This window comes from Chenopodium quinoa, unplaced genomic scaffold (assembly GCF_001683475.1).
Source record: "Chenopodium quinoa cultivar QQ74 unplaced genomic scaffold, ASM168347v1, whole genome shotgun sequence".
Taxonomy (NCBI): Eukaryota; Viridiplantae; Streptophyta; class Magnoliopsida; order Caryophyllales; family Amaranthaceae; genus Chenopodium; species Chenopodium quinoa.
Genome location: NW_018745324.1, coordinates 4,043,985 through 4,116,073, shown reverse-complemented (window position 1 = coordinate 4,116,073; position 72,089 = coordinate 4,043,985). Strand labels below are relative to the sequence as shown.

Below are 72,089 nucleotides of genomic sequence, written 5' to 3'. Positions count from 1 at the left end.
TTATAAGTCTACTTTGCCCCATTGGTTACTAGTCCCAAGCTTGGCTTGGGGGAGCTATTAGTGAGTGAGGTGAGGGAGTTTGTAGTGTGCTTATTATTTGCACAATTTGGGTGTTGAGAAGTTATTTTGTTTTTGATCATGTTTTTTTTTATGAATTTGAAAGTTATATCTTCTTGAAAAAAATAAAGTATGATGTTATGAAAAAAAAAGAGAAGTTCAAGAATAAAGAAGTGAAAAAAATAAGTGAACTTCAATAGAAAAAATTGTTCAATGTTCAAATGTTCTAGTTGGAGGTTGATCAAAAGGAAGAAAAAAAATGAGCTTCAATGAAAAACTCAAATTTGGAAAATAAATTTTGTTTTTTCACCCCAGTTCTTTATTATTATATCTTATGAGTGAAATTGTAAGAGTTGGGATTGTTTATATTATTTGGAGTTGTATTTGGTAGATTTTTGTTAGAGTTGGTTATGTAGGAGATGTTGATCATTATTTATTTTGATCATGGGTTTTGCTAGGATTTTCTCCCTTAAGCATAGCTTTTCTCACTTGTTCCCAAATGATTCCTACCCTTTACCCTAACCTTACATTACAAGCTTTAAAGACCTTCCGACCTTTGTGCATAGAGTTGTATGAATGTGAAAGTGTTGTTTATCAATGCAAGTTATGATTTGACATATTACAAGTCGACTAGTAGGTTGAGCGTACATCTTTTTATACACACGAGAGTGTGAGTTGGGAGGGCATTGTTCACAATTAGAGAGGTTGGTTGGAGAGCGATCGAGTATATCTTTTACTCGCCACATAAATGAGAATTGAGTGTGTGAGCACTAGTCTTGAATTCTATATGCTCTTGTGGTTTGCTCTATTTGACAATTGTTAGGGAAGATTGGAAGTTAGATGGATTACATTGGTTGACTTTGATACATATTTGTCGGATTTAACTTGAATTATATTTATTGATTTAAATTGTTTTTGGGGTGAAGTATTGATTTATTTATTCATTGCTTTTCTTAGGGACAAGCAAAGGTTTGGCTTGGGGGAGTTTGATGAGTCTAATATATATAGTACTTTACCCCCGTCCCTTGGTCATAATTAGTAGTGTTTTTAGCTCTTTAGAGCCACTTTTATTACTAATTGGTGTTTTCTAGTGTTTTCGTAGATTTGGTTGACTTTTGCAGATTTTTGCACTTTTGGAGCATTTTCCCGATATATTATGAAGCAACTACAAGCATTGGAGAAGCACGATCAGTTTCTATAGCCCAGGGCCGGTTAGAGCCATCGAACCGGTGATTAAGGGCTCGGTATATGTGATACCGGGGCATTTGGACCGAGTATTCAAGACTCGAAGAGGAAACCCAGATTGGCCCGAAGAATTGGAGCCCAATCGTAGTCCAAATAGTTGCCCAAGAGAGCCGCCCGACCAAAGAGGCTGGCGCCTGGAGGCGCGCCCGGCCGGGCGAGGGAAGCAAAGGCTGGTGCCCGAACTTGCGCCCGGTCGAGCGCGAGATTCATACTTGAGAGGAAAACGGCGCGCCCGATCAGGCGACCCTTTGCCCGATCGGGTGCGTGTTATTATTAGATGTTAATTATTCGTCGTTTAAGTTTATTTTAGTTTAGGATTCTTGCTTAATATAAATACTTTTCCGTTAAGCGATTTTAGGACCTTCTTTTTACTCTTTCTAAATTATTTCTTAGATTCTCTCTCTCTACTTAGCTTTTAGATTAGTTTCTCTCTCATATACTTTGTTCTTAACTTTATTCTTAATTCCAGATTTCTTTGGTAACGATTTCTCTTCTCTTAATCTTAGTTGTTTATTTTATTCCTTTGATCATGTCTTGTTTTATTGCTTTGATTAGTTTAGATTTAATTATGTGTGAGTAGTTTTATTTCTAGGGTTTGTGGGGATCCATAAATAATATGAAGGGGTAATTTATTGTTGTTGATTATCAATGCTAGATTAATTTCCTATTGATTGATTTAATGCTCTGTGACTAGATTTGCGCAGATCTTTTATGCTTAAGTTTAACAATATTGATTCGAGATTCGACATATGAGAATTGATGTTTAGGTCTAGTTTCAATAGGCAGGTTAATTTATAAATGGTTGAGTCGAGATTCAAAAGATGAGATTTAATACCGATAAATTAACTATGTGATTGTAATACGTAGCGAAAGCCCATTATGATCTGATTAATGCATGCATTGATGATTGATTATTATGTTTTACCCTGGAATATTATTTATTGGTGAACCTATGCCCTAGATCCTTTTATATATTGTTTTCTCCTTATTCTTAATCTTAGTAGTTTAGTTTCCTTCGATCATTATATTGTGGTTACTTTATAATCTAGATTATATTAATTAATTAGGAATAAAAAGACTCGTTTCTCTGTGGATTCGACCCTACTTCCCTATCTGTATTAGTTAGAGGACTTAGGTAATACTTTTTATTAGGGGATACGACTCTACCCTGTCAATTTATAACAAAGAAGATATGAGCCAAACACTAAACTCGGCCCAAAACCAACACCCTTCCACTAAAACGGTTATATCTTAAAATCTAAAAATCATTTTGACCCGATTTTGCACTATACCGTGTCACGGTACGTGTGCCGTGTCGCAGAATTTTCTCGTGTCTTTTCCGCGTAAACCCTTCACGCGCTTTCACTTCCCGTAGGTCAAATATGTCCCGTGTCACGGGATTTTCCCCCGTCTGACGGTGCCTAGCACCATGTCGCGGTGCTATTTTTTAGGGTTTTTATCTTTTAGGGTTCCGTGTGTTCCCTCTACACATTTTTTCTATAAATACCCCCTCATTTCTGATGAACGTACGAGGCATCAATTAATTATGTTTTTCTCTCTTCTCTGCTCTAGCCTAAACACTAGCTTACCCTTCTTCTTTCAAAATTCCCTCTTCAAGCACTCCAAGGAGCCCATACTTTCTTCATGGTTCTATCCTTAACCAAGGCGTGAAAGGTAGAACTGTTTGAGGGTTTGGCCCCAAATCAATTCTATTTAATTTAATTTAAGTTAATTTAATTATTTTATTATTATTATTTCCTTGAAGTTACTAACTCGTTTATTATTTTATAGTTGCAAGCAAACAAAATCAAAGTAAGAATTATGTTCCTTTTATTTCTATTATTTTTCTAACGATGTTATATTGTTGGATTTGTTAAATTGTTTCCAATATTAATGCTTATTTTTTTTATCACCATATTTCATGTTTAAAGGGAATATGTAATTGAAAATCACGTCTAATAAGATAATTTGGACAACCGGTTTAGGATCCTTTTTAATCTTATTGTTTAATCAAGTGATCACAATATTTTAGAATAATATTTTGCATTAATATTAAACCAATTTAGCATAATAATAGTTTGGAGCAAATTGAATCTTTGTTTGTATGCCTTTGAGATCGCAGGAATCACTTTTCACTATAAGAATCGAGTAAAGGCCAATACGGGCGAATGTGACTCCATGACTCGCTTCGTACCATCATCCCCGATCCTCCTTTCGTGGTTCCGAACCATATGGAGTTAGTAATCTCATGGATTATGAATAGGGTGTAACCTTCACGGGTCAATCGTTGTTGCCTATCGTTTTCCCTTAATCGCGGTTGCCTTTAATGATTCGTGAACGGTTTACAAGTTCCTTAAAAACTTGTTGGCGGCTCCCTACTTTGCTTTTTCCCTAATCGTTGTCCCTAATCGTAATGTCAATTCCCACTTCCTATGAGTGCCAAGCATATTCACACATGCTTTAACGTAGGCGCACTTCGAACGACTCCTACACTATGATCTTGCTATTATTATGCTTTGAGATTGAGATTATGATGATTATTTGTTGTATCAATAATGATATGTTGCTTGATATTATTGTTATTGCTTGATCACACCTTCTCTTGCAGGTTTAAAGAGAATTTGTACTTGAAATCACGCTTAATAAGATAATTAATAATTTTATTAAAGCTAATATATTTTAATTCAAGTGATCACCAATAATAGATTTATTTGTGCATTAATATTCAACCAACATAGATTAAACAGGTTTAGGATTAATATATTGATTGTATATTAGTCAGAAAGTGCACATGAATATGAGAATAATAAAGTAGGAGCCTATTTAGGGCAGGTTTAATCTCTTTTAGGTTGGATTTGTATCTTCATCCCCAAATATCCAGTCCTGGTTCAGGACCACTATGGAGTTAGCTATCTCATTGATCGTGAATGGGTGTAACCTTCACCTTGTTAACGGTATACAAGTTTCTAAAACTTGTTAGTGACTCTTTTACTCTAGCTTCCTTCCCTTTGGACGCCACAATACTTAAGTGTATGATTACATTGGGCTCATGCGTGGGATGCTTGAAATGTTCCCTAAAATCATGTTGGTATCATGTTAGGGATAAAGATTTGATCTTTAATGTTTAGTGACATGGTAGGATTTGTTATTAATCATGTTGGTATGATGCCTAGGATTTTGCTAATATTATTATGCTTTCATGGGATTGAGTTTTTGATGATGATTATTTGTTGTAACAATATTTTTATGTTGCTTGATATTATTGTTATTGTTTGATCACGTCCTCTCTTACGGGTTTAAAGGGAATTTGTACTTGAAATTATGCTTAATAAGATAATTAATAATTTTATTTTAGGCTAATATGATTTTAATTCAAGTGATCGCCAATAATAGGTTTGTTTGTGCATTAGTATTCAACATACATAGATTAAACAGGTTTAGGATTACTATAATGATTGTATCTAAGTCGAAAAGCGCACATGAATATGAGAAGAATAAAGCAGAAGCCTATTTAGGGCAGGTTCAATCTCTTTTAGGTTGGATTTGTACCTTTATCTCCGAATATCAAGTCATGGTTCTGGACCACTATGAAGTTATAGATCTCATGGATTGTGAAGGGGTGTAACCTTCATTCAGCGAATGGTTTACAAGTTCTTACAACTTGTTGGCGACTCTTTTGATCTAGCTTCCTTCCTTTTGGACGCCACCATGCTTAAGTGTATGATCTTAGTAGGGTTCAAGTGTGGGATGCTTGAAATATTCCCTACAAAAGTTGAGGTTGAAAGTTTAAGAATGGAGGTTAGAGAGAGAAAATGAAGATGAAAGAGATGAAAGAAAGGAGAAAGTGAAAGAAAAAGGGGAGAAAAGGGGGTATAGCCCAGGCATTAAAAAGGCGCTCCCGATCAGGCGCTTATCCACCCGATCAGGCAAACCTCTTCATTTCTCGAATTTCTCTTGTGCGCTCGATCGTGTGAAGGGTCAAGGCGCGAAATTGCCCATTATTTTCATTCGAACACTCACCCGGGATTTCTTTTTCGTTCACTTGATTTCTCCATTTTTTCACCCGATCGGGTGAATTTTACCTCAATTTCTTAGCATGCTTGCGCGTCCGGTCGGGCGAGCTCCGCCCAATCAGGCAAATTTGCAGCTCTAATTTTACTTTACTTGTGGTGCCCGATCGGGCGAGAAAAAGCTATTTTTTGATCGATACTTGCGCGCCCGATTGGGCGAGCCCCACTCGATTGGGCCTCTACCCAGTTCGAAAAAAAACTCCTTTCTTCACCGTTTTCACTTTATTTCTCCCTACTTGGTAGCTCAAAACCTACACAACTCTCTTCAAATATGTAAAGTTTTCACTCTCCTCACCCTTCTAAAAAGAAATAAAATAAAATAAAAACTAGTCTAGAAAACAAGAAATACGGGTAGCCTCTCGTAAACCCTAGTTTATTATAAAGGTCCCACAAGACCATTCTAACTTAGATTTAGGATGAAAGTGAGTTAGGTGGATTTCCTCCACCACTCCAACGGTAGCTCCTTTATGTTACACCTTTAATCGTTGACCATTGACTTTGAATTCTTTACCCTTTTCATTCACTAGCTCAACCGAGCCAAATTTATTCACCTTAGTGACACTAAAGGGACCCGACCACCCAGACTATAGTTTTCCTAGGAAGAGTTTTAGTCTATAATTAATAAGTAGAACCTTGTCACCCGATGTGAACTCTCTTGGTATGTCGTGCCACTTCTTGGTTTTCTCCTTGTAAATTAGTGCACTATCATATGCCGATAATCTAAACTCATCCAACTCAATTCATAATTTAACATGAAATCAAATAGATTAAATTCATGAATCTTATAGCAATCGAATTAGATCAAAACCAAAACACAAAAATCACAATTTAGGGGTTTAGGGTTCTGAATTTTTCGAACTAGGGTTTAGGGGTCGAAAATTTCGACCTATTAGGGTAAAATTCAGATCTTTTTATGGCTAATCTTGAGCAAATTAAACAACTTTTAATAATTCCATATGTTAAATCACATTTAAATAATAATTGACCCATAATTAAATTATTCCCCTCCAAATTGAATTAAAATTGTGGACAATCAAAGAATTAATAATTCAATATATGTACATGCATGGGCTAACTGATACCACTGTAGGATTTTAGATACGATAAGCAGAATTGCATGAATCATATTCATAAGAATCTAAACACCAAGATCAATACATAGCACATAAAGAAAAATTAATAATACCTTTAAAGCGTGATTCCACTAGCAATCGAGCAAGAAAAAACGGGAGACAAAGAACCCCAAACGTGATTCCTCTACTTGGTCCACGGGCATAAATTAAACCTCCACTAATGCTAGTTAGTTGTGATCGAACCTTTAAATTAACCTTCTACAGAGAAGAGAGAAACACGAACTAACCACAAACCACCACAAACGAACACCACACACGCCACCTAGGGTGGCCGGCCGTACGGACGAGGGGGGAGAGAGGAGGGCCGTAAGAGTGAAAGAGATATTAGGATTTGGGACTTGGTTGCTTTGTTTCACAATTCACTGACTGTTAATTGTGAATTGATTCAACTTTAGTCATGGATCTTATTAATAGATCATATATCCAAATAAGTGTCCATTTCAAACCCAAATACCTTGTCCTAATCAAACTACTCTAGCCCAACACTCCATATGGTTTGTCATAATCTCATGAGGCCCATTAATGGGTCTTTTACTTGTTTAACCCAATACCCTTAATGTGTGACCTCATAGGATCCATTCTATTGGGCTTTGAACTATTTGACTAGCCCAAAGATCATTTATCATATCTAGCAACAGACAATGACGACCCAAAAGAATAAACTTATTATCTCCATCATAGTGATCCTTAATATATCTAGTAATTCCACTTATCGAAGACATAATTCCTTCACTTTGGACGCCACCATGCTTGAATGCATGATCATAGTGGGGCTCAAAGTTGAGTGTTTGAAATATTCCCTACACAAGCCATAAGGTGAAAATTTAGAAGAAAGGCATAGTCATAAAACTCATATGAGAAAGGTTCAATTCAGAGAAGTACTAGGGAGCACAGAAAAGTGCAGCAAAATGGAGGAGGGGCATAACAAAACATAGCATGGAAGATAAAGAAAATGAGCATAAATAAAAATTGAAAGTTTTAGTAACAAGTAATTGACATTTATAACAAGTAATACACAATAGGATGGTATCAATAGAGTCCCACAATACTCACTAAGAGAAACTACAATGGTTGGCTAATTCATATAAGCTTGTTATGCCAAATCATCTTTTTAAGCTACAACAATTCTAGCTATTTGGTTCTCCAATGGTTAAGCTAGTTATAAATTAATTTATTTTTAAATTTAAAATATTTTTTATCTAATAAATATCTACCAAGCTAATTACCTCTACAAAGCTAATTTGTTTGCCAAAGCTAATCGGCAAGATGTGCAACAATGGTATATCTATTAGTTTAAGAGTTTTAATATTTGCAAGCTAGTCCCTTTTTTCAACCATTGGAGTTGCTCTAACTATAAACGAGTCATAGAGATCAAAATTACAAAAGGGAATAAAGGGAATATTGGATACAAAGGTAACATATTCAAATAACATGTGCAGACAAGTGAAATAATGAATAGGGAAAAAAACCAAGTAGCAACTGGGGGCATGGCGCATATAACAATCAACACAAAGCCAATAGATCTACACAGGACATATCCAACGAGATACATTAATACATACAAGTAGTCAAGACCATAATACTGTAAATAAGTAGCATAACCAAGATAAGGAGACATAGTGTAAAAAATATATAATGGGAGGAAATAATTAACCCCATTAAACAGGTTGAAGCGGTTGTGTTTGGGTATTAGGTTAATAGAAAATTAAAATTGAAGCCATGTAAAGGAATAAGAGGATAAATTAACAGGAAGAAGGACAGTAAGAAATTAAAATCCCAGTAGCAGAAAGATAGAAAGATACACCCCTGTAGATCTTGAAAGATAATTGGTATTGAAATTGAAGCCCAAATCAAAGCCCGATTGAAGAAAAATAACAGCTCTTGAGAGATTACGCTTAGGGCTTTTGAGATTGATGCCCGACTCAAGACCCGAGCCAAGACCTGAAGCTTGATGTTAATCAGAATATTTAGAAACAATCGTATATCGACGTGTTTGAGATCCACCCCCAGGAAGAGACAAAGCAAACCACATATTTAAGAAGAATCCCTTTAATTAAATTGGAAATATATCTGCAGTAATTATAATTTCAAGAACCCAATGGACTTGGGTAAGGGTCTAACACTTTGAAATAAAAAAATATGGGCATAGGATTACAATCCAAGAGACTAGGGGGATAAGAGCATAGGAGGTAAACATATAAGGAGAAACTTAATTATGGCTTACAAGCAAAATTTCCAACTTTATCAAATCATCAAAATGCTGTAAATATGTGTTAAAACACCTATTTCAATAATTTAAACCACCCATAATCAATTTCCATCAACATGCAATAATTTAGAAACCTAGGGTTTTCAATTTGGGGCATTTTAATTCAAAACAAAATCTGAAAATTTATTTACATTATACTTATAATCAAACATCAATAAAATCATCACAAACATCCAAAATCACCAATTAAATAAAGGCTAGTTTAGGATTAAAACAAAAAGAATTAAAATTTAAAATTTCTTTTTTTTTTTAAGGTCAAGCAGCAACCCCGACACCACAACAAGCTGCTGTCGCGCTGTTGGTGGTGTCATCGCAGCTGCCGACGCCTGCTGGTGGTGCGGCGGTCGTCTGACTATGTGGTGGTGGCCGGTGGTGGTGATAAAAAACAAGGGGAAGGGGAAAAATAAGAAAGAAAAGGAAAATAAGAGGGGAGAGAGAGAGTTACCTTTGGGTATTCTCCACATTGATCAAAGTTTGATTTTGCTCATATGGTAGGTATTTATATCCTCTCTCAAAACCCTCCTTCTGGAAATGCTCTTCCTACCCTTAATGATCCCTTTCCTATTCCAACTACAATTTGACTTTCCTAAATGCCATTGACTGTAAAAATTATCCTGTTAAAAAATCATATGCCCCAATATTTTTAAATTATAAAATAAAGTATTTCAACATTATTAAATAAATAAATTGGTTTTTTAATAAATCTCTTTAAATTAATAAAACGTCATAAATAATTGATTTCTACTTATTTAAATACTTTGAGAAATACTATTTAAATTTAAAATACGTATAAAAATAGGGGTATTACAATTTATTACAATATCCTGACACAATTGGAATTCTAGCAACATAATATTGAAAATTTTGAAATGATTTTATGCAAATGTTTTCCAATTTACAGGATTTTGTGTAAGTTTCGGAACGAAACTTCTTTTAAGAGGGGTAGATTGTAATCCCCCGTATTTTATAAATAATTTATAAATGAAATTTTATTTTATTTATAATATTTATTTGTATTTTCTAGAATTTATTCTACAAGTTTTGAATTATTTTTGGGTCAAGATTTAATAAATTTTGGGTACTAGTAACAGCCCTATAAAAGTTGAGATATTTTATGAATCGAATATATCGTCATATATGAATTGGGAACTTGTGCCAATATTGAGATATTAATTATTACCATGTGAAAGATTATTTTATCGATGTATGATATCAAAAGGCTGAGATTATTATTTTGTTCTTGGTTTGAGGCTCGACATTATAAACCTTAGTTCTTGGCATGTTGGTAAGGAGATAATAATCATGAGTTAAAAATGAGGTACAATCTTTATTTATATTTTTTTATGGTCCCCTATAGTGGGATTTGGCTCGTATGTGGTTTGGTTTAAGGTGTTTTCTGGTTATTGAGAGTATTCAAGTTTTTATACTTGTTGGTTTATCTATTCAAATTACCCATGTCCAAGCTAAGGCTAGGTATAGAACAAAGAGCACGGCACACTTATGGGCCAGGATAGATGAGTAAAATGAGTAAAAGATCATATTATTTTTCGAGGTTGGGTTTAACAAAGGTTGTTTCTAGAGTACAATGTGTAATGTAGTTTTGAACTACATTGTTTAATTGAGCTAGTAGTGTTAATTATTCTATTATTCTCAACATTTTGATATGTGATGATTACTTAGCCTTTTGCTGACATGTTTATACTTGTTTGTTGTGCTTTCGGCCATGTCTTTTTCTCCCGCGACGATCCATTTTGGAATTTGTCCTTAATGGTGAGAAATCAAGATTGTAACAGGTTGATCAAGTGATGACCGTAGCTAAAGGAGCTCAAGTGTTTCCAATAGTTTGTTATAACGAGTTTGTAAAGCTGTATAAATAACTCACTTAGATTATTGGGTCGTACAGTTAGGATTTTGTAAGCCTTAACACTTGATATGTTGTCAAGTGTGGCAGGGTCACCTCCGATTTAGGTGTATGCTTCTGCAATTTTATTTAAAAGTTGTCAATTTTTCCTTTATTTATTGTTTTTTATTACTTAGTAAATCGGGAGTGTTACAGCATGATCATTACACTGTAATAATTCAATAGAATTTTATGCTTAGGGGGTCTTAATCTTACAAAATTACCTTTTGTTATGAGTCAAGGGTTATTTGATGCATTTTTTTATGCAAACCTCAGGGTACACGATGCATTTAAAAGTTTGTAAGAGTACACGGTGCATTTTTTAAAACCTCAAGGGTACACGAAACAATTCCCTTAATTAATAAAAAAAACATATATTTATCTAAAATACTATAAGGAATTTATTATGAAAGAACCTATTAGCCAGATAGGTATTTTAACGTACACATTTGACAATATCTAAACATATTTTTGTATATTTCACCAACAAATTGGTATACATTTTTTTGTCTTATAGACTAAATGAATTTTTTAAAACTGTGTACTACGTATTTAACCTTTAAATAGATTTCTATTTTAATTTATTTTAGAAATTAAATTGGTTTTGTAATTAACGTGGTACATTACGCTAATATGTCACATGTTAATAAGAATCCGATTTTTTTTCCTTACATTTACGCTCCGTAATTGTTAATATTTTTTTGTGGAAAGTTACATCAAATCTTTTATATTAAATAATTAATATTCTAATTAATTTCTTAGAGCTTCTAATATATAGTATTATTTTATAAAAAATATTTTATTAAAGTACATGACACTATGTTTGGCAAAAATTATGTTGAAGTTTGATTTTTTTTTTCTTTTACTTTATTTTTTTATTTTATATTATTTTAAGGAATGTTAGGCGAGTACTATCGACTCACTATAATTATGCTAGCAACAAGATATGATAAAGTATTACCCGGCTTACGAACATGATTGCACTTAAAAGAAGAAAAACCATGCTTCAGTCGCTTAATATTTTTTATATAAAGCATCAATGGGAAGTATCCTGCAACCTCTTATTCAATGTTATTGACAATATTGTATGCTTCGCTTTCCAATTCAATATTGTCAAACACAATTTTACTTAAATTTATATACTCCGTAGTTGTCAACTTTATGATTTGTTTTCTAAATAGACTAAATTAAATTAAAAAAAATCACTAAGGGACCCACTAAAAATGACATGTTTGCTAGTTTATACAGCTAATAGATTGATGATGGAACTCGACCCATTGAGTTATTTATGACGGATCTAACCCATTTATAACCGGGCGGGTCATGGGTTTTAATAGCTGATAATTGAATGAAATATCCCCCCTTGAATCCAAGGCCTCCAAGCTCCAACCTACCTGTCACTAGTACAAAACTAACCTCAAATAACACCCAAAAAGTGTTACACAAGGTGGTAAAAGTGTTATTATAGACAATAGGTAACACTTTATTAGGTGATACATCCGCCCATGTTACCTAAGGTCTTATGTAACACTTTGGGTAACGTACAGTAACACTTTCAAAAGTGTTATTATAAACCCTTTTATGTATCACTTTTTACATTATTAGTATCATTTTCAAAGTGTTACTCTTTATTTCTTATGTAACACTTACTTATCTTTAGTAACATTTTTTAATCATATAGTATCACTTTATCCAACATTATGTATCATTTTTTCGAACTAATGTAACACGTTGTTGATTATTAGGTAACAATTTTCAATCATGTTTTGACATATAGTAGCACTCTATTGGACATTATATATCACTTTTTACAAAGTAATGTAACACTTTATAGATTAATAGGTAACATTTATTATTATTATTATTAAAATTATTATTATTGTTGTTGTTATTATTATTATTATTATTATTATTATTATTATTATTATTATTATTATTATTTACTATATTTTTTAAAATATAAGGAAAAAAATTATATGTACAACAACTACATGAATAAGAAATCAACACATATGATAGAAAACAATTTGGATTGAAATACTTTCATAATTCTCACAAAAAAAAATCCATAAACACCAATTTTAATGTTTGGCCAAACAATATAATAATCCAAACACAAAGAATATTAAGTTCGATCTCTAGCTTGGAAAAAGTAAGGAAATATAAAAATAATAATAACAGCATATAGCAGCTACATAGCTAGCTAGCCGAACATCAGAAGCAGTAACGGATGCTGCCATCAGTAGTCTTTAGTAGAGCTGTTCATGGACGGGTGAACCCGCTAAACCCGCCCAACCCGGCCCGCAAAAAAAGTGGGCTTGGACAACCATTTTGAAAAAAATTGTTAATTTGGGTGGGCTAGGCCTAGCCCGTTAATATAAATGGGCGGACACGGACAAGACAATATGTACCATGGGCTAGCCCGCTCGGCCCGTTTATTTTAAAAAGTAATAGTTTAATGATTTTTTAGTTAGTTGATTATGTAGTATATTTTAGAAAATAAATACAAAGAGACTATATTGGACTCTAACCTATTATTAGCTACAACCTAACTATTTATTTCAATTTTATATTTAATCATTATACTTGTATTAAATAAGTTCATTCTTTCCTTTTTTTTCACTAACATATGTCACAAGTTAAATATGTTTTTCTTTCTAGTATCATTAGTGATCAAGAAATTTTTAAGATAACTAAATCAAAATAATATTAACATATGTTAATGATAAAAAAAAATAATTAGTGTTAAATATATGTAAAACAAATATTTTAGGCCCGTGAGCCCGCGGGCAAGCCCGACCCATTAATAGAGCGGGCTTGGACAATTTATCAAGCCCGTATGAAAAGGTTCGGGTTAGCTACAATTAGCCCGTTGGACAAAAAATGAAGTATAGGCCCGGCCCGTTTCCCGTCCAAGCCCTCAAACGATCACCTCTAGTCTTTAGCAGCAACCAACAGTAGCAGATAGTAGTGGAAGCTTCCAGCAGTAGCAGACATTAGTTGGCAGCAACCAGCAGTAGCAGAGCAGTGGCAGCAAATGGAATGAGAAAGAGTCAGCAACAGATCAGACAACAATGTCAATAGTAACAGAAAAAGACAGCAGCAAAACAGCGGTAGCAGCAGCAAAACAACGGTAAAAGTAAGTAGAGTTCTTCTAGCATCATAAATTGCTATCCCAATTCTTCATCTTGATCCAATTGATCCTATGTGTGAAAGCATCATATATCAAACAACCATAACAAAAATGAAATAACGCAATAATAAGAGTTGATGCTTTTTAAAAGATTATATATTAAATTATTAACCATTACATCATTTCGCTTCTGTTCATTAAAGTGTACAATCGGAATATGATCTGTAAGTTCTGGATTGGATGACACATTTTCAAGTGACTGAGTCAAAGTATCCAACACTTCTGGATCAATTTGCTTGAGTGTCTTCATTAATTATGCTACAGTTTCTTTCACAATTTGGCCTTTATATGGCTTTAAGAACTCATCGGGAATTATTGGTTTGTTGTTCTTTCCCCTTAGTGAACATATCCCCGGTTGCTTTTATTTTGCTCTATCTTTGTTTGTCTGGCTTCTATTTTGTTATATCCTTGTTTGTCTAGCTTTCTCAAAATCTTCCATCTGGATCTTGCTTCTTACAAAGAACATACAAGAGAGTTAGTTGGCGAACATCATTGATGACAAACAGGTTTTTGGAGTGTCAGACACCTAGCAGAGTATTTAATATATGCATCTAAGTAAAAGATATCATTATTCTCACGACACTGAAGTCGACTACGACACACACACTCCCCTTTGCAGATTTCAGTTCTGAAATTCAGCTTGAATTCAGTTCTAAATTTCAGCTCTGATTTCAGTTCTGAAATTCAGCTCTGAATTTAGTTCTAAATTTCAGCTCTGATTTTAGTTCTGGATTTCAACTCTGAATTAAGTTATGAATTTCAGCTCTGATTTCAGTTCTGAAATTTAGCTCTGAATTCAATTCTGGATTTCAGTTCTGATATTAGTTCTGGATTTCAGTTTGGAATTTCAGCTCTGAATTCAGTTCGGAATTTCAGCTCTGATTTCAGTTATGAACTCCATTATTCTTGTAGCTCAATATAGAAGACAGAATGTTAAGAGGGGAAAGAAATGGTGATAGTGGTGGGAAATTGACAGGCTCAAGGAGAAATGGCAGTCAAATGATAATGCATCAGGTCTGATTTGAAAGACAATTGACCATTGGAAGCATGCTCTAGCAATACACCATAATATCTTAACCTGAAATGAATATGTATGCTGTCCTATAGAGAAGCAAGAATATTAGACAAGTTCTTGATTATTAGCTACTGAGCCAATAATATTTTTCTGATCTGTATTAATCAGAGAGTCTTGAGTTATATACACAAAATAGGCAGATTTTTGCATGAAAATTTGCATAATAGATATAAAAACAAAGTTATTATGGTAGAATCATAGTAGAAAGGGTACAAATTAAAATAAGATTCAAAACTAGGACATTCAAGCCAACCACCCTAAGATTCCAAGGCATTAATGTATTTTCCACATTGATTTCAATATAAGCCAAAAAAGAAAAAAATGAGAGAGACAGGAACGAAGAAAGAGCACCTGACTGGAAATTCGAGTACCTTGAGCACAGAAAGAGAACCTGAGCACCTGACTGCACATAAAACAAAAGTCTAGATTCATTTACAAATTCCTAGTAGAAAGGGTATTGCAACAGTTAGCTAATTGTAATTTGGGTCCTAATGAAAATAAGAATGACCCTATGAATATTCAACAACCCATGGGTATTTGACTGCCACTATAATATCAAACCTCAAATCAAACCAACTGCAAAATAGAGGTGCTCTATCGCATAAAACTAAATTTAACCACTAACTTACAAAAAAAAAATAACACAAGTTCAAATAGAAATATAAAACACTACAATGATAGTTTGTCAAAATCACATAAGAAAACAATAAAGAATGAAAGCATTAACTTACCCCTAAAACTAGGAATTAGGAAAATAGGTAGCCTGATTTGATCCTTGGACCCATTTTAGCATTAGGGGAGGGGAACCTGGAATCAACAATGATGCAGGAAGAATAGGTGGTCTAACACCAGGTCTTTACACTACATAGGTTGGCCACTAATACCTTAATTCTCTCATCAATCAAACTTTGTGTTTGTTCGTTGCTCCTCAAATTGTTGATAGTATATCCATACATTTGCATTAAGTGTGATAGTTGACAGAAATTCAAACGAGTGACTAACCCCTCCCCCAACTCACACACACACACACTCACACACACACACACACACACACACATGAATGACAAAGTCTGGATCTTTTATGTAGATTTGGCACCTCTGTGACCTCTTGTAAAGTGCGCCTTTCAGCTTTTCTAGTTTTATTCGTTAATGGTTTGGAGGTCCCTTCTTGTCTTTATGATGAGACGCTTGTGCTTCTGATACATTTCCTCCCTTCTCTGCATCATTGTTTTCATTAAAAAAAAAGTACAGCATAGATCATGTTCACATATAAAAAGAGATACTTACTCTAGGCAATTTAAATTAAAAGTAAAATGATTCTATAAATGCAATGCAATGTGAGAGAGGAAAAAAAAAGACATATAAAATCCCACACAATAAAAGGCTACAAAATGCATATATTAAATGCAAATCAACACTACAGAAATGACAGTTGCGTCTATATTGTAGCTCCTTGTTGGAGGAGGTCTGAAATAGATGTACAAATCCCTGAATTGGTCCTTTTCGGAATAAACTTGTCCATTAATTAACTTATATACTCGTATATGTCCTCAATTGAACTTATTTATCTAAACTTATTGGCCTTGAAATGAACTTAGTCAACTTACAATGTGAATAGAACATGGCCTTAACTTTCCATAAGCACCAACACCACCCCAATTGAAAAAATCAAGCCAATTTGAAACTCCACAACAGCTAAAATCCCAATATCATAATTTCAAAAAAAAAAAAATAGTCAAGCCAATTTCAGCAATTTCACCATCAATCCATATTCTAACTAGTAGTATACATCTATATTATAGAAATTTACAGAAATTTCAAACATGAGAATGAATTATACACATATTAACTGACTACTTCAAGCTAAAATCACTAAAACTTCAGATTTCAGCAAATAACTAGCAATTGAAAGATAACCTAATTTAAGAAAATTGAGGATGAATTGTACACACTCGTACACAAATTAAAGCTAAAATCACTAAAACAAACATCATGAAAACCCTTAATTAGAGAAAAAAGAAGAGGGAGGGAAGTGAAAACTTATTGGTGGAAACGATTTTTCATTGAGAAGGAACAAAAATAGGAGGAATTGAGAGATTGGAGAACGGTAAAGCGAAGAAGCCGAACGAGAATTGAGAGATTGGAGAACAGTAAAACCATCACCCCCAACATCGAATTTTTGCTTTTTGATGGGGTTTGAGGTTCCATCTCCAAATTACCATAATCTTAATTCCCCAATTTCTCATTTAATTTTCACAAAAAAAAACCCCACTAAATCATTAAAAAATCAAACACAACCCAGAAAACAATTCGATTATTGAACCATAACCCATGAGATTATTTAATCAATCAAACAAAGGGTAATCCTTAATTTCATCGATTTTGCTCAAAACGCTGACTTTGAAACATATTAACTTAAATTAAGTATATAATATAGTAAAAATCAAAGTAAATTGTATGATCCACGAACCTGGTAGTAGCTCAGAGATCACCCCGTCTTTCGCTTTCAAAGAACAATGAAATATCGAAGTAGATCTATGAAGTGGAAGTGACAACCCAACAACCTTGTTTTGCGCTACATGGATTAAAGAATCTTAACTCATGCTGAGAAAACATTTTTGAGCGAGAATGAGAAGAGTAGATAGATTAGAATGAAAAATTAAAATAAAGGGCAGCGATTAGCTTTTTCTACAGTGGGATTAGAAGAAAAATATATTTAATTAGAAAATAAAAGGATTGAGTAACATCAAATTAAGTGTTACAACTAAATGATACCTAATATCAAAGTGTTACCATTAACTGTTACATAATATTAATGTGTTACAAAAAATGTTACTTAATACGACAATGTTACAAAAGTGTTACGTAAAAATCAAACAATCCTAAAATTTTTAAAGTGTTACCAATGAGTGTTACTTAAGCCCAATTTTGTACTAGTGTGTGTCTCTGAGTTCTCCATTGAAGCGCACTCAACGTTCTCCATTGAAGCGCACCCAACATCGCACTTGATGAAATCAGACCTCAGAGACGGGCCTGCTGCCCTTTCTCAAGGAATCTTTCAACCCTTTAGAGCAATTGGTTATTTGTGTTCTGCTGCCCTTTAGAGCAATTCCTTTAGGTGTTGGTGTTTACATGGCACCTAATAGGAATGCATACAGCAATATAAGTGATTATTTGTGTTCTGATGTAATAAAATATGAGTTGTCATGTTCTTTTCTATACTGATGCATAACTTTTTGTGTGTGTGTGTGTGTTTTTTTTTTTTGGTAGACACCAACTAGGAGAGGTACACCCATTCAGCTTACACAATCAAGCCAAACATCCACACTTCAATAGAATAGCTAAGGGTCTAGTTCTGTTTCTTTTGCCAAGTCAGTCCAACAAAACTTATATATTTGTACTGACTAATAGTATCAACATTCAATGATGGGCTGCAATATTATTTTGAAACAATGGATGCATGTATTTTTTAAAACAATGTTGTTCTGTTTCTTTTGAGAAATCTGATCTGTGCATATGTAGTCACAGAAACAATCACTCAAGGCAGTGTATATTTTGGAAACAATGTTCATTTGTCGCCATTATTTAATCAAATGATGTTATTATTCATTGAAGGTAGAGTACAACTGCCATTTCATTTCACAAACTACAGGAGCTTACAACAGCATCTTAACACTACATATCCTTTTTAACGTCATTCATTTCAAATACAACAGTAACATAACAAAAAACAATCATGATAACAGCAAAGCCATAGAAAAATTCCTTTCATTCCTTGCGCTTTTCATTAATTCAATCCTAACTTGACAGAGTTCAAACTTCAATTCCTATAATTCTTCCTCTGCATTCTCCTTCTTAAGCTGCAATTTCTTGATTTTTTCATCCAACAAACCCTTCTCATACTCCATCTGTGCAATGATTGTCTCCTTTTCAAACACTGTAAACCGCAAATCTTCAGCAATTTCCACACCATCCCACTTAAAAAAATCACAACAAGTATCCTGTAATTAAATACACACACCCAATTCAATTTTCGACCTAAAAAACCCAAAATTACAAAGTTTAATTAAAATCGAAATTAAACATACTGGCCAAAGAGGGCATCCATGAAACTTCATTCCAGCATTAAGTCCATGCTTCACTGTACGCGAAATTGCGTCCCTACCATAGTTGCATTTCACCTTGGACTGACTTTCACCTCTTGAATTAGAGGACGAACCAGAAGCCAGAAAATTGCCTATTTCCAGGCATTGTCGAAGGAAAACGAGGAGAATAGTGAAGGGAAGAACAAGAGAATTAGGGTGAATTGAAGTTATGGTGAGAAAGGGAATCAGGGAAGGAGAGATCGTTTAAGGAACAAGAGTTAAACGAAAAAAAAAAGAAATAAATTAATTCAACCGTCACTGCCACGGATGGCAACCTGTTGTAAAAGGTTGGGTGACCTTATGGGCCTAATGAAATAGAATGGGGGGGGGGTTAAACACATTCGAAAGTCAAACACATTCAAATTGGGGCGTTGACTTTGCGTTGACTTTTCTCTCTTCTCTCTCTTCCATAGTTCTGTGATTTTGATGGTTTTTCCTCCTTGAGATCTTTAAAAATGGCAAAGAAGAAGAAACAAGCTACTCCTCTCCCCCAAGATGCTGTAAAACATACTCATATAGCTCCGATTGATAAGATTCTGGAAAGTTTAAGGAATTATGGGTCTACTTTCAACCCAGATTTGATTGATGAAGTTGATGAACTTGTTACTCCAGCTCCTGGATTAGTTCATCCATCTGCTGGAATGTTGCCCCGAAGTGATGTAAACACCATTGTTGCAGCTAAGGACCTAAATTTTGGCTCGATTTCAAAGGATTTCAATAGAATAGTACCTAGGGTTTCTCCGGTTACTGTTCCATTGGATTCTGTTCTTGATACTTCTTCTCTTCCCAATTCGAATGTTCCCATGCCAAATGCTGATCTACCTGAACATTCTGAGGGATTAGTAGCTCCTAATTCAAATAATGATACCTCATTCCGTGGAAAACTTGCTGCAAAGGGATCTGCTCTGTTCTATGTTGCTCCTGTTATTAAGGAAGGTAAGCTTGTTGCTAAATTGGTTTCTGCTGATTTGCTACAGGGTAATAAGAAGTGGTGTAATGTTGTAATATTCTATGTTGTGGGTTACTACCCTACTATTGCTGTTGTGCATAGGTTTATATCTCAGAATTGGAGTGATTTTGGAAAACCAGAAATCTTCTAGCATGATGATGGTTATTTTGTTGTTCTCTGGACCCCATATGTTTTATGGAAAACCTGCTATTAATATTGTTAAACCTTGGAGTGAAAAGTTTGATTTTCACTCTGAAGTGCTCAGAACAATCCCTTTATGGGTCAAGCTCCCAAACTTTCCCTTGAATTGTTGGGGAACTGATACCCTAAGCAGTGAAAGAAGTTGCTCAGAAACAAGTGTGGGTTCCTAAAACTCATACTACTGTTCCTCGGGCAAAGGTCAATGCTGATGTTGTACAACCTACACATCCTCCTATGACTACTCCTGCTGAAGATCATTTAGTTAATTCTGATGATGGATGGAGATTGGTGGGGAAAAAGACTAAAGCTCATACTGTTAGACAGACTCGGCATGCTGTTACTAGGGTGAATACATACAATGCTTTAATGGCTGATGAGGAGGCTGCTAATCCTATTGGGGGTGATGGTAATCCCCCTCTAGTGCCATGATTATTTCAACTTGGAACATTAGGCGTCTGAATGATCCCAATAAAGTGACTGATGTTAAGCAGTTACTTAGAGACCACTCTATTGATGTTGTAGCTATTTTAGAAACTAAAGTTAAACTGCATAAATTTGATTTTGTAAAAAAGAAGTTTGGCAAGGCTTGGGAGTGGATTTGCAATTATTCTTTCTCTCCCAAAGGTAGAATCTGGGTTGGCTGGAAACCTGATGATGTTTCTTTGGATGTTATAACTATTAATGAGCAGTTTGTTCATACAATTATCTATACTAAGGATTTGCTACATCAAATTGCCTGTACCTTTGTTTATGGGCTGCATTCTATTCAACATAGAGATCCTATGTGGACTGATATAAAAGGTTTAGGTAATATTCAATTACCTTGGCTTTGTATTGGTGATTTCAATTCTGTCTTGTCTTCTCGGGATAGGCTTAATGGGAATCCAGTTACTGACTATGAGGTTAAGGATTTCCAAGATTTTGTTCATAACTTAGATCTTGTTGAAATCAAGAGTAAAGGTTTCTTTTACTCTTGGAATAATAAGGGTTATGGAATGGATAGGATTGCTACCAGAATTGATAGAGGTTTGGTGAATGGAGCTTGGATGATGGCTTATGGTCAAACTGAGGCTATCTATCTCTCTCCTTCTTTATCTGATCATTGTCCTGTTTTGGTGGATTTGGTTCACTCCGTAGCTAGGAAGGGCAAACCCTTTAGATTTCTGAATTGCCTTGCTTCTCACAAGGATTTCCAGGAAGTTGTGTCTTCTCATTAGAATGTCAATGTTACTAGTAACTCTATGTTGCAAGTCTGGAAGAAACTAAAATATGTCAAGTCTGGTCTTAAAGATCTAAATACTAAGCATTTTACTAAGATCACTGATAGATTGGAAGCGGCTAAGTCTCATCTTACTGAGGTTCAATCTCAATTAGCTGAGGACTTTACTAATGTTTCTCTTCATAATCAGGAGGCTGCTGGGATAGAAAAATTGAAGTATTGGATGGATACTTATGAGAGTATCTTAAAGAAAAATTCAAGAGTTGACTGGATCAAGATTAGGGATTCTAACACTCATTATTTCTTTTCTGTTCTTAAACAAAGACAGAATAGGAATAGAATTGATTCTATTTATAATAGTGATGATGTTCTGCTGAAGGATCTAGGTTTAGTTCAAGATGAAATTATTAACTTATATCAGAATCTTTTAGGTTCTGCTGCTAGTACTTTACCAGTTGTTGATATTGCTATTGTTAGGGCTGGGAAGCAGCTATCCTTTGATGACATTGATATTCTTTTTGCTCCTGTTTCTCATGCTGAAATTGACCAAGCTTTGGCTAGTATTGGAGATGACAAAGCTCCTGGCATAGATGGATTCAATGTTGTGTTCTTTAAATAAGCTTGGAACCATGTGAAAAATGATGTTTACAAGGCTATTCTGGATTTCTTTGACACTGGTGTTCTTGTGAAATCCTATAGTTGTACTACTCTTACTCTGGTTCCAAAGGTTCAGAATCCTTCATATGTTAAGGAATATAGACCTATTTCTTGTTGCACCCTTGTTTATAAGTTGATCTCTAAGGTCATAACTGCTAGATTGGCAAGGGTGGTGGGTTCTGTTGTTAATGATGCTCAGGCTGGGTTCATCCCTGGGAAGCACATTGGGGATAACATTTTGCTTGCTACAGAGTTGATCAAAGGCTATTCTCAAAAATTTGTTACTCCTAGGTGCATGTTGAAAATTACTCCTAGGTGCATGTTGAAAATTGATCTTAGGAAATCATATGATTCAGTTGAATGGGGTTTCCTTGAGACTATGCTTGGTGAATTGGGATTTCCTAACAAGGTTATAACATGGATTATGAGTTGTATAACTTATGTTTCCTACTCAGTTATGATCAATGGATATCCTTCTGCTCCTTTTCAAGCAAAGAAAGGTTTAAGACAAGGTGATCCTATGTCCCCTTTCCTTTTTGCTTTATTAATGGAGTATTTGTCTAGTTGTTTGCAGAATATGACTAAGGATCCAGATTTTAACTTTCATCCTAGGTGTGAGAGACTTGGGATTACTCATTTAATGTTTGCAGATGATTTACTGATGTTCTCTAGGGCTGATTTGGGTTCTGTTAAGCTTCTTTTTAAGGCTTTTCAGAAATTTTCTAATGCTTTTGGTTTATCTGCAAACTTGGATAAAAGTGATGCCTACTTTGGGGGTATTTTGGATCATGTTAGATGTGAGCTTCAGCAGGTTTTGGGAATGGCTAATGGCACTATCCCCTTTAAGTACTTAGGTGTTCCCTTGTCTTCTAAGAAACTCACTATTTCTGAATGCAGGCCCTTAATTGAAAGGATTACAGGCAGAATTGATACTTGGGCTGCTAAGCACTTGTCCTATGCTGGAAGGTTACAGTTAATTAAAAGCATTCTCTTTGGTGTTCAAGCTTACTGGGCTCAGATTTTCATTTTACCAAAGAAAATCATTAGAGAGATGGAATCTAGATTTAGGTGTTTCTTATGCACTGGGAAAGGTAACCCTACAAAGAAAGCTCTTGTTGCCTGGAAGTTTATGTGCCTTCCCAAGTCCTGTGGTGGTTGGAATTTGATTTCCTTGGAAGACTTGAACAAAGCAGCTATTACTAAAGTGCTTTGGGACCTTGCTAGCAAATCTGATACCCTTTGGGTCAAATGGGTTCACATTTACTATTTTGTAGGCAAGACTTTTTAGATTGCTTCTATTCCTAACAAGGCTCCTAGATTTTGAAAAAGATCCTTGCTTGTAGAGAAATTGTAAATGATATTGGTGGATGGGATAATGCTACTGTCAATGGCAAGATGCAGATCAAGAAACTGTACAGTATCATTAAACCTCAAGGCCCTAAAGTTCCCTGGAAGAGAATCACTTGCAATAATCAAGCTTCACCAAAGAGTATTTTTGTCACTTAGCTTGCTATTCTGGATAGATTGGTCACTAAGGACAGACTGTTAGTATGGCAAATCCCTTGTGATCCTTGTTGTTTCTTCTGTGCTGGTGCTAATGAGAATGTGCACCATTTGTTATTTGTTTGCATTTATTCAAATGTGATCTGGTCTTCAATGTTACAAATTCTGGGTTTTCACTATGCCTGTATTTAGCTTTGCTGATGAACTGCACTGGATTGCAAAATGCTGCAGGAAAACTGATGCTAGGAGCAGACTCATTGTGATGTGCTTTTGTGAAACGGTCTACAATGTGTGGCTTCAAAGAAATGCTTTAATGTTTACAGGAAATTGTAAATCAGCTTCTGAGTTAATGTAACACCCCAATAATTCTCTCTTTAAACCTGTGAGGACCTTGAACAATATTCAAGAGAATTACTGGCGTGCTACCGCTACGTGTTCAAACGTTAAGGCTATATTAGAAATTAACAGCGGACAAACTAACTCAGTTATAAATAAGTTTCAAAACCAATAACCAAAACCAAATTAAATCATACAACTTGGAACCATTAAGGCCCTTATTCAAAACTCCACAAAAGTAGTAAATAAATAAAACAGAGTTTAAATAAATTCAAACTTATGAAAAGAAATAAACCGCGAATAATAACCAACTCTCTACTCAAAATCCCACAACTCTGATGAAAATGCTGCGTATGTAAGAACCTGTGGTTAATCTGCTCCCCAATATTACAAGTGTAAAAATTGGATCGTCACAGGGTCACTGAAAGGCGAAGGCCATGACCAAAGAAAGACACACAAAGCACGCAATTAGCAAAGCTGAGTACATACAAGCTGCAAAACGTAAAAGAAATCCCTAACATGCTACTAATAATCAACCATTATGCATCATTAGTTTATAGACTCGGCACATGACTCAACTATTTATATTACTAAGACTCCATTAATTAATAATAGGTATATCATTATTTTTATTCATTGGATTACACAATAGACAAGGTTGTCCAACCCATGCTCCATTTGGAACATCAATAAAAGAAAAACTCCATGCCTCCTTTCGGAAACATTAATAAACATCCAACGACCACGGGTGCGACTCCGTGACCCTAGTTAGTATGAGATCTCACCTAACTCCTAGTTTTAAAAAAATATATTTGAAATAAGAGACTCGTAGATCAGACGGCCTCGAGAAAAGTACACGGCTAATATCCCATGTACCCCAACCCCTGATTGTCATTACTCCAGATGTGCACCAATCCAGAGTTTTATTGCTCATCCATCTTGCAGTTTACGTGATTTACAGGTTTAGACTTGGTGATGACTCATATGCAAACAATACAATCAATCCAATCAAGTAAAACAATTTCCCAATTTCAATTCTTGATTTATTAGTGACAAGCAACATTTATTTTTTATTCCTTTACTACCTCGGTGTATAAACACCTTGAGTGCATAAGGCACCCCAAAACCTTAACCTCGTCTTATAAGACTTGAATTCTTCCTTTACTCATCCTGTTTGCATAATCATGATGAATGAGTAATAAATTAATCTTTACACCAATCACATACCTTTGCCTCTAAGCGCACCTTGCGTAATTAGAGCACAAATAATTCTTGCAATATAAAATAGTGCACGTCATACGAAATTCACAATGTATAACCAAACAATTTAACTCAGTCATCCCTATACATGATACTAAGTTCTCGATCCGTCCTTAAACATGCACCTAAAAGAAAGGTTTCGTAACTTGTACGTACCTTGAGCAAACGAATGGGTATGCCACTTTACTAACTAGAAATCACCTTCAATAAACTCCTCTCCTAAACCAAATAATAACATCTCAATCAATACCCAATCAATCAAAATTACAGCAATACTAACTTACTTTAAAACCTTCAAAATCCAAATCAAATATCACTTTAAAACCTTCCCTTTAGTTAAAATTAAAGACTTATATATAGTTCTTTAAATTTTCTTTATAAAAACCTTAAAATAGACTCTTATACATGAAATTACAGCAAGTTTAAAGTTTAATAAAAATCTTAAAATTATTTCAAGACCCCTAATAATCTCCCTTTTCAATGGGTGATTAAACCCTCTTTATAAAACATCAAAAGTAGTACTTAGACACTATTTCCAGCACTTAAAACTTCAATAAAAACATATATTTATGCTTAATTAACTTTAAACATAATTAATTTTATTAATCAAACTCAAGGATAATATTTTAAGTATATAAAAACTTCGTTAAAATCAAAAACTGCCCGAAAATCATATTTAAAGGTTGAATTTGGCCACGAGAGGGTGGCACTTCTTAAAGCGTTGTTTCTACATGGAAAACTGTACTTTTATATCAAAATCGGATGAGTTCATAACCTGACCGGGATTAAAACGGGATTAATATTAACGAACGGAAATCTAAAAATTAAAACACGAATTTACGTGTTCAAAATAATCTGGAATTAAGTTAAATTAATCAGTAGTTATAATCACCAAAATTTCAAAACATCATTACTATAAAAGCCCTAAATCAATTATTCATAAAAACCCTAAAATCATGATTTTCAATAATTAAAAACCTTAGGTTATAAAATTTACAAAATCTGAAAATTATGACATTTAAAAAATCTGAAATTATCAAATTTAATCATCAAAATACAATTTGATATTAATTAAATTAATTTCAAACAATAAAATCAAAACCCATAATCAATAATTATAATTATTCAAATTAATAAAACAAAGGAGAAAATAAGACTAACCTTTTTGTGTGGGAAAAATTTGGAGATTAATGGGGTATTTATAGGGGAGAATGTTGTAGGGTAAATCAAAAGATTGGGCCTCATAAAATTAATGGGCCAAATGATTGAAATGGACTAAGCTTTAGTTGTATTGAAATAAATTATAGAATGAACGTTCATAAAATAATTTGTACCAAAATAATTTTTGACCCAAATTAATAATATATTTAAAAATACGGGAGATTACAGTTAATTAGGGAGATAATTTTTTTTTTGTTTGCTTGCAGATGTAATAGCATTGATAGATATTTACTGTATTCTGCTTAGGTTGTTGTTCTGGTCCTGGTTCTTAGTACCCTTCCTAGAAGGTGCATAAGTTCCCGAGTCCAATAGTTGGTTCATGTTCTTCCTAGAAGGTGGCTAGGCTTGGACTGGAATCTGTTTGGTGTTTGGTTGGCCAATTTGGTCTTTGGTGTTTGGGGTGTTACAGCTTAGCTTTGTTGTAAGTTGTAACCTTATTCTTTGGTAATAAAATTTCTATTTACCAAAAAAAAAATAAAATTGAATGGGGGAGTAAAGGTGGGAGTAATCATGTATAATTAAAAGGTGGGATTAATAGAATAAGGGCCTGTTCCGATTGACTGAACTGAACTGAATTGAACTTATTAATTAGTGATTTTTAACTACGGATTAGTGATCTTTGATTATTTATTACTATACATATGTGTATATACAAATGTACATATTATTATTATTATTATGATTATTATTATTATTAAGTATTGCTTATTATTATTATTATTTATTGATTATTATTATTAGTATTATTATTATTATTATTGTTATTATTATTATTATTATTATTTATTGATGATTATTATTATTATTTATTGATTATTATTATTAGTATTATTATTATTATTGTTATTATTATTATTATTTATTGATGATTATTATTATTATTTATTGATTATTATTATTAGTATTATTATTTCAATTATTATTGTTATTATTATTATTTATTGATGATTATTATTATTATTATTATTTATTACTTATTGATTATTATTATTATTATTATGGTTGTTGTTGTTGTTGTTGTTGTTGTTGTAATAAGAGCTTAAAAAAATGAAATTTGGCTTTATATCATTAGCAATATCATTAGACATAAATTAAGGGCTTGTTCTCATTGACTGAACTCAGCTGAACTGAACTGAACTGAACTGAATTAAGCTGAACTGAACTGAATTGAACTAAACTGAATTGAACTAAACTGAACTGAAATGAATATTTTATAAGAGAAGGAAATTAGGAGCTGAGCTGAACTGAACTGAACTAAACTGAACTGAGCTGAACTGAACTGAACTGAACTGAATTTCAACGTAAGAGAACAGGCCCTAAGAACTGAACTGAACTGAATTTCAACAGAAGAGAACATGCCCTAAGACCGGTGAAAGGTTGGATTATTAAAATCAAATTTTTCTTTTTTTTTCCCTTTCTTTTCTTTTAATTTATTAATTTATTTTTATTTTAAGGAATGTTAGGCGAGTAATATCGACTCACTATAATTATATCTAGCAACAAGATATGCGAAAGTATTACCCGCCTTACGAACATGACTACACTTAAAAGAAGAAAAACCATGCTTCAGTCGCTTAATATTTTTATAAAAAGAGCATCAATGGGAAGTATCCAACAACCTCTTATTCAATGTTATACACAATATTGTATGCGTCGCTTTCCAATTCAATATTGTCAAACTCAATTTTACTTAAATTTATATACTCCGTAGCTGTCAACTTTAAGATTTGTTTTCTTAATAGACTAAATTAAATTAAAAAAAAGGGAAATTTCAATTGGTACACCCGTGGTTTTGACTTTTCCCATTGATGCACTACAAAATTTTTGCCTTTCCATTGATACACCCATGATTTAGTCTTTTTCCCAACCGTGACTAACACCGTTAAAAAGTATTTCATTAAGGTAAAATAATTAGGAAAAGACTATAATACCCCTTTTAAATATCTTATGTCTCGATTTGCGTGTCGAAAATTGTTCGGTTAAATTTTTGGGAGTCCTAGTCATTAAGGATCCAAATTAACCTCAAAATTAGCAAAAAAATAACCACAAATGTCTCATATGCGTGTCAAAAAATGTCTCGATTTGAGTGTCATTACTTTTTTGTGATAATAATTGTTCAGTTAAAGTTTTAGGAGTCATTTTGACCTTTTATGGGTCTAAATCGAACTCGAAATTGTCAAAAAATCAACAAAAATATCTCATTTTGCACGTCATGATATTTCTTTTTTGTTTTGTCATGACACGCAAAACGAGACATTTTCGTTAATTTTTTTTACAATTTCGAGTTCGATTTAGATTCTAAAGGGATCAAAATGATCCCTAAAACATTAACCGAACAATTACTATCACAAATAAGTAATGACACGCAAACCGAGACATTTTTGACACGCACATGAGACATTTGCGCTATTTTTTTTGCTAATTTCGAGGTTTAGATCTTTAAAGACTAACATGACTTCCAAAACTTTAACCGAATAATTTCGGTACGCAAATCGAGACATTAGATATTTAAAAGGGGTATTATGGTCTTTTCCTTAATTATTTTAACTTAATGAAATACTTTTTAACGGTGTTAGTCACGGTTGGGAAAAAGACTAAACCTTGGGTGTACTGATGGGAAAACAAAATTTTTGGAGTGTATCAATGGAAAAAGTCAAAACTACGTTGTACCAATGGGAATTTCCCCAAAAAAAAAACACTAAGGACCCACTAAAAAATGACATGTTTGCTAGTTTTATACAGCTGATCAATTGATGATGGAACTCGACCCATTGATTTATTTATGACGGATCTAACCCATTTATAACCGGGCGGGTCATGGGTTTTAATAGCTGATAATTGAATGAAATATCCCCCTTGAATCCAAGGCCTCCAAGCTCCAACCCTACCTGTGTCTCTGAGTTCTCCGTTGAAGCGCACTCAACGTTCTCCATTGAAGGCACCCAACATCGCACTTGATGAAATCAGACCTCAGAGACGGGCCTGCTGCCCTTTCTCAAGGAATCTTTCAACCCTTTAGAGCAATTGGTTACATCACTAGCTCTGTTCCTTTCTCTGTTCAAAGGCTTGGCACTGAAACTTTCGTCACTGTTAGCGTTGGAAAAGCTTGGCAAATTTACAACGTACTCACTTTTATTTTTTTTCCTTCTCTTTTTTTGTTAATGTTATTCAATGAAGAACTAATTTTCCAATATTTTTTTTATGGTGGGCAGTGTGCGAAGCTTAATTTGGTCCTTGTTGGTAAGTGGACATCTTTTCTATTATTACTTCTCTTTTTCTTTTGGGTTATTTTTATATAGCTATTGGAATTATTGATTATATATATATATATATAGTTTTTTCTCATTTTTTTTTGTGAAATTTGGTGTATTTGAATTATTTGAGTTTTTGGTGTATATGATTGTAAGGGGTGAAGGATAAATGAAATGAATAAAGAGGTTTTTTTTTTTTTCGAATGGTTCAGAATAAGGTGCTAATGTAATTCTTGCAAGGGTCTTAATTTGTTGGGGTTTTTTTTTTTTTTTTTAAATAATAATTCTATTTATTTTTTAGCCAATTCCTGAATGCATGAATATCATATTATGTGTCGCATTTTGGTTTCTTGCAGTAAGGCGTAAAGCTAATCTGTCACATGTAACACCTGAAATTGAAGTGTTGTGTTATATTTGCTCTTAGAAGAAATATATTGTTAGCTGACTTATACCTAATTGTTGATGCTAATAATTTTGGTGATTCATATAACAAATGACTAAGTTACAATGTGAAACGACCAACTTTATTTATTGTAGCTTTTTTCTTTTTTGTTGGCAATTAAAGTGACATTTGTTGTTCTTTATTCTCTAGGATTGCTGAAATGTTTTGGTAAGGAAAATTGTATTGTTTAGTTGCTTAGAGTTAAAAGTAGAGTAATGGGGAGGTAAGAGGCGAAATTTTCTGTTGTTAAAAATAATTGAAACTTGCATACTTTAAATGCTGAATAAAAAGTTCAATTACTGCAGTTAACTGCAACTAATAATAAAAGCTTGGTGATAATGCACCTTCTTTTTTTTTTGTTCACTTTCCAATTGCTTTTCATTGTAAGAAAGTGTTTTTTTAATTAGTTGGAACAAAATCAGTAGAAATAGATTGAAGCAATGTTGAGGAGTGCAAATGACGACTAGGTTTTTATATGAATATGACCTTTAAATCATAGACCAATATATGCACTTTTTTTTTGTTTCGCTTCTTTGGGTTTGCCTCATTACATCTCCTATATAAGCACCAGTACTGCCAATAATATGACTCGCATAGCTACAAGATCTGTTTGTAGTGGTTCCAGTTATGTTGTTTGGGGTTATAATAATTGGCATACACATCCAAGAACTATATAAATTTGTGCTAACTCTATGGCATTGGCCTCCGGCCCTCCACCTCTACTTCGTGCTCACCTTGTTTTAATTTGTTACTACAATATACACATGTCGGTGCTCTTTGTCCTAACAACCTTGATTCCCTAAATCTTACACCTTACTGCCTTTGTATATATATTTGATGATTGAAAAAAAATAATTAATATAACGAGTAATTTACTTGGTGCCGGTCTGATTTAATTTGATTTGAGACTCAATTGGTTTAGGATTCAGTCAAATTGTGTTCTAGCAATGTTTTAACAGTGTGTGACTAAGGCTCACCAAGCTGGCATGCCTTAGTTCGAACTCTACATGTGTTTCTTGGCATCTTGCTAAGATCTATATGTAGTATTGGATTTTATATGAGCTGACTACTATTACTGCATGAAATTATCCAAAAAGAAATAAAAACTATTACTGCAAGAACTGTAGGGTTTAGTTGATTTGACTGTGTGAGAGAACTCTCGTGTTTTGCATGGTAATATGAGCTGATTATTGTTAGTCTATTACTCTCGTGTGGATGAGTAGTTGAGCACCTATGTTTCCCAACACCCCGCTGTATGTCGGGTGTCGCGTGTTGGATCCTTTGACAATTCGATACGACATGACACCCAAATGTGGTAATGTTGGTGGTATTGTAGCGGGGAAGTTACAGTACCAAGTAAGCATATTTTTGTACCAAAATCACATATTTTAGTACAATTTGTACCGATTTTGGTAGTTATTTGGTACCATATGAGATTAATACAGTGAGGCGCGTCAACCGACTCTTATTGTGGCCAGATAAATGTTGTGAAAAACTCAAATGTGTAATAATGGAACTAATTAGCTTTTTAAAAGAGATTAGGCCCTAGACTGAATGTGCTGAAGCTGTTCACAATCCTTAGTATGCCATACTCTCTTAGTACCTTTGAATCTTTAATGCTCTTATTGGTTGCTGTCACTTTGCCAAGCACTGGTTTTCTAATGCTTTTCTTATTATTTTTTTTTTCAAAATTACTGAAGGTCCCCAACTTCCAAAGAAAATCCGGGCTCTTGCTTCCTACCGTGATTATACTTTTGCAGCTTATGGGAACAAAATTGCAGTGTTTAAGCGTGCTCATCAGGTTTTATTTTTGAGGCTCTGTATTAAGTGTGTCCTTTATTATGATTCCATTTCTAATTAGTAATTATTGTCTGGTAGTTCTCTTAGTTTAATGTTGCTGTAAGCATTAAATATGCCCTTATAGCATAAGCATACACTTTGTTATGCGCATAGAACTGTCAATTCGTGTAATCATGCTAGGTTCAAGTTGGCTTAATGTCTCCAAATCAAGTTCTGGTTTGGGTTATGACAAGTTATTTACCCTTTCGGTTGTAGGTCGGGTACGATTCAATTCAATTCAGGCTGGTTTGTTTCAATTTTGGTTTAAGGTGGATTATGATAGATAGATTCCGGTTTTGTTAGGGTTGGTTCATTATTGGGTTAGATTAATTTCAAGTCAGTTCATCTATAGGCTTGGGTGAACTTTGAATCTGATTATATTTAGGAGAGTCAAGTTTGGATCGAGTTATACCACCATTAGGTCGGGTTAAGTTTGGGAAACAAGTGTGGGTTAAGTTATCAAAATACTCCACATTTTTTTTATTGGAAGTATATAGATAATTAAACTCTATAACTTTTTATTTAATAAATATCTATCATAAGTGTAATAATAATAATTATTTTACAATGACGGCGAAAAGTTGGAGCGTCAAGTGTCTCTATCTCATGACCTAACATCTTTATATATTAGTGATTAGTTATATGATGTGATATACCAAGAGTTAATTAAGGTTCAATTGATTTTATTATTTATTGATTGGCAGGTTGCAACTTGGAGCTCTCATACGGCAAAGGTCAAGTTATTGTATCTGTTTGGTGATCACATCTTGAGTGTTGATGTTGATCATCATTTGTTTATATGGGCCTTTAAAGGAATTGAGCAAAATTTAGAGCCAGTTAGCCATATCGTTTTGGAAGGAAAATTTTCTCCTACTTGTATTGTTCATCCAGATACTTACTTGAATAAGGTACGTACATATCCTCTTTCTTAAATTCTGTGTAGATTTCCTCTCCTTTATCCTTCTTGATTCATTTACTATAGGTAGGGGATTTTAGTATGGAGTAATCAGGAAATAACTGTTGTTTGTAATGCTATTTTTATTCACCCCTTTACCTTCTTATAATTCCCAACTCCTCTATTTTAATTCCCCGCACCCCTAATGTCCAAGGGAGGGTCGGTGACGATGGTGGGGAGTGAATGTGAAGGAGGGAAGGCAGTGAGTGAAGGAGGGAGAGAGATAATGTTTGGTGAAGGAGAAAGGAGTGAGATGCCAGTTAGTGAGGGAGGTTGGTGGTGACCAGTGAGAGGAAAAAATGATGTGTAAGGAAAAAAAAGGTATCCAAAACAACACATGATATCAAAGGCAATTGTTTTCCATTCTCCTTGATTCCCTTTCTTAAATTCTTTCCCTTTTACGAACCAAATGGTACTTATACAATATCTTTTATTACTCATGTCTTAGTTCTGTTGGAGAGCTTTTGAAGTTCTGTTTTTTATTTTTTTTCCAGGTTATTTTGGGTAGCCAAGAAGGAAATTTGCAGATTTGGAATGTTAACACTAAGAAAAAGCTTTATGATTTTAAGGGATGGGATTCTCCCATATCTTGTTGTGTCTCATCTCCAGCTCTAGATGTTGTTGCTGTGGGTTGTGCTGATGGGAAGATCCATGTCCATAATATACGTTATGACGAAGAGCTTGTCACATTCACACATTCTATGCGAGGTGCTGTGACTGCACTATCTTTTAGCACTGGTAAGAGTTATGGAATATTTGGTTACTTTTTTATGTGAATGCAGCTTAAAAAAAATTATAAGGTCATCTTGAATTTTTATGATCATCTATATCTTTAAGGGAAACCTTTTTAGCTAGCTTATTCATAGTTATGTGATTGTGTGAATTCTTTAGTCATTATTCTTTTTTGGCAAGTTGTCTTGAACTTCTTTGACATGCTCTCTCTCTCTTTGGTAAAGGTGGCCAATGCTATATAAAATTTCCAGCTTAATTTAAGTTGTTGGCCTTGGGCATGACAAGATGCATCAATGTCGATGTCTCACTTATGTTTAGTTTGGTTAACGTGTGAAGCTTTTACTAATTTTGGTAGGTATTTGTTGCTGAAGTTATGTCATCTTATTGTCATGAATGAACTTTCCTTTACCAAACTTTTATTCATAATTGTGGATACTATTGTTTTTCACTCCTAAGAAGTCATGATTGTGGTTGCATTGTCATTCAGTGTTGTGGAAGTGTTATATTGTAGGTGTCCTGTTGTGCATTGTTGCTGCCGGCTATTGAGGAGGCATCATTTTACTAAACGAAAATATTTACTTTATATTATTGTAATCTAGAGTATTGGAACCTTTTGTAATTTACACCTTTGAAAACATTTTTTTACTGATTTTAATTTCTTAACAATATGAGCAATTTATAACATTTTGGAATGGCAAAATATGAATCTATATTTGTCTTATGTGTATAGATCTTCATTACAAAGTATTTATTTGTACAACTCTTAATGGGTTGGTGACTGTTGTGATTTTATTATGGATGTTGTCTTGTGAATTCAGAATATTAAGAAAAGATATTTACATAACCTATTGACCTTGAAATGATTCTGTGTGAATGACTATCCTTCTATTTTATTAATCCATTTTTACTGTCCAAAATTAGATGATCTCAATGCTAAGTCTTGCATTGTATCGCTCCTATTGTACCAAAATACTATGGTTCAAATCCTCTATGAGATGACTTATGAGTTAAACTTGCTAGCATGCATGAGATTCTATGATTAGTCTCTTTAGGACACCTGAACATGAGCATTTTTATTCGTCAAAACCACAAATAAGGTAATATTGTTACCTTGACTTTGTAAAATAAGTAGGCCTTACTATTCTGTGTGTTTTATGGCTCGAGTGGATTGATAGATTTTATGCTATAGATGAACCTCATGTGAGCTTTATAGTGTCTTTCCTCCTTTCATTATGGTAACACTTTGTTGTGAGTGTGTGTGTGTGTGTGTGTGTGTGTTGGGTGGGTGGGTGGGTGGGTTGTTCTTAGTCTTCCCTTGATGATGCAACTCATAGTTGGCATTGCCATTTTCTTGTATTTAATATTTTTTAGGATAACTTGTCTTCCATGGATGTACTAAATACTTTTTTTTTTTTTGTTTTTGTTTTTGTTTTTGTTTTTGTCTGTTAACATTTCCCCTTTATCTAAGAAAAGGCAACTGGCCAAGTGATCTAGATTGCTAGTGAAAGGGATATCTGTATGAGATGGATGGAGCCCATGGAGGATCTTTATAATGTGCTGCTTGGTGGGGGTTAGAAGTTGTGTTTACTTTATTGAATATGCACTGTAATGTGCCTCTCCTAAATATAGAAATAGACACTGGCTAGCATATACTAGGAATGTAAGAAGAATTGGATGCATAAATATGGCTCATGGGTAGTTAAAATGTATATCTTTTAATTATACACTAGTGGGGGATGCCAAGATGTGAAGTGGATGCATGGCATGGTTGAAGCATTTGTTTTCAACTCTGGGAGTATGAATGGAAGTTCACAATCATGTGAGTGGCTGCAAAAGAAATGATAGAGTTCAAGTTATTTGTTTGAGAATATGATTGTCCAAATGGGGAGACATCATCAAGCAAGCTGATTATTGATCACGTTAGTCACTGAAGAATGTTGGATGTGTGGGAACACTTTAAGCAATGGAATCAGAAAGGAGGTTGTTTGCAATAAAGTAGGTGTGGCAGGCATTATTGACAAATTAAGGGAAAATCGCCAATGTGGGTGGATTGGGCATGTGAGACGGAGACTCGAGGGTGCATCGGTACAAAGAGTGGAGGAGTGGGACCATGGAGGGGTTGAACGAGGGAGAGAGAGAGACTGAAAATGACTTGGTTGGAATGAGTTAGGAAGGACATGAAGTATATGGATTTGCATGAGGATGAGGCATTGGATCATAAGGGATGGAGAAGGAAGAGTTTTGTCGATGACTACACGGAATAACAACTTTTGGTTTATGTAGTTGACCCACTAATGGGATTAAGGCTTTGATTGCTCGATAGTCATTGAAGAAGAATGTTGCGGTTTTATAATATTAAGATTTACATGTTTAAAAATCTTCAATATCTTCACATGGATGTGTTTAACCCTTTCTGCTTTTACATTGTTTTTTAAATCTCAAAATTCTGGTGTTCCTCTTTGTGGGGTTTTTATTTATTTTATGTGTTGGTAAAGTGCCCACACTTATAGACCGATGACTGAACTAATCACTTGGCTGTGTTTGGTAACTAGCTTATTTGACCAACATTAGCTTATTAACTATTAAATAAGCTAATTCAAGGTGTTTGGTGGGAAGCTTATTTAACGAGCTTATTCCACTAAATATGCTCTTTTTCAAAAAGCTCCTTTTAGGAGCCTTTTCAATTAGCTAATTCAATTTTTATGGTGAAATGACACTTATAACCCCATTAATGAAAAATCCTATATGAACTACCTACCCCACTATTAGCTTATTGGTTATTTCACATAATCAATTAGCTTTAAACCAATAAGTTATTTACCAAACACTTTTCTAAAATAAGCTAATAAAATAAATTAGTCAAATTAGTTAATACAATCAGTTACTTAAAATCAGCTAACACAATCAGCTTTAGCTTTCAGCTTTGCCCTAAACACGGCTTGGCTCCCTAGTCCCCTCCTTTTCTTCGACTTATTGTGATTTAAAAAAAAAGTTACTCTCTTATATTAAGGCTTGTTTTATAGAAGACATGCGTCTTTGCCTCATACCCAGGCTTCGAGGACCTTTTCCCCCGGTTGGCTTTTACAACTAAGGTGCTTTATTTGTGCTTGTGTGTAATTTATAAGCCCTTGCTTTCAGCTCATGTCATGCATGGAAGAAAATCCTCAAAGTAACTAATGTCTTTTACGTGCTTGCTTTTCTGAATATAATCTTCTGTAGGCTCTCAAAGTTTTACTAAGTTATCTGCTGGGAATAAAAAAGCTTTATTATTAGAAGCTATCTGGTTTATCAAGGATTGTACAAATTCATTTTCTGTTATCTTGTTGCATCATTAGCTAAAAAAAATGTGTGTTACAGATGGACAGCCTCTTTTAGCTTCTGGAGGCTCTTCTGGTGTCATTAGCATATGGAATCTTGAGAAACGAAGGCTTCAGTCAGTTATAAAAGATGCTCATGACGGTGCAATTATTTCACTCCACTTCTTTGCGAATGAGCCTGTGCTGATGAGTGCTTCAGCTGACAACTCTATAAAAGTAAGACAATTTTTCTAAAATTTTGACTTCTCTACACCTGGCTTTGCATGGCTTCTTTGACTTCCTTCTACATCTATGATTGGATTGTCAAATGTTCAAAATACATTGCATGGAAATAGTTGTGTGTAAAGAACTAGGGTCTTAAATTTAATGACTCTTGGATGTTTGTAGAGATCCAGGTCATGGTCAGTCAAAGGAACAATATTCAAGCCCCTTGAACTTGATGTGCCTTATTTTTGTGTGTGTATGCTTAGGTTATGTGAAACTGACTTAGGCCCTTCTTGAGTCTTTTTCATGTTGGAACCTGAATTGTGAAATTCAATGTGTCAATCCTATTTTTCCCAATATTGATAGATACTGCTCCAGTTTCCTTTCATTAATTTCCTCGCTCGAACATTTTTTTTTCTGTTTTAACTTTGCAAGGTATTGGCTGTCAACCTGATGGAATTTTAGATTTCTATATAAAATATAACAATGAATGAGATTATATGTAAAATCTTGAGGTTGATGTTAGAAGAACCTTTTAATATCTGATCCTGCCTATGTTTTGGATGCCGGTACTAAAATTTCGTATAATCATCATTTTTTACAATACGTGGAATTTTTTTCTTTGGTTTGATTCAATCACCTCTATTTAAGCTTGGCTTAAGCTCTACCCACGCTACCTCTATTTAATCATCACTCCACATTTTGTTTGAGGTTAGCTAGAATTGGTTAGAAATGTTGTAATTACCTTGATGATTTATTTAATTGAGAACAATCATCTTATTTTGATAATGTGTCAAATCCCTAAAACATTATAGTTTTATGGGAAATATCATAATTTGACTTTCTAGATTTAATTTGACTTTCTAGATTTGATAGAGTGGCCTCTTTTTTTTTTTTGTTTTTGTTTTTGTTTTGTGTCTCAAAATAGAAATGTGGCCTATCAGAGTGTGAAAGAGGGAATACCTGTTGGATATATTTTTGCCTCATCTTCCTCTGCATTCAAAGGTATTTGGCTGTCATATCAACAGGGTGGTTATTGATTACAATTGTTATAGGCTCGTATTAGGTTAGTGCTAGATGAACATGTTGTCAATGAGATAAATTAATTTTGTAGTGTGGAATGTAGTGGATAACTGGATATTGATCTTTCTGTTTAACGTATTCTCTTATAACCTGTCTCATGAATATTGTTGTAATCATTGTTTTTTTTTTTTTTTTTTTTTTTTTTTTTTTTTTTTTCCCCTTAAAGCTCCACACATTGATCTAAGTTTGAGGACCTACAAGCCGTTTTTATTTGACAAATGACCCATTTTAACCACTACCTCCATTTTTTTTCCTACTGACTGTAGATTTGTAAACCGAAGAATTTTTGAAAGAGGTGGGTGGTGCAAGATAAATGTGGTTAAAATAAGAGAGATGGATTAAAAAGGTGAATGGGTGTGAGAAAAAAGATAGTTAGATAGTTAGAGTGAGAGAAAGAGTTTAAAAGGTTAATAAATTGTGGGGCAAGAGGGGTAAGGTGGTGAAGGTTTGTTTGTTTTTTTTTTTTTTTCTTTTTTAAATCTAAGAGGAGAAAAGTAATATCGGTTAGAACAGAAAAAAAAAAAAGAAATCACCCTAATATGAAAAGTGTACAACCTTTTATATACACCGGGTGCACATATTTTTTTTTTTTTTTTTCTTATAAAACTTTTAGGAAGGTGCACATAGAGGTAGATGCACCCAATGGTGTTTTTCTTGCTCTTTTTAAATTTTAGAAATGAGAAAAAAAAAAATTAAATGAGCAGAACTACCCTTGGGTGCACCTTGCAACTGGGTGTATATAAAATTTTCACGAAAAGTGGGTATAACAAAAGAAAGAGGAGTTATTATTTCTTCTATTTACTACCTCTTTTGTAAAAATCCTTCTTTACCTTTGTAAGAATAATTCTCCATTTTATTTAATCCAAGATGCCTGTTGGCGTCACTATGTTCTTTGGCTAATGTATATGAAGATTGAGTCATTGTAGAAGTTGTAAAAAGTCTTCCTTGAAATATTACTGAAGATGGACAATAAAGTGTTATTGTGGAATAATATTGTGGGTGTTGTGGCATGAACCTGTTAAAATTCTATGCTGATGTTGGGCAGGGTGCAATTAAGATCTGCTTTTGATTTTTATGCTTCATTTTGAACATATAAAAGCTGTTTCTTGATTTACAGACTGTTTATTCTGCTTTAAATTCTCCCTTTCTCTCATTTCCCAGATGTGGATATTCGATACTAGCGATGGGGATCCTCGTCTTTTACGATTCCGAAATGGACATAGTGCACCTCCACTTTGTATAAGGTAGAGTGTTATATAGAATAAAATTTTTAGATGTTTGCAGAACTTTTCTAGAATCATTGATTTTGCACTTTGTCATATGCTATTTATTTTTTGCACGTTATAATGTATTTGTTACTTTAAAAATTCATATTGCCCTCACTTATAGAATTAAAGGGTGTAGTAAATTTCAATGTAACATTTATGTAAAACTGTAAGAGAGTAATTGTAAAAAACTACCTCTTTCATATCAGAGAATTATTTAATAACTACCAAGTATGAGGTTTGTGTAAATTATTCCGCCAAACTCTTATGATTTAAAAATTCCCAAGTATACCCTTTGGTTAAGAAAGTAACTCAAACTCCCTTAGAAAAGCCCTTATTTAGGAGAGGAAGCTATTTCTATTTGTTCTATGGCAATGAAGAAAATGTTCAGACGCTGTTAATTGTGCCTGTAAAACTAGCTCCCCCACCCATGTTCTTCTGGGTTGGGATGACTAGTAGGTAGGGTATCACACATAAAGAGAAGTAGAACTAAAGCTTCGATACAAACTAATTTTTACCTGTGTAATGACTCGAATGATGGCATATTGTTAGGATTGAGAATTTAAAATCTAAACAGGTTGTTTTTAATATCTTTATTTTTTCATCTGGTCACCTGCTTTTGTCCCCCCCCCCCCCCCCCCCAATTTGCGTGAAATAGTGTTTGAAATTCGATCTATATGATGAGTTTTCATGTTCAGATTGCATGTTCCATGTTGTAGAATTTGCTGTTAAATTCCATTTACAACTTGGTCATGGTTTTGTCCCTCTTTTGTTTTAAGAATAAATCTGAAAGACCATTGTAGAGATTAAGGATTTCAAAAAAATTCTTTTGAGGACCTCCAAGTGGGTTAATATAGATTTTGAGGCCAAATAGCGAGCAAAGAATCAAAGGGCTTCTACTCAATTTTCAAAACTTGTTAGAAGTTAAAATTAGGTTGAGCTGATCTTTCTTCATCTGGTAAGAGCTGATCATATTTCTTTAGATGATAGTTAAATAAATATTTTAGGTTATGGTCACTTGATATAACTGTTAGGGGAAGACTCTCTTGAGAACCCATCTAATATATGAGAACTCTTTCATACGTGAGAACACTCTCATGTTCTAAATTTTACTCGTATGCGTTAAATTATTGCTCACATGTTCTAAATCTTAAGTTATTTGTTCTAAATTTAACTTATATGATTCAAAAATTGTGTTCTTAGATTTTTATTCATATGTTTTAGATTTTAAATCATACTCCCTTTGTTTTAAATACTTGCTCTTCTTTCCTTTTGCGGCCGTTTGTTAAATACTTGCTCCATTTCCTTATTTGGAAACCTTTTATAATATTTAATTCATTTCTTTCAACTAGTGGGACCTAAATATTATTACTTTTATATTCACTATCCTCCAATTTACCTTCCACTAACCCCACTATCTCTATATTTTATTATTTTCTCCAATTTCTCCTAAAATCCGCGCATGGAGAAATGGAGTTAGTATTTAAAAACGGAGGGAGTATGTTTTAAATTTTACTCATATGTTCTAAATTTTACATAAGGTATTCTAAGATTTTACTCGTATGTATAAATTCTAAATTAGTTATTCTAAACATTTACTCACATGTTCTAAATCTTAAATCAAATGTTATATATTTTTATTCAAATGTTCTTAATTTTAAATAAGATTTTTTAAAATTTTGCATAATAACTAAATTTAAAATCAGATGTTCTAAATTATTACATACGTAGATGTTCTAGAGTTAAACTGATGTGTTATAAATTTTAAATCACGTGTTCTAAATATTTAATCATGTGTTCTAAATTTTAACTCATATGTTCTAAATTTTAGATCAATCCTCATATAAGTATGATATCTCACATATGGATCCATTCTTACTGGATCCCTCCCCTATATATATAAAAGGGATGGAGATTGGAGTATGAAAGAAATATGCAAAGTTAATTGTTTTTTAAATATTATCGTATAGACGGTGTATTCTATTCACTTGATTTTCACACATTTGAACTTATGATATGGTTATAATCCTAATTATTTCTCCTTTAACATCAAATATAAACAAATCTTCATTTGCAAGGGTACAAAATGTACCATAGATTAGGGAAAGTTTCCCCTTTCACTGTACTTAATCGTTGCATTGTTGTATATGAAAAAACTAGACCACTTTGACGTGGATGTGTTGCTGGTATATATTTTAAGTTCTGTTTCATTTTCTTTTAAAGGTCAAATACTCAAATTGAGTTTAGGAACTACTTGGTTTACGGGTTGGGGAAAAAATGTCACCAAGACAGGAAGGGGAAAAGCCCTTTTATTTATTATAAAGGAAATAGGGATTTAAGTTTGGGAAATTCTCTTTGGTAGTCCTCTTCAAATTGCGTAATTCCAATGTTAGCCATTTTTTCATTCGATTCTCAATGGTAGCCCTCTACTTTAATTGTTTTACAATCATAACCTTATTGATGATTTTTCCATTGCATTTCCGTGAAATCTAACTAGGTCAACTATTTTAATTGAATAATTAAAAGTAAAATTATTTAAAAAATAAAATAAAATACCCCTACCCATAACCTTCATTGTCAACCCATTGACAATCACCCTAACCCCTTACCTCCATTGTCAACCCCAGCTGGCCACCTTCAATCAACACCACCATTGGTCACCGTCAACCGACACTCCCTTCCCTTCGCTCACCTTCGACCAACCCTCATGTTGGCAATTCAAATCAAACCCCACGACCTGACCCCCAACCCGACTCTTTCTCTCTCCCCAAAACCTGACCCCAACCCGTCTGCTACCCCTACCATCGACCAACACCTTACCAGCTCCCTCCCTACCACCATTCTTGACAGGGGCGATTCATGGGTCAAGTCTTGCTTGCTGAATGTGGGTTGATTTATTGGAAAGTTTGTCGATGAGAAGATGGGTTGGTTTTTCATGGGTTGCCAGTTTTGCGGGTGGGTTTTGGTTGGTGGTGGATTGGTGGTTTTCGTAGATTGGGGGGTTTCGTGGGTGGGAGGAGAGGATTTTTCGTGGTTTATTTTGAGGTGGGTGGTGGCAGATTTCGTGGTGGGTTTTGGGGTGGGTGGTGGCCGATTTTGGGAGAGGTTGTTGCAATGGAGTGAAGGGGTGACTGCAGACGTAGGGGAAAGGGTGGCTGGGCTTATGGTGGGGGAGCAGTAGTTTTAATTTTTATATATATTTTATGCATTATTATTTTTTTAAAGTTTACCTTAGTTTATAATAAGGTTAGATATAAAAAAAATTTAATGGAAAAACATAATTTAGGTTGCGGTTGAGAATTTGAAAGTTTAGGGCTACCATTGAGAATCGAAATAAAAATTTGCTATACCATTGGAATTACACAATAGTAGAAGGCTACCATTGAGAATTTCCCTTTAAATATTTATGTATGGTCTATGATTTTAATTTTAATTCCACAACCCATAATCTCTCCTTGTGCATATCTTCACTGAAAACCCCTTATTGCTCATATAGCTCATTGTGGTTCATCATTATTCCATAAATTGATTTCTGTCCATATCCTAACTTAAAACACCCTATTGCTCCTACAGCCCAATCCTTATTGTGGTTCATCTTTATTTCTTTAATTGATCTCTGATATGTTGTACATTACATTATCTTAAAACCCATTCTCTATCAGCCAAGTACTACTGGACCGTGGCTACTAGATATACTGCTGCTTAGCTGTTCTACTTCGGTGAGAAGTTGGGTGGGGAGCGTATGGAAAATTGATGACCGGTTTGCCTATATCCCTGATATTTAAGTGTTGGAGATCCAGGTCTAGTGAGAATCCCTATGGGTTGATCAATTGATGTGGATATTGGAGTCAGCACAATGGCCATATTCATTTGATTTTTCAATTTAAAAAAAGTAAAATATGGCATTATGACTAATCTAAACTTTTATGACTATAATTTATTTGTATACCCACTCTATTGTATTATTGGTGCTTTACAAGTTCAAACATATCTCTTATTGCAGGTTTTATGCAAATGGGAGACACATTTTATCTGCTGGCCAGGACCGAGCTTTCAGGCTTTTTTCTGTAGTCCAGGTTGATAGCTTCTTAATTTTTATCCGCCTGTCATGTATTCTCTAGGGTTGTACTATCCTAAGTATGGTGCTATTTGCCTGTTATCTTCATTAAAGTAGATTAGCAATATTCTTTACAGCTGTTAGTTCATCAGTTGTCGCTGTGTACAAGCAGCAATTAGTCGTGGGTACTGAGTTCTTGGTAGGTTCAAAAGGACATGACAAAGCTTTAAGCTGATTTTTTTCCAATGTAGTTCCTCACCTTTATTATGCTTTGGATAGACAATAAGTGACAGGAACACTCATAGGTGGAGTTACTAATTATTAAAAATGATTTTCTTGCAACTCAGAGTGGATGCTCTGGTTGGCATTTTGTGGGTAAAGTTGACACTAGGTTTTTCTTTTGTTGTCTTAGGTCTATTGACAGTAGCTTTGAGGGTAAACATGCAGCAGATGTGTTCATCTTGGCTTCAATTGAGTGGATTTTATCGATTCATAGATTGTGAAATATAATAGTTGCTAGTCAGCCCATCTATCATTGATTGATAAATTATTCCCAGTTTGATTCTGGTATTGTACATATGATTGATATGAGCAATAATAAATTTTCCAATGTCTGTTTAGTAAAATCTGATCAAGATTGTTTTCTAGCATATTAAGTTGGGTATTGCTTCTCTGTTATAAAGTGTAATTATAATAATTTGTAGGAGCTTTTCTGGAAATATGTATGTTGAGGCCTAGTTTTGAACTCTGTTTTGTTGTTCTCTCTGTATATCCTTCTTCATAATCAGTTAATCACCATCTTGATAGCTACATTTTTGAAATGTTGATTTGATATCATGAAGGAGTAATTGGGTGTTATGTAATTGGCTGCATATTTTTGTTTTTAAATAGTCTTTCTGAAAGAGTTAGTGGTTGTCACCATCTATATTATGGCTGAACGTTTTGGCTATGATCAGGATCAACAAAGTAGGGAGCTTTCACAGCGTCATGTGGCTAAAAGAGCCAAGAAACTCAGGATAAAGGTATAAATGCTATTCACCTATATTGACTTGTTTCAATTCTTCTGAATTGTCTACATAATATTGACTCCTATATGCTTCTTGTTGTTTTTTTTTTTTTTTTTAAAATTTTTTTTTTAATTTTTTTTTTTATTTCTTGTTTTTTATGTTGGCTGCGGAAGAAATACAGGAGAATGTTTTCTAAGATGAACATTTGAATATTAAAATAATCAACAATAACAGTGACTGTAGCAAGCCATTAAAGATCTTGCAAGGGCAATGTTTAGGTAATTGGTAGCAATTGGGCATTTCATGATGATCTATAATATAAAAGTAGATTTTTGAAAGATAATTGGTAGCAGTTGGGCATTTCATGATATTAGAACTCTAAGAGACATCATGCTACCGCCATGTGCACGTTCCTTCAATGTGATTTGGCTCCACATGAATATTATGTGTCACCATATATGTCATCACTTAATACCCTTAAACTCTTCATATGTGTAACCTTCAAATTTAATTTTCAATAGAATGTAACTTAAAAGTGATTGCACAATAATCTACAATTTAATTTGTAAGACATTAATCACACAATAGTGGTTGTTGATTCCTTGGATGCTAATTTTCTAGATTTAATACCATTCAAGCAATTGTACAAAGTAATATTTAAATAAGTTGTTATTTTATCATGTGAAGTGAAATGAATAAAAACTAGCACCCATTAATCTTAAATTTATTATTATATTTTTTATTCACCTATAAATATTGTTGAACATTAACCTTATAAATTTAATTTTGATCAAATTTTACAAATTTATAGTAATTCGGGGCATTGCCAGTTGTTATTGATTTGATGCTATGGATATGTACATTTGCTAAACACTATGAGCCTGTTATCACAATCCCTTTTTTTGATGGTTAGAATGTGAGGGCGGTAATTGTTTCTCTGTAGCTAGAGAACAAGCCTTAGACGGTGATTTTGAGGGTGCCTGGTTGGCACAAATGTGAGTAAATGAGCACGAATTTGTGTTAAAATAACACTAGGGACAGATCAAAAGATTAATTCCTTGCTGACTTTAGTGCTAATGAATGTTCAAACTAGCTGGGAAGGCTTTTCATTGTCAATACTTAATACCCTTGCAAAGAGACTGATAGGTGTTTGCTTTGATATCTTGTTGCATACCTATCATACTTCAAGAAGATATGAATTTTGTTTTTTTCTAGGATCAACAAGAAAGAGTGCTAAAAATGCGTGAGTGCATGATTCTAAATACAATGCAAAATAGGCGGCTTCTAGCACTTATTTAACATAACATGTAATCTCCTGCCCCTCTCTGCAGTTGTACATCTTGTAGAAATTAGCAGGTCATATCTGCAAGGGCTATCCCTTTTACAAGTCCGCCTATCTAATTTTGATTGGTTAATGTGTGAATAATTTTATTCAACTCCTTGTTGAAATTACGTTTGTTTAAGTGAATACTGCATTGGAAAAGTTTGTACTGTAAGAGTTTACCATGTTTGTCCAACGTTCATGTATGCATTTATTACCCAATCTAGTTCAGGTGCCGGCACAGGATATGGGTTGGGTTAGACCTGACATGAGGAAAACTAACTTTGCAACAAATCAAGAGGAAGGTCTGAGAATCTGTCATTGGTTTTGATTTTTGAAAACCTTGAAATCTGAAAATGTGGGAGGGGGAGAGAGATAGAGACTTTCCTCATGTGCTTGTACTCTAACTATGCATCTTGGAACACATTTCTTTTGATAAAAAAAAATCCTCCTTTTTCTCTCTTTAATTGTGTGTATTTTGTAGGAAAATTTGAAAAATACCACCATTTGTTGTCGTCGTTTTGTACAATACCACCTCAAGTTTTTTTAATTGTATTTTACCACCTAGTTTTATCAAACACTAAAAACTACCACCACCCTTTTGCCCAACTCTCGTATATGATGTCACGGTGGATCCCATTACCAATTGTTCCTCCTCGATTATCACCTCTGTTCTTTCTTCTTCTTCCTCTGTCAAATTTTATTATCAATTTGCAAATTAATTAGGCGTTTTTTGGGGGTTTTTATTCGCTAATTTGTTCTTCAAGCCAAACGACAATGCAAAATCGAGGGTATAATTGGTTAATTAGGATGACTAGAGAAGAAGAAAGGTGAAATTCGAAAGAAAATTTGTTAGTGGCCTTTTATGTTCTATAGTAGCTTTTGTGTAATGCAAGTTTTATTTACTCAAGTAATTTGGAAGTCTACTAATCGTATCCCGAATCCTCAATTCTAGAATGTCTGACCCTCGGATCCACACCCAAGTTCAGCATCCAAAGTTCATTTCCTTCAAATTTAAAGATTTTGTTTTGAGGCTGCCCCAGTTATCCTCCATGATAAACAAATTTCGTTTGTCATAGAGAAAAATAAAAAACCCTTGTAGCAGTTTTGCCTTAAAACCGCTACTTGACCGCAAAATTACACTTTTTTCCCTGTGATAAACAAGTTTTGTTTATCACGGAGATAAACTTGTATTTTCTCTTTTATTTTTTGCTTTAATTATTGATCTTGATTATCTGCTTGCATCTGATATATAATGTATATTGCGTTCACCTTGTCGCTTCATTGTTCTTTGTACTGTCTTGGTAGGAAGAGGATATAAAGCTGAAGCCTGTTATTGCATTTGATTGTGGTAAGTTGCTCTCTCTCTCTCTCTCTCTCTCTCTCTCTCTCTCTCTCTCTCTCTTACTCATTCTCTATCTCGTACAAAATCAACACATGTATTTCTTTTCATGTCCAACTTACTATAGAGATCAGTGAAGATGGGATGAATTCTATTTTCTAATGTTTTTTCACTAATTGCCCCCTTATTACTTTCTGCCCTCATCGGGTTACAGGTTTCTGATGTTAGTAAAATATGATTAAAGGCTTAAAGCTAGTATAAGAGAAATGTAAAAGGTTGCAACTAATAAAATCCGAGGAACTATATAGATCTTGCTTTCTGTTATTTATTATGTAAAGTTGTTTATGTAGAAGCTTGCTGCTCTTCAAATCTCTAATGTGTTAGTAAGATGCATTGTTCCATGCCCCTTGTCTTTTAATTGATGAAGAATCTTGTTTGCTAATTTTGCTTGGTTTGAGTCTTTGTAATTGCGGGGTACAAGGAACTGGTTTAAGTCTATAATTGCTGGGTACAAGGAATTGCTTGTGGATGAATCCTTTTTTGACAAATGACTAATACAGTATATATTAATTTGGCAAAATATGATTAATTTGTTCATTTTTAGACAAAAACTTTTTGGTGCAACTATTGTGTGATTGTCAAAAAATTACTCTAGTAATTTTAAAATCATTACTTTACGTAACCGGTTACTTTTTTTTTTGGTATTTGGACCACAGTGTATGTTTGAGTATATGAGATTTGATATTTGTTAATTGTCATAGTGTTTTATATCTTTTGTTTATCTACTGGTGTATCTGAAGATTCTGAACTCCCCATGCCTTTATAATCGTGGTGCCCACACTGGCTTGTTTTATTACTGCTATGTTCATATTGTTATTCATGTTGCTAAAACCACTGTTCAGCTGAAATTAGGGAGCGTGATTGGTGCAATGTGGTTACTTGTCATGTGGACACAGCTGAGGCATATGTGTGGAGACTGCAGAATTTTGTGCTTGGAGAGCACATATTGAATCCTTCAGAAGAAAATCGTACTCCAGTTAAGGTATTGAGATTGTGCTCCCCTCATCTCTCTCTCTCTCACATACACAACACACACACACACATGCGCACGCACAATCACAACCACAATGAAATGTGGTTTACATAACAAGAGGGTAAATAAATCCAGTGATGTTGAATCTTGGACCATATCACTATGAGTTTACTCTCTCTGTTTTTTCTTATAGATGCATCACTTCAACTTTTTTCGTTTTTGTTTTTTGGGATTTAAATGTTTTTATTTTTTTATTTTTTTTTTAACTTATTATTTTTTTATTCACTTACAAATTTGGTAACTTTATACCATTTCTCTTTCTTTCATAAAGCCCCACTCAAAATATTTTATTATTTTTCTTTCTTTCTTTCTTTGTCCTTGAAAAAAAACTGCACTCTCTCACATACTATCTCTTTTATAGTCCCTATTCATTTTCCCACTGGCATAATATAATATTAGATCAAGTCAACTCCCAAAAATTTGTGTAAATGCAATTGATGCACTTTTTTTAATTTAGGAAAAATACACTTTTGATAATCCCAAATTAGCCTGTTTTACTTTAAATAATCTCAACTTTTGATTATTTTGCAATAATCCCAACTTTCAACTCCGTTCTCCTCCAACAATCTCAAACTGGTCAACAAAAGGCAAAAGCCTATAATTGTAGGTTACTTGACATGTGTTGATGATACATGAGTGGTTAAAAAATGAATAAAAAATTAAAAAAAAAATGAAAATAAATTAATTAAAAAAAGAAAAAAATAAATTAAAACTCCCTAACCACCAGCCACCAACGGTGGCCTTCTCCCCACCCAACCAACTACGTCGCCAAACCACCTCAAACACCGGGAATCGGCCCCCCCACCCTAACCCCACCTCAGAAACCGCCATCACCCCTCACAGCATCGATACTGTAACAATTCCCTCCCTAATGCAACCCCCTAAATGGACCCCCTCCCTTTCCACACCACCAAAATCGACCGTTCCTCCCTTCCCTCAACCCAGAAACCTTTTCCCTTCCCTCAACTCTGAAACTGACCTTCTCCTTTCCCCAACTTAGCTTCGAAATCTGCCCCAAGCTCCCAACATTGCTTACAATTTCGGGGCTAAGTTAATCGGGGTGGAGATGTCAGAAATTGGTGGTGGGCGTCGGAAAACGAAAATTTGGGTCGGAAATTGAGCTGGGCTAGGGAGGGCGTGGCCATCGGTGGTGGTCATGGCAGGCTTGGGGTTTGTTTTTTTTTTTTTTTTTTTTTTTTCTTTTACAAAAATAACTTCTTTTTATAAAAACTTTAACCCTTCTCTAGGTTACCGGTAAATTGAAGAAAGAAAACGCAGGTGAAAGTTGGGATTATCTGAAGTAAATTGGGCAAAGTTGAGATTGTTAAAGTGTATTCTTCCTTCTATTTATTACTTTGTTTTGTTTTAAAGCTTGCAACACACTTTTGGGTGTCATTGACCTTCTTGAATTCATATAGATAGTTTGACAAAAGTTAATGAGCAAGTAATTGTTGAATTTTTTATTTTATTCATTTATTTATATTTTTTTTGGGAGAGGGGGGGGGGGAATTGTTTCAGTCATACTTGAAAAATTTGTGGATGATATTTCTTTCATTTGTTGGATTAGTTAGTTTTATCATACCATAAACCTGTACAGAATAATGGATTCTGCTATGAAAATGCTGTTGTTATAGTATTTTATGAGCTGTGCTGAATTACCTGGATAAACTATGACGCTTTCTTCAGTTTTCTTAAAATATTTCTAATTTTCAACTAGCTCTTTGTCTTCCATCCTTTGCTATCTTGCTTGTTCTTTGGATGTATCCTGTGACATTTTAACAATAATCTTCAGGCTTGTACTATCAGTGCATGTGGAAACTTTGCTGTTCTTGGGACAGCAGGTGGTTGGATTGAGCGATTTAATCTCCAGTCTGGGCTGAGCCGAGGTATTTACTTGGATAAGTCTGAAAGAAGGAGCTGTGGCCATTATGGAGAAGTTGTTGGAGTAGCCTGTGATTCAACAAATACATTGATGATCAGCGCAGGATATCATGGTGATATAAAGGTATATATACTTCTTCAAATTTAGTTTTTTTAATAACTTCCAATAGGCACCAGATTATGCCGAAAAAGTACCTTTACCTGAAACTGATATGGCTGGGCCTATACTCCTATTTGATAAGTTTTGGTCATTCCTTGTTTGCAAAATTTTCCTTTCTAAAAAACTGAAGAACTTTTCACAGTGGATGTATTTGCATGATATCAGCAATCATATTTCTTTGGTAGAGTTTTTCTATGAACGCATACATCTATGCCTGATTTATTCCTTATATTGTGCACTGGTTTTGTTATCTTAGGTATTTCTAAGCTTCCAATACTAGGCGTTCACCCATGTTCTGGCCTTGTAATAAAGTTAACATCATCTTCTTATCTCTCTAAATTAAATTTTGCTGAACTTTCTCCTCTTTTTGTGAGCTGAGAGGGAGAGGGGCGGGGGTGTTGGGAGTGGGCTTGTGATACAGTTTCCACTTTAAAAAAAAAATCGTTTTGAATTTAGAATCTGGATACAATTGTTATAGAGGGGCCAGGGATGATCATCATGTTTATGAATGTCTAGCCTTTAAACCCCATGTGATGCATGGGGCTAAATCTATGGAGAATAAGAATATAAAACTATGTTTGGCTTAAGGTATTCTTTTTCCTGGCTGTACCTGGTTACATGATGTATGGATCTAATTTAAAGCGATATATGGCCAAAATTTATTAATTATAATTTAATCCCGGATATGGCCAAAGTTATGCTCTCTTCAATCCTATTTCTTCTTCTTATTTAGAATCAGGAAGTAAATAATGAAATAAAAATCTTTATGAGAGACAAATATATAATAGTGACTCTAAATTTTACATTAAATAATCTCACTTTTCAAAACAAAAAAAAATTAAGAAAGAAAAAGACAAGGTAATTAATGTGGCAATCGGGAAAAAGAATGATGATTAATGTCGAGAGATAGGTGGTGTATGTTTTGATGTGGAGCAATAATGAATGAACTAATAAGAATAAACAAAGAACACCAAGATTTATGTGGTTCGGTCTACTCCTTTAGCCGGGGATTCGAGAGTTTTTTATCTCTATAATGGAGAAAACAGAGGAACATACAAGGAATCCTAATAATTAAACGGCTTAAAGATGTAAAGGTGTTAACAATATGATCATTCACATCACTATTCATATTTGTGTTGGCAATTGATATGCGGAAAGATTTTCTTCATCAATGATACGTATGTCATTTTCTTGCTTTCTACTGTGATGATTTGGGTTCTGCATAAATTTTCCTAAAGGATTGTGTTGCAGGTATGGAATTTCAGGGGACGTGAGCTGAACTCCAGATGGGAAGTGGGATGTCCCGTGGTGAAGATAGTTTATCATAGACCCAATGGTAAGTGTACATTTGTTTCTTTTAGTTAATTATACCAACTGTTATTTTTGTCTTTCATTCCTCTTTGTATGTTCCATTGAATTTGATTGCAGGATTCCAATTCTTTCAGGGTTGTTAGCTACTGTTGCTGATGATCTAGTGATCCGTATATATGATGTTGTGGCTCTAAGGATGGTCCGGAAATTTGAAGGCCATAATGACCGTGTTACTGATTTGTGCTTTAGTGAGGATGGGAAATGGCTTTTATCGTCTAGCATGGATGGAACACTTAGGATTTGGGATGTTATTCTAGCTAGACAAATAGACGCAGTTCGGGTTGATGTGGCTATCACTGCACTGTCTTTGTCACCCAATATGGATGTTCTAGCAACTACTCATGTTGATCAAAATGGAGTCTACCTATGGTAAGAGGAGATGGCTTCCTTTTAGATGTCCACGTATGAAACTAACTGTAAAGAATCATGACCTTGCTACACTGTTCACTGATTTACTAGGCTTGTTTGATCAGCTTGTGATATTGACTTAGAAATAACTTTTAAAGATCTTCAGTAAAATATAGCTATCGGCTTTAGCTGTTAATAGTAATACAACCTCCGTTTCTTTTTATTTGCAACAACGAGGTTGACACGGAATCCTAGGTAAAAATTATTAAGGCTTGATTAGTAAATTATAGAGTATGTGATTTACTAGGTCGAAAAGAGAGTGGGGATGATTGCTAATCCACCATATCATCACCACCATCCACCACACCACCCACCAGTCACCCACTTGTACCCCACCTTAACCACCGAAGCAATTTGAAACCCCAATTGCACCCACCACACCTCCACTGAGATCCCAAAACTCACTTCTTACTCAATCGAAACCCCAGTAGATATCCCAAAACCCGCCATCCTACCCATCACACACCAACCAGTAATAATGAAATCATTGTCTTGCATCTTGAATTCGAACATTTTCTGTCAAAAATTAGCCCTAATTTTTTCCCCACTTTGATATTTTAGATGTAAAACTCAAAGTTTAATTTGATTGAAATTAAACACCAAAAAAAAAACTCTATGAGAATTGTCGAAAATAGTTGGAGCCTGAATTTCTGGCGACAAAAGACCACTGTTAGCTGGTGACTGCGTCAATGTGAGTTTACAGTGCGGATCAACTGGGTTCTAGCACTGTGAGAAGGATGGTTTCAAGTGGGAGGTAAATCAAACACCGCAAAGAGTTGCAGGCTAGGGTACAGTGCAATTGAAATTTGCCATGGCTGCTGTCCATATGAGATTTGCAGGTTAGGGGGGGGGGATGTGGAGGTGGTGGTGTTTGTGAGGGTTAAGGAAATATGCTGATGGTGGTGTGGTGGTTGTGAGAGAAAAGTGAAGAGAGAGAAAAGTGGTGGTGGTGGCTGGGAAGGAGGAAAGAAAGAGCGTGTATCAAGGTTTTAAAATTTTAATGAAGGATGAATTAAGTTAGGTTATAACATTTGATTAAATTTGCTAATTGAATCAACATAAGCTGTTGATAATTTCATTTAAAAATTTACTAAAGGAAGGAAAGTTTTATTATTGCATGTAATGTGTACTTTCCATGTATAGTATACTTCCTCCGTTTCTATTTAGTTGACGCGTTTTATTTAGGCACACATATTAAGGAGAGGAGAGAGAGTGAGAGAATGAAAAAGCAAGTGGGGTAGCTTGTAAATGCAAGGTAAAAATTTACCCCAAAAGGAAATGTGTCAACTAAAGAAAAAATATCCTAAAAAGGAATACATGTCAACTAAAAAGAAACGGAGGTAGTATGTTGCAAGTAAAAAGAAACGGAGGTAGTATGACCAATAAGCTGCTTCAATTAGCTTTAATTTCCTCTACCAATTGAAAAGCCAATTACCTATCATTTATTTTGTTTATTTGACAAAGTTAAAAGCTTCTAGTATATGTTGCAAATAAAAAGAAACAGAGGTAGTATGACCAATGTGCTGTCCCACTTGTTTTTCCATTTTTTTCGCAACCAATTGAAAAACCATTTACCAATCATTTATTTTGGTTATTTGATAAAGTTAAAAGCTAAAAGCCAAATTCAGTCTAGAAGCTTCTTAAAAACATTTGCGAAAAAAGGTCCATGGGAATGCAAGGTCTACTAAGAACATTGTGGAAAGCAGGGGATGTTATTGTACAGTTTGCATTAATAATTGCAGGTCATGGCCAATCATTTGTTTTGGTGATATTTTTCTATGTGTGTTACAGGGTGAATCAGGCAATGTTCACAGGTTCATCTAGTATTGATTCTTATGTTAGTGGGAATGACATTCGACATATCAATTTGCCATCTATTAGTGCAGCTGAGGGAAATAAAGTGACTGATTTTGAGAAAAGAAATACCCACTGTTTACATGTTAAAGAGACTGGCATAATGCAATTCGACCAGAAAATTCCTGATTTGATTACACTTTCGCTCTTGCCTAAGACCCAGTGGCAAAGCCTGATCAATCTGGACATTATAAAGGTTTGTTTTCTCCCTTCTGATTAACACTACTAATAAAAATTTCTGGAAATACTTAAAGAGATGTTGATTTGTCATGATGCTTATTATATGATTACTTAGTATCTTGTGCTAATGTAAATCATTTGCGATTTCCAGGTTCGAAATAAGCCCATTGAACTTCCTAAGAAGCCTGAAAAAGCACCATTCTTTTTACCTTCAGTTCCATCTCTTTCAGGAGACATAATGTTTAAGCCTAGTGAGGAGACAAATGAAGAGTTGAAGGACAAAGATGCTGAGCAAAATTCTGATTATATGACTGATTTACTAGCATCGCCATTTTTGCAAGTGCTTCAGTCTGCAGTAGAATCTAAAAATTGTAAGTTTATACTTTTAATTGGCCTATCGCAGTACAAAGGTTGCTTTTATACCTCTGAGGAAGAGGAAACTATCATTGAAGTACACCCTATTTTATCTTCTATAACTGCTCTTTCCAAATAAGCACTATTTTCACCCAAGATTTAGCAATTAACGCTTTCATATGATGCATGAATCCAGCTTCAAGTTGTCGATGGCCACTTCCAGGCATTTTGTTTCTTTTTTTGGTCTAAGTTGATTGTCGTGCCTGTATACAACCACTCCTCTCTCAGGCTAAAAAGCTGAGATGGGAAGTAAAAAAGATAGTTACTCAGAAAATAAAAATATACGAAGTATAAAAGGGGATCTTGTGCAATTTTATTCCTGGTCTAACCAGGAAACTAAAAATTCATTCGAGCCATCTAGCTATTTTGCTAAATGTCTTTCATGACATGCAGAGTATATCTAGTATGTAGTTACATAACTATGTGAGTGGGCTTGGGTAGAATCAAATTATTAATATCCTTGGAGGACTTTGACGTCTAATCAGGATATTCTTGCAGTTTCAGCATTCACCGATTATATTAAGGGTCTTTCTCCATCTTCTTTGGATATGGAGCTTCGGATGATTCAAATTATAGATGATGATGGTGAGTTCTCAGGGCTCAGTAAAAGACCAGAATTGCTCTCACTTGACATGCTTTTGGATTACTTCATTCGCGAAATATCTTGCGGAAACAACTTTGAGTTTGTGCAGGCTGTTGTGAGATTGTTTCTAAAGGTTGGTTCCTGTCTTGGCTGATTTTATTTATCCTTGCATCTTGTGTTTTATACTGTTATTTATGAGGACCGTATATGTGGTTCTTTAGCAACTAGCACTTCTAATGTCCCAGCAATTTATTGGCAGCGTAGTGTGTAGTAACGGCCATGATCACTTCAGTTTATGTCCTCCAGCTGATTATTTTGATTTAACTTAATTTTGCTGAAAGTTGTTTAAAGAGGCTGAGAACAGAGCCAAAGTATCCCCCTTCCCCTCCCACACACAAGTTTAAGCAATATATTGACGTAGTTTGGAGAAAATAGCCATGATCATTTTGTTGTCCTTGGATAATTAATGTTGAATTTAACTTATTTCTTATGACAGTAAACCTATATTTGCTGATGGACATGGCCAAACATCCCCCAATACCCACAATTTTTTATTTTAAAATTTTTTACAGAATAAAAAAGAGAAAAGTATATATTTATGGCAGCATTGTTTGATGTTCTAGTTTTTTTTTTGAACGAAGAAGCTTAATTTTTTGGTTTACAGGGAAAATCCATTAGAAAACCTTAAAATAGTAGCTACACTTGAATATGTTTGTTTTAGCTTTCTTTTCATCTTTGTTGGAGATAAAAAGGCTATGTTGATGTAGATTTGTTTTGAAAGTTTTCATGAAATTTTCTTTGCAGATTCATGGGGAAACAGTGAGATGTCAATCACAACTACAGGATAAAGCACAAAAGCTATTAGAAACTCAGTGTGCAGTGTGGCAGCGAGTAGATAAATTGTTTCAGAATGCTCGATGTATGGTTGCATTCCTTAGCAATTCACAGTTTTGAGGTTGCTAGAATCAGGTTATTTTTCAGTCTACAATTTTGAGGCTAACAGAGTTAGAGCATTTAGTTCTTCTGTCCTTGTATTTAGGTGGAAGTCAACTGCCATAATATGTCCATAGAGGGTTGCAAATTCATAGCAATCTCATTGTCTCGGAAACTCTTATTGTATCATGTAAGATATGACTGATAGAAATTTGCTTTGTAGTGGCAACAAGATGTATGTAAAAGCTAATCTGCTTTAGCAATTTTGAATATGCAAATTTTGTGCTATTGTAATACTCCTAACGTTTTAAAATACTTGCTTCACTTTTCATTTCCGGCCGTTTTTAAATACTTGCCCTATTTCCTTATTTGAAAAGCTTTTACAATATTTATTTCATTTCTCTCAACTAGTGTACCCAACATATTTTATTAATTTCATCAATCTCCTCTAATTCTCTTACTTTTGCTTTTTATAATTTTTTTTTATTCTTTTACCAACTCTAATATCTCCATAATTTATAACTTTTTTTTATTTTCTTCTAGAAGTTCGTACATGGAGAAATGAAACAGAGGGAGTATGTTAGAACTTAGAAGCTCTCTAGTTGATTCGACTTTAGTTGAAGTGCATTTTAACTCCTTACATCCTCTTCCGTCAATAATAAAGTCTTAGTGTTAAAATGATTTAAAGGCTATTTCAACAAATGACATTTATACTATATATTAAAAGACGTTTATCTTGTTAAAGTTTATAAAATTGTTTATGTACCACTTCTTACACCCGTATTACACCACATCATCATTCAACAACCTCTACCATTATGCCACATCATCATTTAATTATCCAAATTAAATTAAAAATGTATACAAAGAGATTCAAACCTAAACTTCTTTGAATACAAGCCATAAGCATTACCATCTTAGCTAGAATTAAATTATAATCTATGTTTCGACATTTATATATTAATACATATAGTACAAGTATTAGAATGTAATATTAAAAAAAATAATCCAAAATGAGTTTTTGTAGTCATTGTTTTCAAATTTACCATGTAAGAAAATTATGAAGTATTTCTTTTAAAGCGTGTAATATAAAAACGAAATTATTCAAAGTATCACCCAGGGTAAAGCCCGGGTCACACACTAGTTGATTACTTTAAAAATTCACTAAATGCCTCAAAATTCACCAAATGTCACTGACAAACACTACAATGACACATCGTGTCATTAATTGCATATGAATGTTAGTTCCCCGTTAATGCAATTTTTATTTCACCAAATGCCACTACTTTGGAAAATTATTTCACCAAATGTCATTACTTTTTAAAATTCATACACACTAATAATTTATTTTAATGAATAAAAATAACTTTTTTCTCGATTTTCGTGACGAATATTGCTCGGGTAGAGTTTTGGGGTCATTTCTTTCTCTTTATGGATACAAATTAAGCTCGAAATTGGCAAAAAAACATCGTAATGCTCTGTTATGGGTGTCGAGAAATATCTCGATTAGCGTGTTGTCATTTTTTAACCATGAAAATTTATAGGGTTAAGTTTGGGGGTCATTTTGACTCTTTGTGATTTCAAATTAAGCTCAGAGTTGACAAAAAAAAAATGTATATGCTCCGTTTTGCAATTTTTATGGCAAAAAAATTATGAACTCGACATACAAAACGAGACATATATATTTTTTTTTTGTCAATTTAAAGCTTAATTTGAATCCATAGAGGATCTAAATGACCCCTAAACCTTATCTAATCAATTTTTCATGGTTAAAAAATAACGACACCATAATCGAAATTTTTTTGACACACAAAACGGAGCATTTATGTTATTTTGTTGCTTATTCCGAGCTTAATTTGTACCCAAAAAGGTTCAAAATGACCCCCAAAACATTACCCGAATAATTTTTGTCGTGAAAATCGAGAATTTTTTATTTTTATTTTTATTAATTAAAATAAATGATTAATATGAACCAATCATATCATGACACGTGACATGATTTAATCTTAATGACTAACGTAGTTAACGGTCGTTAGTCATTAATGACATTTGGTGAATTTTTAAAAGCTCGATGGCGTTTGGTGAATTTTGAAAACCTTAATGGCATTTGGCGAATCTTTAAAGAATTCAGTGGTATTTGGTGAAATAGCTGTTGATTTAAATATATATTGTCATAAACAACCGTATGATGAAAAAGGAAAAAAAACATAGCAAGTTAAAAAGACTGAATAAAAATTTGGGAGAAAAATTTGGGAGAAAAGGTGAAAAAAGATGTGTAAAGTTAGAAATAGAAAATAGTGAGAATATAAATTTTAAGAGTTAGAAACAAAACACTAAGGGTAGGAACGTAGGATCATTAAGCTATATATAATTTTAAGCTCCTCGCCGGTGTCTTAAGACAAGTGGTGCTGCTCAAGCCACCGGCATCAGAGCAACATATTGTCTCTAACCTCGTTCTCAATCCTCACATCTTCTCCCATCCACGCTTCAAAAATTGCAATGACCAATCCTTCATAACTCGAATTACCAATTCCTCAACATCAAGTGAAGATAGCATTCTTAGTTTCTCTTTAACTCCATCTAAAACCTCAATGGAACAAAAATCAAATTGGGGAGGAGGTTTAAAATGCAAACTTGTAGACACCCATTTGTGTCTCCCCAAAAACCAAACCCGGCCCGGTGATGAATACTTTTCATGTCGAATCATAATTGAATGAAGTGAAAGTGTTGAAAGTCTAGTGTTGCAGTTAATTTTTATTAAAATCCTCTTCTTTCTGTTTTCGAAAATCTATTTTATGAAAATAGCCAATCCAATTTAGTTGGGTCCATGACAAGGGTCCAATAATAGTGTAGTTGGGCTGGGCTCAAAAAGATCTTTCCAACGATATACTATAAGCTCAATTCCGATGAATAATGAGGAAGTTATGACCAAATTACTAAACTGGGTCTGGTTTGATTTTTTTATGCGGCCCAATGATCTAGAGGAGGGCCTATTATGAATTATCATTCCTAATGCAATTAGGATTGATCATAGTCTTCTAGAATCTTCTAGAAGGTTATTTTGAATTCTAATGTGATTAGGATTGATAATAAAGTTTTATGAGTTTTTTTTGGAATAAAAGAAGTGTTTTAAATGAAATTACGATTTTATCCCTCGTGCAGACTTTTACGCTTAATTTTATCAAAAAAATAGAAAACGTGTGGAAAATCGCCTGCAGCGTTAAACGCCAGGCTGTCGCCGCTGCAGGCAGCCTGCGTTCAGCGCTGCAGGCAGTTGCGGCGACAACATCATATTTTATTCCTTTGCAAACCCTGATTCTTTTTTTTATCTAATTCGAACTATTTTCATTATAAATAGTGTCCTTAGACCTTCATCAATTCTTAACTAGAATTCTCTAATTCTTCTCTTCTCTCTCTTAAGCAATACTTCCTCTGTTCTTTTTTACTTGTCCTGTTTATTTTATCACGCTTGCCAATGCAAAACTTTAATGATCAATAACTTAAATTCTCCATAAGTAAAAATTATAAAAGTTATATATTATGATACTACTTATTGAGAAGAATCCAAAAAGATCATACATGAATATGTTTTTCGTTACATATTATTCACAAAATACGGTCAAAAGAGGGGTGGTGAATAGTGTAAAAGTCAAAGCGGGTCAAGTAATAAAGAACGGAGGAAGTATAACTTATTCTCTCTCTCTTTTTCTAAACCAACCCTTTTTCAAACAAAATTCCGCATTCACAAGATCTAGACACACCTAGCATAATTCAAAGTTGTCTTTGTCCTAGACGTGAAAGGTTTGGTATTTCTAAGGGTTTGGTCCCAAAACTCTATTTCAATTATTTAATTTAATTGTTTGATTTATTATTTTCCTTGAAGTTAATAACGTGTGTATTTTGTTATAAGAAAAAGGTACGAAGCATCCAAGTAAGTGCTTTAATTGTTTTATTGATATTATGATATAGAAATCATGCTTAGATTGTTATTTTAATTCCTAGTATCATGTTAGGATGTTTTATTGCTTCCTAGTATCATGTTTAGGGTAATAACTAAAAATTCCTAATATCAAGTATGATTACTGTGATGCTTTCTATTTTCTTTCCTAATAGCATGTTAGTATCATGTTAGGGCTAAAGCTTTGATGTTTAGTGACATGTTAGGGTTTGTTATTAATCTTGTTAGTATTATACCTAGGATCTTGCTATTAATATTATGCTTTAACATGGTTATTTTTATTATAATTGTTATGATTATTATAATGATTATTATAATGATTATTATTATGATTATTATGTTGCTTGATATTTATTGTTATAGCTTGATCACACCTTTTATGCATGTTTAAAGGGAATTTGTACTTGTAATCACACTTAATAAGATAATTAATAATCTTGTTTAGGGTTAATATGATTATATATCAAGTGATTGCCAATATAGTTTGTTTGTGCATTAATATTCAACCAACATAGATAAACATGTTTAGGGTAAATCTATTGATTGCATGTGACAGGCTCAAGTCGTATCACCCAATCAAAAGTAATTCCTAAATCCTCTAACTAATGCAGATAGGGAAGTAGGGTCAAATCCACATGGAAACTGGTCTTTCTATTCCTAATCAATTAAAGCAATCTAAATTATTAAGTAACAAAATAATATTATGATGAAAGGAAACTAAACTACGAAGAGTAAAAGTAAAGAAGCATAAGAATAGAGAAAATCAATGAATAAAAGACCTAGGGCATAGGTTCACCAATAAATAACATTCCAGGGTAAAACATAATAATCAAACATCAATGCATCAATTAATCAGATCATAAAGGGCTTACGCTACGTATTACAATCACAGAATTAATCTACCGGTATTAAATTTCATCTCTCGAATCTCGACTTAACCATTTATAAATTAACCTGCCTATTGAACTAGACCTAAACATCAATTCTCATCTCTCGAATCTCACGAATCAATATTGTCAAACTCATGCATAAAAGATCTGGCCTAATCTAGTCATAGAGCATTAAATCAATCAATAGGAAATTAATCTAGCATTGATAATCAACAACAATAAATTACCCCTTTATATTATTTATGGATTCCCACAAACCCTAGAAAGGAAACTACTTAGACATAATTAAATATAAACTAAACAAAACAATCAAAGAAGACATGATGAAAGAATTTAAGTAAAATAAATGAGATTAAAGTAGAAGAAATCGTTACCAAAAATAATCTGAATTAAGGAGTTGAGTTAAGTACAAAGTTGTAGAGAGAAAAACTAATTTAAAGCTAAGTAGAGTGAGAAAGTCTAAGAGAAGAAGTAAGAAGGAGTAAAAGAGATACTAAGCTTGCTTAATGAAATCGTATTTATACTAAGCAAGTAATCCTAAACTAAAACAAACCAAAACGACGCTTAAAATCTCCGAATGCTGACACGCGCCCGATCGAGCCCGCCTTTTTGCTCACAAGTACATCTCTCGCGCCCGGCCGGGCGCGAGTTCGGGCGCTAGCTGCTGCTACAGTACTCCGCCCCGCCCGGCTGGGAGCTCTCTTGGCCAGGCAAGGCCACTTGGGCACAATGGACTTATCGTTTGGGCTCGTAATTCCAGCCGAAACCAAATATCCTCCTTGGGGCTTGAATACTCGGTCCAATTGCCTCGGAATCTCAAATGTTAAGCCCTTAATCACCGGTTCGATGACTCTAACTGGCCTTGGGCTATAAAAACTGGTCGTGCTCCTTCAATGCTCGTAGATACTCCATAATATCTCGGGAAAATGCTTTAAAAGTGCAAATCCCTACAAAAGTCAAACAAATCTACGAAAACACTAGAAAACACCAATTAGTTATAAAAGTGGCTCTAAAGAGCCAAAAACACTACTAATTATGACCAAGGGATGGGGGTAAAATACTATATAAAATGGACATATTAAACTCCCCCAAGCCAAACCTTTGATTGTCCCTAAGCAAAGATATCATCAATGAATAAATAAATATGCTTCACCCCAAAAAGTAAAAATCAAGCACAAACAATTCCAGGTAAATCTAATAAACACGCTTCAACATCAACCAATATCATCCATCCAATTACTCTTCCTCCCTAACAATTGTCAAATAGAGCAAACCACAAGAGCATATAGAATTCAAGACTAGTGCTCACACACTCAACTCTCATTTATGTGGCGAGCAAAAGATGTACTCGATTGCTCTCCAACCAACCCCTTTAATGTGAACAATGCCCTCCCAACTCACACTCTTGTGTGTTTAAAAAGATAAGCACTCAACCTACTAGTCGACTCGAAATATGTCAAATCATAACTTGCATTGATAAACAATACTTTCACATCCACACAACTCTATGCACAAAGGTCGGAAGGTCTTTAAAGCTTGTAATGTAAGTCTAGGGTAAAGGGTAGGAAATATTTGGGAAAATGTGAGAGAAAAGCAATGCTTAAGGGAGCAAATCCTAATAAAACCAAGGTCAAAAATAAATGATGACCAATCATCTCCAACTTACTCAACTCCAAAAAAAGTTCACCAAATACAACTCCAAACATAAACAACAATCCCAACACTTACAAATTTCACTCATAAAGATATAATAATGTAACACTTGAGCGAATAACAAGCTTTAATTCTTCAAACTTGATTTTTTTCATTGAAACTCAAAGTTTTTTTCTTTCTTTTGAGCAACCTTCACTTAAAACACTTGAACTCTTTTTTTTTTTTTTCCCATTATAGTTCACTTATTTTTTTCTCTTGAACCTCTCTTTTTTCATATCATCATACTTTATTTTTTCAAGAAAATTCAACTTTCATACTCATCAAAAATAAACTATGATCAAGAACAAAATAACTTCTCAAACACCCAAATTGTGCAAATAATAAGCACACTACAAACTCCCTCGCCTCACTCACTAATAGCTCCCTCAAGCCAAGCTTGGGACTAGTAACCAATGGGGAAAAATAGGCTTGTAATGTGGCTAATAAACAACAAAAAGTTAAGGCAACAACATGGGTAGCAAGAAGGGAACAAATATATCTAAAATCATCTAAAGGCTACCTAAAAGAACAAATGCATTCGTCCTCCACAATGTGCATAATAATGAGTCATATAAACATTACTTATAGTTGCAAACCAATACTCAAATTCATTGACATACTAGGAACTATCACACATTTCCTAACCAAATCAACTAGTCAAGCACTATATTCACAAGCAGTTGGACAAAATTGACGCATGTTAGGACATCTAAGCAATAAAACTTCAAATCATGATCAACAAATCCATAATTCTTATCATCATATACCAAGAATCAAAACAATATTTTTCAAGTATGGGGCACAGGGAAGCATGATTTACAATTCATTGGAACGTATTTTTGGATTTTTTGATTTTTCAATTTTTTTGTATTTTTCATAGAAGAAAGCAATAAAACTAACCTAGAAAGCAATAAATCTAATCTAAGAAAACACACCAAAAACAAAAGAAAAGAAAAGAAGAAAGATACCAAATCCAAAATCTCTCCCAAGCCAGAATCAGACAATGTCCTCATTGGCTCGGGAACTAGCCCAACATGGCTAATCCTCATCATCTTCATCCATCTAGGCGAACCCTCCTCCTTTGCTGCCACCTGCACCACCTGCTCCAAAAGAGCTACCACCAAAATAGTTAGTGTGAAAACTCCCCCCCGGCGGTCCCCCAAAAGGAATGTCCTGGCCGTGCCCATGGGAGGTAAAATAGTCAGTATAAATACCATGGGCAGTGGGATCCCTATCGTATCCCTGGGGTGGAGGTTAAAACCATTCAGGGTAAATGGCATCGTCGGGAATGTTGCCTCGACGAGCATAATCATCATACATAGGGTAGAGGGCTCTACCCTGGTTCCTCTCAAGGTACCCTAATCTATGGTCTATGGAGCCTACCATCCTCCTAAGGTCTGTGTGGGAATGCTCAATACGACCTAAAGCCTAACCTATACTCTGGAGGTCCCAAACTGGGTCAGAGTCACCATGGGGAACGGAGTGAAACATGCGAGGTGGTGAAAGCACTACCTCGGGGTTAGGCTGGGGTGGTGGAACTGGTGGTGCTTGCCCCCTCGCGTGGGCAACTAATAGGTTATACGTGTAGGATGCTTGCCCGGGGGAAAAAGCGGTCAACTCAGGACTAGGCAAGGGAAAGATAGGCAATAGCTGCTCAGTCCTTGTCCTAATACACCAGTTGGGGGTTTGCAAACCATCTAATCGTACCCAGCCCAACTCCTCAAAGTACCTAGCAGTCATGTAGGTATCCGGTCAACAGTTAGTCATCTGGTGGGGTCCACTCTCAACAAAACCGACCTTTTTAACTGCTATCCTAGTGATCAAGCCTCCTAAACGAATAGGGGTACTAGACTGGGTACTGGACGTGGCATGTCTACTCAAATGGTGGATGATGTATCTACCGATGTTCAGTTTACCCAACCCATACACATAGTGTCCAATAACAACTAATTCGTTGGTTTGGGCGTTATGAGGCTCGTACCTACCAAGAAAACAATAACCTGCAAATCTTTGCCAGATTTTTGGGACAGGGTGATGGATAGGTTTTGTACTAGCATGTTGGGGGTCGGGGGTCGGTAAACCAGTTAAAATATGATAAATATCACCCATTTTATAATCAGCATGCCATTGATGGGGTAATTCAGAATTCAAATAAATTTTTTTACAAAATTCAACATAAGTTAAACAAATATTCCTATTGTTCAACCTAAAAAATAAGTTCGGCCCATTTATACTATTTACAAATTTCAAATAGGACAAAAATTCGCACGTTAATTCACGATATGTAGGATAATGCATGTCAACAAATTTTCTCATTCTTATATCATTCAAAAAACGTTTAACAAAATCATATAAACCATAAGATTCAAGGGTAGGGCGGTGTAACCACCGTGAAGGAATTACCTCACGCCCGCAAAGGTGCTCTAGCCGTTCTTTTTGCTCATGGGTAGCAATTTGGATAGTTGGCCAATAAGGAAGCTGCAAATCCGGATCATACTCCTCCCTAGAACTAGAACCCCTCCCAAAGATCGACCGGGACCTCTTTGTAGCCATAATAGAAAACTGGGTATGAAAATATTTGATTGAATTTGGGCAAATTTGGTATAGAAGTGTAGAGGGTGAAGAGAGGATTAAGAATATGTAAGAATTATTGGAGTTGGGTAAGAGATGGAGAGGGAAACTTAGAGAGAAGTTAGAGAAAATGGAGTTTTAGTGAGAGAAAGAATGGAGGAAAGAGAAAGAAATGAGAAAAGAAAGAAGGAAGAAGAAGAAAAAGATGGGGGCTGGTGTCGCGCCCGGTCGGGCGGGCTGTCGCCCGGTCGGTCGATCTAATATTCGAAATTGAACTCCTCTCGCGCCCAATCGGGCGCCATTCGCCCGGTCGGGCGATCATTCATTCGTTTTCCTTCAACTCTCGCGCCTGGTCGGGCGATCAAAATCTCCATATTTCGTCAATTCTCGCGCCCGCTTCGCCCTGTCGGGCGCCCTTCGCCCGGTCGGGTGAAAAGTCATGAATTCGAACCTTTAGTCTCTCGCCCGATCAGGCGAGCTTCGCCCGGTCGGGCCCGAGACAACTTTAGTACGGGGGGTATTTTTCCTCTTTTCTTCAAATTCTAACCAACTTTTTTCCTTAAACCTATACAGAAACTCATTAAACTCCCTCCTCTCTCCTCTCATAAGAAAAAGAAAGAAATATTAGTCTAAAAAGCAAGAAAATACGGGTTGCCTCCCGCAAAGCGCTGATTTATCTAGGTCCCGCACGACCTTCTTACCAAGTATAAGAACTAGGACCCTTTCCCTAATGCTTGGTCGGGTGGTTTCTCACCCGATCGAGCGGTGTTTAGGCCACGACGCGGCTTCCTGACATACGCTGTGGGACGCCAATTCACCTTATCTGGTGGATTCTCCTTGACTTGGACTGGGGGTTCTTTAATACTACACACTAGAGATCCCTTTTCGATCGATGGTTGCTTCAAATTGTCACTAGATTTAGTAATTGCAATCGATATGGAGGAACACTTACTGTAGGCTCAATTTCCATAGTTTGCTTGTTTAATTCCACCTTCTCATCTTCAACGCCAAGACCAACAGTGTAGAGGGCTCTTTCTATTGCATCAACTTCCTTTTGCCATTTGTCTATCTCATCTGTAGAAGATGCAACACAAGATACCGCCTCCAAGGGATCTTTTACAAGAGCTTGGGGCTTGTTAGAATAATTATGAACCACATTAACACTAAAACACTTCTCCTTTGTCATGGGGATTTTAGGGTTATTATTCAGATTTAAAGTAATTTTATCGTCCCCTACTGATAGTGTCAATTTTCCACATCTCACATCTATAATTGCTCCTGCAGTGTTAAGGAATGGTCTACCCAAAATATTTGGGGTTTGCATATCCTCAGCCATATCAAGAACAACAAAATCATCAGGTATATAAAATTTACCTACTCTAACAGGAACATCCTATAAAACACCTAAGGGGTATTTAAAAGAACGGTCGACCATTGTAGAGTAATATTATTAGCTTTTGATTTACCTATATTTAGCTTGGAACACACAGATAATGGCATAACACTAACGCTAGCACCAAAATCACATAATGCATTATCAATCATTAGGTTGCCAATATGACAAGGGATAGAAAAACTACCCGGATCTTTCAGTTTAGGTGGAGATTTATTTTGAAGTACGACACTACATTCTGCAGTGAAAGCTACTGTCTCTACCTCACTAATAGACCTTTTTCTAGTCAATATTTCCTTCATGAATTTTGCATATGCAGGAATTTGTGTAATTAATTCAGTGAAGGGAACTGTTACCTGCAAATCTTTAACCATCTCCTGAAACTTACCAAATTGCTTATCCAAATTTGTTTTTAAGTGAGGATTGGGGAATGGATGTTTGATAACTAGCTTTTGAGCATTACTGCTCTTATCTGGAGCTGCTACCTTCCCTAGAGTCGTACCCTACAATGTATTATCAGAAATATTAGTACTACTCTTTAGCCCTACAGGGCTATTAGCTACATTGTCAGGTTTAATGGAATCAAGATTAGCTTTATTTATTAAAACAGGTTCATCATCTCTGGGCATAGGAGGTCCTTCATAGTGTGAACCACTCCTTAGAGTAATTGCATAAGCTTGATCCGTAGACCTGGTTGGCTGTGCTGGCAGGGCTCCGGCTTGTAGAGTAGTAGAAATCTGCGCAATTTGATTATCTACAATTTTATTATGTGTTATGATCGAATCAATTTGGGCATCTCTATTCTCCATGTGCTTCTACATACTAGCCATCATCATTCTAATTTCTACCAAAGCAGGGTCGGAAGATGAGGAGGGTTGTTGTGATTGTTTCTTCTGGTCAGCGTTGGGGTGGTAATATTTCTGCTGAGCTTGTTGTGGCGCCTGTGATTCTTGTGGAGGTGGCGGATTTTGAACATTGGTGCTCCGGTAGGAAAGCAACTGATGATTTTGGTACCCAGGATTGTAGGTGTTGGAGTATGGGTTATTTTGCCTATAAGCTTGAAAGGCATTAACTTGCTCCACGGAACTCCTGCAATCTTGTTCCCAATGACCTAAAATTCCACAATTTTCACAGAAAGCCTCATTAGCATTATTATTAATTGCAGAAACATTAGCTACATTAGCAGTGCTAAGATTATCTAATTTCTGGCAGATAGAGGTTTGAGCTTGCAAAAAGGATACAGAGTCAACACTATGCTTCCCCTTGTTAGCAAAGCCTCTGGGATTCCCATATTGGGAATTATGTATCGCCATATCTTCGATAACTTGAACTGCATCATCAACATTGAGATTCATAAGCCTCCCACTAGGTGCAGAATCCAAGATTATTCTAGATGGATTTTCAATCCCGTTGTAAAAGGCTTGGATTAACTGCCATTATGCCAGATTATGGTGGGGGCATTCTCGTTGTAGGTCCTTGAACCTCTCCCAAGCCTCATATAAAGTTTCATCGGCCTCTTGGGCAAAGTTCTGAATTGCACTCCGTAGTACAATTGTTCTCTCTACAGGATAATATTTGTTATAAAAATTCAAAACAAGAGTTTCCAAGTCAGTTACACCAAGTGCAGTTCTATTTAATCCATTAAACCATAATTTGGCTTTTCCACATAAAGAGAAAGGAAAAAGAATCTCCTGATTTGGTCTTGTGTGTCCCCAGCTTGCCCAATGGTATTACAGTACAGATAGTAGTCTGCAATATCAAGATTTGGGTCTTCACCCTTAGCTCCACTGAATTGCTTCCTTTTTATCATCGTGATAAATTGGGGTTTAATCTCGAATTGTACCCCATCAAGAGCCGGAGTGGGAGTAAGGTGTGGAAAATCTATAAGCTTTGGCTGTGAATAATCACTGAGCTTCTTAGGTACCACCATCTCTGATTCTGGATTTGAATTATCTTTGAATCGCTAGAATCAGTTGGAGGGTCTCGGCGATTATTATTATCACCAGAACCCTCTAGGATTTGCTTGTAAAACTTCTTTTGTCTATGGAAGGATCGTTCGATCTCAGGATCGAATGGGATATAACCTGATCAAGAACACCTGGGCATAAACAAAGAAATAAAAGCAAATATAAGACCTGCCTCGAAGAACTTACGTTCTTTGAGCAAGAAGAAATAACCTAGACTACAGAAAACAATTAGAAATAAAAATAAAACTGTTTCCCCGGCAACGACGCCAAAATTTGACAAGCTCAAGTCATATTACCCAATCAAAAGTAATTCCTAAATCCTCTAACTAATGCAGATAGGGAAGTAGGGTCAAATCCACAGGGAAAATGGTCTTTCTATTCCTAATCAATTAAAGCAATCTAAATTATTAAGTAACAAAATAATATTATGATGAAAGGAAACTAAACTACGGAGAGTAAAAGTAAAGAAGCATAAGAATAGAGAAAATCAATGAATAAAAGACCTAGGGCATAGGTTCACCAATAAATAACATTCCAGGGTAAAACATAATAATCAAACATCAATGCATCAATTAATCAGATAATAAAGGGCTTTCGCTACGTATTACAATCACAGAATTAATCTACCGGTATTAAATTTCATCTCTCGAATCTCGACTTAACCATTTATAAATTAACTTACCTATTGAAAATAGACCTAAACATCAATTCTCATCTCTCGAATCTCACGAATCAATATTGTCAAACTCATGCATAAAAGATCTGGCCTAATCTAGTCATAGAGCATTAAATCAATCAATAGGAAATTAATCTAGCATTGATAATCAACAACAATAAACTACCCTTTCATATTATTTATGGATCCCCACAAACCCTAGAAAGGAAACTACTTAGACATAATTAAATATAAACTAAACAAAGCAATCAAAGAAGACATGATGAAAGAATTAAAGTAAAATAAATGAGATTAAAGTAGAAGAAATCGTTACCAAAAATAATCTGAATAAAGGGCCTGTTCTGATTGACTGAACTTAGCTGAACTAAACTGAACTGAACTGAACTAAACTGAACTAAGCTGAACTGAACTGAACTGAACTGAACTTATTAATTAGTGATTTTTAACTACGGATTAGTGATCTTTGATTATTTATTGATTATTTTTTACTATACATATGTGTATATACAAATGTACATATTAAAATATTTACGAAAAATATACTATATAATTATAAAATATATGGAAAATATATTAAAAACTTGAAACCTCTAAACATTTTAAACACATATACTATTTAATTTAAAAATAAAATAGTATTATGACAAAAGAACACAAAACACTTACATGTATCTAACCCATTTAAACAAATTTAAAAAAATATATATTTAAAAAAAAAGAAAAGAAAAAAACACGAAAATCTAACAGAGGCAACAACCCAACAATCCAACACCCTAACCCACTCTCTTTAATGTTGTTGTTGTTGTTATTATTATTATTATTATTATTATTATTATTATTATTTATTGATTATTATTATTATTATTATTATTATTATTATTATTTATTACTTATTGATTATTTATTATTACTGATTATTATTATTATTATTATTATTATTATTATTATTATTATTATTATTGTTAATATTATTATTTTTATTATTTTTATTTTTATTTTTATTTTTATTATTATTATTATTATTATTATTATTATTATTATTGTCGTTGTAATAAGAGCTTAAAAGAATGAAATTTGGCTTTATATCATTAGCAATATCATTAGACATAAATTAAGATCTGAATTGAGCTGAACTGAACTGAACTTAACTGAACTTAACTTAACTAAACTGAACTGAACTGAACTGAACTGAACTGAACTGAATTTCAACGGATGAGAACAGGCCCTAAGGAGTTGTGTTAAGTACAAAGTTGTAGAGAGAAAAACTAATTTAAAGCTAAGTAGAGTGAGAAAGTCTAAGAGAAGAAGTAAGAAGGAGTAAAAGAGATACTAAGCTTGCTTAATGAAATCGTATTTATACTAAGCAAGTAATCCTAAACTAAAACAAACCAAAACGACGCTTAAAATCTCCGAATGCTGACACGCGCCCGATCGAGCCCGCCTTTTTGCTCACAAGTACATCTCTAGCGAGTTCGGGCGCTAGCTGCTGCTATAGTACTCTACCCCGCTCGGCAGGGCGCTCCTTCGGGCGGGAGCTCTCTTGGCCGGGCAAGGCCACTTGGGCACAATGGACTCCTCGTTTGGGCTCGTAATTCTGGCCCAAACCAAATATCCTCTTGGGTCTTGAATACTCGGTCCAATTGCCTCGGAATCTCAAATGCTAAGCCCTTAATCACCGGTTCGATGAATCTAACTGGTCCTGGGCTATAAAAACTGGTCGTGCTCCTCCAATGATCGTAGATACTCCATAATATCTCGGGAAAATGCTCCAAAAGTGCAAATCCCTTTATAGACTTGATGTCATTTTGGGAATAGATTGGTTGACCAACGCACCTGCAATCTTTATAGACTTGATGAACTGAGTATTCCATGAGAAAGTTTGTAGTTTTTTTTGTTGATGATATTTTGGTATACTCGAATTGTGAGGAAAAACATGAGCCCTTGAGAGGCCGAGGACTGTATGAGAAAAAAGAAGTCCTGAGTTATCTAATGAGGTGAGTTACGAGGGCGTAACTCTTGTTCTTTAAGGGGGGTAGAATGTGTATAATTTCGCGCCTTTTGCTCTATTTTATGTTATTTTATGGTGTTTTCATGCTTTTCATAGCTATTTTATTGTCTACGTATCTAGTGAAGTACGAAAATTGGGATGGTGATGAGTCATTAGTGTCGATATTATGACACAATTGGAATTCCAGCAACATAATTTTGAAAATTTTGAAAGGATTTTATGCAAATGTTTTGCAATTTATGGGATTTATGCTAAGTTTCGGGACGAAACTTCTTTTAAGAGGGGTAGATTGTAATCCCTCATATTTTTAAATATATTATAAATGAAATTATATATTATTTATAATATTTATTTGTATTTTTCCGGAATTTAATTTCAAAAGTTTCAATTTTTAATTTGGGTCGAAAATTATTTTGGTACAAATTTTTATACATACCATCATTCTATAATTCATGTCCAAATAAATTTAGCCAAACTCATCTTACTTACTTAATTGGCCCTTTAATTTTATGAGGCCCAATCTTACTATTTACCCTACACCACTCTCTCTCCTATAAATACCCCATACATCCCAAAATTTTTCCTACACAAAAGGTTAGTATTATTTACTTACTCCTTTGTTTTATTTTTCTTTTTTTTTTCTTTTTCTTTCCTTTATTTTTTTTTCCTTTCTTTTTTCCCCCTTATTCCTCCTTCCTACGTGAGCCATGCTCACTGCTCCCCTTGCTGCTGCCGCCGCCCGCCGGTGGCGACCCACCGACGACCCACGTGGCCCAGCCACACGACCCAACCACCATCCTATCTCTTCT

General features: G+C 34.5%; 2 protein-coding genes and 1 long non-coding RNA gene across 4 annotated transcripts in view; 1 reads left to right on the top strand and 2 right to left on the bottom strand.

Annotated features, from left to right (window-relative positions):
* Positions 1–8,123, bottom strand: part of LOC110712726 (glucan endo-1,3-beta-glucosidase 3-like) — a 22,127-nt gene extending 14,004 nt beyond the window's left edge. Inside the window, exons 1-2 of the mRNA XM_021891180.1 lie at positions 8,064–8,123; positions 6,559–6,703 (exon numbers count right to left, since the gene is read on the bottom strand). Coding sequence (XP_021746872.1) covers positions 6,559–6,703; positions 8,064–8,123 — 205 coding nt within the window. The remainder of the gene's footprint in view (positions 1–6,558; positions 6,704–8,063) is intronic.
* Positions 8,124–13,397: 5,274 nt separating this feature from the next.
* LOC110712635 lies at positions 13,398–17,601 on the bottom strand. 2 transcript variants are annotated; one of them, XR_002509632.1, is made up of 4 exons: positions 17,413–17,601; positions 15,674–16,159; positions 13,986–15,345; positions 13,398–13,877 (listed from the first exon to the last, which is right to left on the bottom strand). It is a non-coding gene; the product is annotated as an uncharacterized LOC110712635 (long non-coding RNA). The 2 variants fall into 2 exon arrangements; XR_002509631.1 differs by having other exon boundaries at positions 13,398–15,345.
* Positions 17,602–17,930: 329 nt separating this feature from the next.
* On the top strand, positions 17,931–56,493 carry LOC110712633 (U3 small nucleolar RNA-associated protein 21 homolog). Its single transcript, XM_021891106.1, has 19 exons — positions 17,931–18,020; positions 29,461–29,555; positions 29,646–29,673; positions 31,827–31,927; positions 32,670–32,873; positions 33,415–33,658; positions 37,010–37,185; positions 39,418–39,500; positions 43,525–43,597; positions 44,535–44,600; positions 47,215–47,257; positions 48,151–48,290; positions 50,134–50,346; positions 51,634–51,718; positions 51,828–52,122; positions 53,953–54,211; positions 54,347–54,566; positions 55,108–55,325; positions 55,997–56,493. The coding sequence occupies exons 1-19, from the start codon at positions 17,951–17,953 to the stop codon at positions 56,144–56,146; spliced, it is 2,763 nt and encodes a 920-aa protein (XP_021746798.1). The 5' UTR covers positions 17,931–17,950; the 3' UTR covers positions 56,147–56,493.
* Positions 56,494–72,089: the final 15,596 nt, after the last annotated feature.

Excerpts from the sequence above, each read along its gene's own strand:
- LOC110712633 (XM_021891106.1), top strand. The coding sequence starts at position 17,951 with ATGAAATCAGACCTCAGAGACGGGCCTGCTGCCCTTTCTCAAGGAATC. Across the intron at positions 29,556-29,645 it reads AAGCTTGGCAAATTTACAAC|TGTGCGAAGCTTAATTTGGT; the intron begins GTACTCACTTTT and ends TATGGTGGGCAG. Across the intron at positions 39,501-43,524 it reads GCACCTCCACTTTGTATAAG|GTTTTATGCAAATGGGAGAC; the intron begins GTAGAGTGTTAT and ends CTCTTATTGCAG.